Below are 72,089 nucleotides of genomic sequence, written 5' to 3'. Positions count from 1 at the left end.
TCCAGCAGGCTGACAATATAAAAGTTAAGTTAAATGGTGATTCTAAGCTGTGTTAGCTCTGGTCAGTGCTATTTCAGGCTTTATTGTGTAGTAACGTGAAGTAGGCTGGGATAACCGCCACTGCCCAAGAACTTTGGATAGTGTGACAATCCACTCCATCTTGCCCTTCTGTCGGCCTGTTTGTTTTTCTGTTTTGTGCCTCGTTTGCAGGCATTAGAGGAGTAGAGTAGCTCATTTCCAATTAATGACAAGGGCAAGAACTGGGCTTAGCGTGCCAGTGCTCTATAAAAGCCATCTGGGCTCAGTCACCAACATGTTCTCATCCCAAAATGTTGTGTACACCATTATTCCACCCATGCACTTATCTACACCCCTGCTTGTACTGACCGCAAAATCCATGGTTTGTGTAAGGCTTCTGTTTTATTTCTTCATTTAAATAAATAGCTTTTTAAATGATACTAAGGGGCCTGGTTTGTGACAATAGACAGAAAAAGGATGCTTAATGTGGGTCAGCTGACCAGTTTGAACCAGACAAGCTGTACCCTTTTGTTGTCTCACCACATTTTAGTGGTTAAAGCAGAGAGAGGCTCTCAGATTCAGGTTAAAAAACACCTCCATCTCATTTCCTCTTAGCTGAACTGACATCACAAACAGTGGAAAGAAACATGTAGTTTATTTGTTTTTAGTTTATTTTTTAGGATAAATATTAAAACAAAGACTATAATGACAAGAGTAGTTTGGGTCTTTCAAGTTCGTAAAACAAAGAAGCATTTCGCATTGCCTCATTTTATAGACTTATGAAAAAGAAACATTTCTCATAAAGCTATAGGGGGGCAAAGCCAAACCGCAGTGTCTCACAGAATCAGGAAGGAGGCGTGTCTAACGAGATGTGACTATGACGTTTGACTATGATCAAAGTGTCAATCGCCAAGAGAAAGAATGGAACCAATATCACTGCTGTGGCTGCTCTGTAAGTACAGCATTTTGAATTAATACTACACTAGCTGACATCTGCACTGCAGTTCTGTTGCCTCAATTAGGGTACCAGTTATGATAATTGAGTTTGGTTCCAATAACATTTGACCCACTAACCCTAACCCATTTAAGATGTTCTGGTACACAGCTCCCAGGATATTCTTTGACAAAGTCTGAAAACATTAAAACAGAGAATTTAAGAAACAACAGTCTTAAAAAAATATATTAAGGTCACCACAAACTCTAACCAAGCTACATTTTAGCTTCATTTTGTGTTTTTAATGTAAAATTTATTATTTAAATTGATGTTTTTAAAAAGGATGTTATTAAAACACTTCTGTCTGCTTAGATTGTTTTTTAACTAGTGTGTTTCCAGTTTTGAAAGATGACTTATAAAGCAGATTTGCTGTGAAGTAGAACGGGTTCATGACGAGCTGTCAAAGGCCGAAAAAACAACTCTTCACTGCATTTGATCTGTGATAGTGTGAAGTTAAAAGATTTAAAAGCGGAATTTAGTGACTTTAAAAATGCTTTTTATGCTTTGTGCATGCCTTCCTGAGTCTAAAACCTGAAACTAACCTGAGTATCATTTCTCTTTAGTTGTGACCTTATTACTGATCTGCACAACAAACCAAGGTCAGTAAACTTCTGTCAAAGTTGGAAACTCAGCAGCTCTAATAAAAGAAAAGTCTGTAAAGTGCTTCAGGAGAGCTCAGAGAGGCTTTTCATTGGTGGGATAGATCAGAATTGTATCTTGTCTGCAGTTAACTCCATATGAAAATGCATTATTTTCAGATCCAGAATAAAGAAGTAGTGACATGAATGGAACAATTTGTGGTCATATTTCAAGTGCAATATACTGGAGGCCAGCAGATAACACCTTACTGTTGCATGTTGTGGTGAAACTCAGAGACATCACGTCCTGTCCCACTTTCATGTCACACTCACACAGTACAACTTTAACCCCTTAACATCCAGAGCCTTTTTTGCAAGAAAAGATGATATTCTTGGAAGCACTGTGTTTGTTTTGATGCATCTAGATTTGCATATTAACAATCATGAAACTGAGCTCTTCCTTAGGCAGTGGTGCTAGTTTCAGCTATTATGCAAATATGCTAATAAGATTGGGTAAAACCAGCTAACTCAGCTCTCACTGAAGAAGTTACTGTTTTATAACATGATGACATGTTTCTTCCACTGAAAACACTGCGTCCGAATGAGCAGAATCCACTTCCCGGTATCTTGATTGTTTTTTTGTCACAGTGAAAGCAGCATGTGCTTGATAGGCACAGCTATCCACACTAGTTTGTTGATCAGGAAATGTAATGAGTTGGTCATCTGTAAAAATGCTCTTCTGATTCTCTTTATTGAGTACTGTTCTGTGCATCATTACAAAGTATGTAAGTTCTCCAGTTTATGTTAACTGTTAAGTTAATTTTAGTACATTTTAAAAATATACATAGTTACTACGTAGAAACACAATCCATGGTAGCATATAACACAGTAACATGACAACATGTACCACTGGTGTATAATTTGAAATTTAGTCACTTTTTTCTAATAATAGTGCCTGTTAGGAGCATCGAGAAAGTGAAAAGTGATGGTCTCAGTATGGACTCCTATGGAACTCCATGATTAACTTTTTTTGTATGTGTGAAAAATGCCTTGTTTACATGGGCAAACTAATCTATCAGATTAATATAACTAATGCAGCCAAGGGGAGAAGTGGCCTTTTGAGGTCGGCTCCAAAAGTGAGGCAATCTCCATAGACTCCCATGTTAAAAGGGCCAGTTTTATAAGAGTTTTATAACAAGTAATATAAATGACTAATCTCAAAGTGTAAATGCGATTGTCTCAGACACTCTCTTGGCTGAAGTAATTAATTAATTAATAATTTTCTGCATCTTCTTCCAGCAGCTAGATAGTAAAGAAGGAGAAATGAACTTATATTGATTTGATAGGCAGAGAGATTGAGCTGGAAAGTTGGAAATTGTGCAGCGGAGTAGAAAGGCACCTGAGTGCATTGAGGCAACTGCTGTTGTGTTTTGAAGCTATATATATGAAACTTAATTAAGTTAAGCCAGCCAATGGATATAGAGCTCCAATGCTCTCCCATTAAATCAAATGAATGGGAATGTCAGATGTTCCAAAAAGCAGCAAACCAATCTGGAAAAACGAAAAGTCAATCCAAGTCAATAATTGACAATTTAGGAACGGTGCTACCTGCACACTGCTAGGAGTCACAAGCTGTCATACAGAGAAGCAGCCAATCACAGTGGTTAGTGGTTTTAGAAGGTTTGCAATTGTTAAGAAATATGGAGGATGTATTCTCCTCTCCCTCACAGCTCATCTGACAGTGAGCCCCAACCGATCTCAGTTCTTCGAAGGAGACTTTGTGTCTCTGAGCTGTGAGGAGGACGACAGCTCTACGAGATGGAATCTGACAAGAAACACAAGAAAACAACAGAGGACTCAGTGTGGAGTTCGGTGGGGAATACCAGCTGGTTCCTCCTGCAACATCAGTTATGTCTTTCCACTGGACAGTGGAGTTTACTGGTGTGAGTCCAGAGAGGGTCCCATCAGTAACATGGTTAATCTGACAGTCACTGGTAAGCTGAGTGTGTGGAGTTAGTGTTGATGAAGCTGTGTGTAAATGGATGAAATGCTGTAGTTTGTCTCTGTGTTGAGGTGGATCAGTGATCCTGCAGAGTCCTGTCCTCCCTGTGATGGAGGGAGATGACGTCACTCTGCTCTGTAAAACAAAGACCACTCCCTCCAACCTCCCAGCTGCTTTCTATAAAGATGGCTCCCTCATCAGGAAGCAGCCTACAGGTCACATGACCATCCAGGATGAGAGTCTCCATCCAGCTGGATCACTGTCACAGGTGAGGAGCTTCACTCTGATTTCACCTTTTATTTTATTTATGTATTCACCTGAACAGGTGGGATTCTCTCTGTAGGTAGACCTGCAATCAAAGCTCCACTTCCTGCTTCAAAACCACCCATCTCTTCCTTGAGGACAGTTTCAGTCCAGCCCACATCTGGAGCTCCGCCCTCTGCCTCAACACACTCACAGCTCACGCTGACCCTGGTCCACTACCTGGTGGTGTTCTGCCCATACTTTATCTCCACTCTCCTCATGGTGTCTTTATATTTATCCAGAGCCAATAATCGATAATCAATGACCTAATAACCAAAGTAATTGGCAGCTGTTAATTGTTTAATTCTTTAAATAGAATAAATCAAACTTTCTTTTCTGACCTTGCTGGACTCCAGGAAATGCCTCCTTTGACAGTGATGATCCCACCTACACAGGCTTAAGAAGGAATGGACCAGGAGATTGATGATGTCACAAAGACAGAGGGAGTGTCATGCCTCATTTTTTACTCTATGTTGCTTTTGTTGAAATAGTTTCAGAGCAGGTTCACAAAAGTTTAGCTGTAGATTTATCTATTCTTACTGGTCTGCTCATCTCTGATTAACACAGCAGAAGCATGGAAGTCACAAAGTTACTGTATGACCCATTAACACACACTTAGTATCAAACTTACCCTGCATAATGATGCAGATACTCTTTAAGGTTTGATTTAATGTTTTAGTGCTTTGCTCTCTGATTGGTCTGCTGATCTGGAAAGGCTCATGCATACCTTTGTTTGATTTAAATTGGACTATTGTTACACACTGTATACCAGAGTTACTCATTCATCTTTTATCCATTTACATTGACTGAGAGAAGAGATCACATTATTACAGTGTCAGCAGGCTTGCACTAGCTCCCTGTGAATTATAGAACTCAGTATTAAGACGCTGTTTGCGTTTAAAGCCTAAATGGTGTCAAACCTGCATATGTGGTAGAAATATTTTGTCTGTTTTCTCCCTCCAGATCATTAAGGTCTTCTTAATCACTCCTGATCAGCCTGCAGGTTAAGCTTTCAAAAGTGGGTGTTGTTGCTACTGTTGCACAGTCTCTTGAATCACCCCCCAGCTGACCTCAGATAACAGTTTCAGTCTCAGCTAAAGACAAACCTATTTCAGCCTCTGTGTTTTTAGACCTCTAATTTCTGGAACTGTGATTGGAGGATTGGTTGTTGTTGGGTTATTTCATATACAGACTGAATATGTATAGTCTCTCTTTGGTTTAAATGTGTTATAAATGAAATTTACTCACCAACTTATTAGTTTGTTACTGTGTGTACCGGCTAGTCAGGGTTGTGTGCTAACCACATCATGGTTGGGGAAATTAACATGTTCATAGACTAGATAAATATGTTCATATTTTATAAATACTGTTTGTATATTTCTGTTTTCTTTAAAAAACACAGCAGACAGCTGTAGGTAATAAGCTAAAACTCTAGATTACTATAGATTGAGATTGTGTGTTTTGAAGAGGGCTGTTTTTTGTTGTCCTTTGGTTCCCTCTAGTGACTCATGGAAGTATAAGCATGTCTCTTTTCCAGCAAAGCGTTTCAGGAAATTTGTCCATTTTAATGTGTAAAAAGTTACACACAAAATAAAATCATGGCTTAAACATATAGTGGATCTCTTGTAATGGTGTTTTCCATAATACTGTGAATATCAGTATACAGTGTAAGGTAAAGGGGGAGCTACTTTGATCAGAAATTTTCAATAGCCCCCTCCTACCTTTAGAGCCCCAAGATGCAGTGGTGTGTGACTAGTGCTGATCCAATAACAAGTAAATACAGGACTAGTGATGTTACGTCTGACACTGAAACCTGAGTCCTGTGTCGAGTAAAGGTCGTGTGTCCAAATAATGTCTGTTTTTAGAATATCACGTGACCAAAGGCCCAGTTTCTGTGAAATTATGTCACTGCCTTGTTATGCGATTTGAGCTGTTGAAAACGCAGAAATTATTTTTTCACGTGAACAAGGAGATGTAAGCAGTTTAGGCGGAAAAATATCAACAGTTAGGAGCATTTTGACATGCTATTGCCCAATGATAACATAAGTCAATCAATAAATCAGTCAATCTCAGAAAGGATGATTAGTCAGGTGTGTGTGTGTGTGTGTGTGTGTGTGTGTGTGTGTGTGTGTGTGTGTGACACATGGGGCTTCGTCACACCATCACTACACAGGCCAGTACTGCAGTTATGAAGTATTAATACCAATTCTTTTAACTTATAATCGAGCTTATGTAGGGGAGAGTAATGTTTTATGCAATTATGTATGAAGTGCATCACCAGCTGTTTCACTGTTAAACCTGTATTTCACAACTATGGGATAAAACAAAAGCTCTTATTTAAATTAGTACAAAAAAATACAGCTTATTCTTCATGTCTTTTGTAAATCTACCTGATTTTAAAGCATTTGGGACAGATTCTGTTGTTTTAAATCTGCTACCCAAATAAGAATGACTTCACAGTTAACACAGAAAGGTTATTAATGTATATTCACATATACACCATTGCTCATGTCTGATATATATATATATATATATTTTTTTTTTTTTCTTTCAAGTCCAATAAAATAATTTTGGGCTGAATATACCATTTTGAATATAGGCTACAAGTAATCAGTCTGCTAATGTGACAGCTTACTGCAGGAACAGATCAACAGAGGATGCAGTCTCAATCACACTTCACACCAGCCTTACTCATCTGGAGCATCCCAATACATATGTTAGGATGTTATTCGTCGATTTCAGCTCGGCATTTAACACCATTGTGTCATACAAACTTGTAAACAAGCTGATTGACCTGGGACTAACCACCACACTTTGCTCATGGATTTTGGATTTCCTCACAAACAGGCCACAGAAGGTCAGGGTGGGCAACCTTACATCATCTGCTATCACCATTAACACAGGAGTACCGCAGGGCTGCGTTCTTAGTCCAGCTCTTTTCACCCTATTCACACACGACTGCAAACCCATCCACTCCTCTTCTAACACCATAGTGAAGTTTGCTGATGACACTACAATAGTGGGAAGGATTTCAGACAACAACGAGTCTCACTACAGAGAGGACGTCCAACATCTAATCAGAATGTGTGGAAACAACGACCTGGTTCTGAACACTGCCAAAACAAAGGAGATCGTTGTAGACTACAGGAGAGCCAAGAAAACAACATTACCACCCCTCCACATAAATGGTGAGGAAGTTGAGAGGGTGAATGACATTAAATTCCTGGGCTTACACACAACAAAAGATCTCACATGGACTATTAACACATCCCACTTAGTGAAGAAAGCACAACAGAGACACTTCTTCCTAAGAAAACTTAAAAAAGCAAATGTGCCAACCCAGCTCTTAGTAAACTTTTAAAGGAGCACAATAGAGAGCATCCTCTGTTATTGCATTACAGTGTGGTACTTCAGCTGCACTGCAGAAAAGCTCTGAGCCGGACCGTCAAAACTGCCCAGGGAATCGTTGGAACCAAACTCCCGAATCTTGACACCGTTTATGCTAGCCGTTTACAGAAGCGAGCTAGCTGCATCATCAAGGACCCAACCCATCCTGGTCACAGACTTTTTGTACCCCTCCCATCAGGGAAGAGATATAGGGCAATCAGAACCCGCACAAACAGACTGAAGAACAGCTTTTTCCCCAGAGCTGTAGCCTGTGTCACCCCTCCCCCAACACACAATAGCTAACTCTACCTCTCTCTCCTTTACCCCATGTCATGTCTGCTGCTAATGTACAAAGTCATTTACTGGGCATTAATGTTTAATGTTTGCACTAAATTACCACACTATAAATACTGTTATACTTATTATGTTAGACACTTTATGGGACATTCATGTTTGCACTCAACTACCACATTGTAAATACTGTTATATTATCTTATACTGTTTGCGCTCAAACTTATATTGTAAATAATATTATATTTTCTTTGTTATTTACTGTACTAAGTGCCTTCCTTTTACTTTATATCTTATACTTTTATTACGGATATTTATTACTATGCTGCTTCTTGTTTTATTGCTGCTGGCCTCTGTGAGCTACCAAACAAATTTTGTTGTATAACTACAATGACAATAAAGTTCTTCTTCTTCTAATTACACATACTGGGTGACAGACCCAGTACCGTGACAGAGTGTCTCATCCTGAAACTGATTGTTACTTCACTTTCACACTGACTCAGCACAGTCAATGAGAAAACCTGCATATCATTCCAGATTATATCTATACTACGTTATATAGAGAGACAGGATTCCCCGATTGTGTAAAAATAAATTGGAGATATTTCCAATTTTGTTTTTAACCACAAAATAAACCAATTTGGATTTAAATTAGAGTTTTTGAAATTACATTTTTAAAGGTTTATGTCAGTTCCTTCTTTCAGTTGTTGTAATGATGGAGTCTTCGCATTTTCACAGTTCCCCCTACATACTTTGTTTCTCTACAGTAACAGACAAAGGCATGTTTTTTTCCCATCTGAATTAAAAAAAAGACTTGTTGTTTGGGAGACAAACCTAATGCCTTCTTGTATCTTCTGTGGTGATTTGAGTTGTTACTAAAGCTGCTCTGCTTCCACAAAATGGCATTGAATAGATTCAATTCAACAATCAATCTGCAGATAAGCAAGTGTGAACTCAGAGTAACCAGAACAGCCTGTTGGAAAAGCGAAGAATCCTGACAAATAATACTGTGGCCCTAGGCTCTTGACACAGGCAGTCCGTCTCGCTGCCACACCTTCCCCGCCAGCTGTCACTGTCAGAAAGCAGAAACACAGTCAATTTATGTACCTGTGGACAATGTTCCCTCTAATTTTTTTGTGTGTCTGAGCGAACACTCAAACTCCCTGAGCGGACCCTTGGACCACTGTGAGCAACAGTAGACGTTAGACGATTAGACGTAACTTGAACTTCTTTTTTTTTTTAAATAAAGCTGACTTGTATTATAAGTATGAGTCTGTGGTCTGGGAGGGAGTTCTGTAACTCTCTCTCTGCAAAATACAGTATATAATGACCAATGTTGGGCAATTAATTATATAGTTACTTTTTCAGAAAAGTAACTGAGTTTTGCAAACAACAAAGTTTTTTGCAGCTGTTTACCTAAAAATGCAGCTAAGGCATTTTTAAAAAAATAAATATTTCAAAATATTTACAGAACAATCAGCTGTTCTGCATCAAATCTGATGCCACACAAATTATTTGTGCAACTCGTAAAAATAATTTCTGTCCACTATGAGATAAAGGAGAACAACAGCCTGATACCTGCAGGCCTGACAACAGGAGATGTATCACTCCTGTAAGCATTCAGTAGTCACCTCATTGTTTTGACACACACAGTAAAACTATTGACTACACTACACACTAACTACACAAGATTTGCGCTAAATGTCGCAAATCTCTCACATCTCAAAACACCGCCGTCACTCCTAAACTTCCCCCTTCCTAAACAACTAAATGCCATGTTGCCATATCATTTTTTGATTGGTCGACATGGTACATTTTTCGACCAACAGCAAAGGGTAGGGTTGTTTTTGGCGGAGAGTGCGTTCGAGCGTTTTCCTTATAAAACACCATTTATACTCAGGGTGACATTTTCCAAAGACAAAGAGGAGTTGAAAAGGGTGCAGAGAGAGCTGAGGGGACTGATAAGGAATGGGAAGGACAGCTACAGGCAAAAGATGGAGAACCAGCTTCAGCAAAATAACGTTGGTGAAGTCTGGAGAGGCCTCAGAACCATCTCAGGCCACAAACATCAGAACTCTCTGCCTGGGAGGGATGTGAGGTGGGCAAATGAACTGAATCATTTCTTCAACAGATTTGATTCAGCCATGAGGCAGTCTCCAACATCGGCTGCAGACTCACCCACCCCACTGCTGCTGTTCCACCTCTGACACCTCAGACACTTCACACCTCCTCTATTCACCCTGCTCACTCCTCCCACCCCCAACAACAGCATCCAATACACACTCATCACAAGGCTCCAGCCTGTCTCTCTCAACCACCCAGGTTAGGAGGGAACTGAGGAGGATTAAAGCCAAGAAGGCAGCGGGTCCAGATGGCATCAGCTCGAGGGTCGTCAGGTCCTGCGCGGACCAACTGTGTGGGGTGATGGAGCACCTCTTCAACCTAAGCCTGAGGCTGGGACGAGTCCCACAGCTCTGGAAAACCTCCTGTGTTGTACCAGTGCCAAAGACTTCACGGCCCAAGGACCTCAACAGCTACAGGCCGGTGGCTCTGACATCCCACCTGATGAAGACCCTGGAGCGGTTGGTCCTGGCTCAGCTTCGGCGCCTTGTGAGCTCATCACTGGACCCACTTCAGTTTGCCTACCAACCTGGCATTGGAGCGGATGATGCCGTAATTCACCTCCTACATCGTTCCCTCGCTCACCTGGAGACCGCTGGGAGCACTGTGAGAATCATGTTCTTTGATTTCTCCAGTGCCTTCAACATCATTCTTCCCTCAGTTCTGAAGGACAAGCTGGAGAACTCGGGAGTAGACCATCACCTCACTACCTGGATTTTGGACTACCTCACCGACCGACCACAGTATGTGAGGACTCAGGGCTGTGTGTCGGACAGGGTCGTCTGCTGCAATGCAGGGGCCCCACAGGGCACGCGGTTCTGGCTCCGTTCCTCTTCACCATCTACACTGCAGACTTCTCCCACAACTCCACCCAGTGCTTCCTGCAGAAGTTCTCTGATGACTCTGCAATAGTCGGCCTCATCACTGATGGGGACGACAAGGAGTACAGAGGACTGACTCAAGACTTTGTGGACTGGTGCCAGCTGAACTACCTCCAGATCAACGCCAGTAAAACCAAGGAGCTGGTGGTAGACTTCCGCAGACACAAACATCCTCCACTGCAACCACTGAACATCCAAGGTATGGACATCGAGGCTGTGGACAGCTACAGGTACCTTGGTGTTCATCTGAACAACAAACTGGACTGGACTCATAATTCAGATGCCCTCTACAGGAAAGGGCAGAGCAGGCTGTACCTGCTGCGGAGACTCAGGTCGTTTGGAGTGGAGGGCCCACTCCTGAAGACCTTCTATGACTCTGTGGTGGCCTCAGCCATCTTCTATGGTGTGGTCTGCTGGGGCGGCAACATCTCCGCCGGGGACAGGAAGAGACTGAACAGGCTGATCCGCAGGGCCAGCTCTGTTCTAGGATGCCCTCTGGACCCATTGGAGGTGGTGAGTGACAGGAGAATGGTGGCTAAGCTGTCATCCCTGTCGGACAACATCTCCCACCCCATGCATGAGACTGACAGCACTGAGCAGCTCCTTCAGTGGGAGACTGCGGCACCCACGGTGTGGGACGGAGAGATTTCGCAGGTCTTTCCTCCCCACTGCTGTCAGACTCCACAATAAAGACTTTAACTGATCAAACACACACATCCACACATGTGCAATAACACTAATGTGCAATAATCTTTTCTGGCATCGTTGTATTTTTACTCAATTGTATATAGCATTTGTATTCTATTTTTATCTCATTGTATATTTTATTCTATTTTATTCTGCTGTATATAGTATTTTATTTTATTCTATTCTGTACAGTTGTGTACTGTATTTATTCTTATTTTATTTTATTCTAATTTTTTGCTTCATAACTTTTGCACTGTCCACTTCCTGCTGTGACAAAACAAATTTCCCACGTGTGGGACTAATAAAGGTTATCTTATCTTATCTTATACTGTTTCTTCCCGCAGTAAATATAAACAACGATAGTATTCAGAAGAAAACCTAACATTACATATATTTTTTTTAATCATACCTCTGGTGTTACGTGGCCTATCAACACAATTTAAAAACTGGTATAAAGTCCACACTTTTTCCGTCAATTGTTAACTAACAACTTCCAATATATAAATTTTCTAATAAGCAAAATGACCAGATCTAACATATGGCAGGGTTTATAAGTAACACAGTGTTTCTTATGATTCAACTGTGGAATTCAACTTAATTCTTTAGAAGGACAAGCTAAATTACTTTATTCTCAATTTTAAAGCCAACCTAGACTTTAACCATTTAACAGGCCACTAATCTGGATTATAGCTTTCACAACAAAACTTGTTTTTAAACACATTTTTTAACAAAAAAAATACTATTGTTATTATTATTATTATTTAAAATGTAATTAAACAGAAAAATCAGTTAAATATAAAAGCAGTTTGCTTATGTTGTTAAAGAAAGGCTAGTTCTCTTTCAAACATTCGTTTCGGTGTCTCACTATGGGGAACGCTCTCTCAGCGTTGTCCTCAGAAGCCTCTATGTCATTACTCCAGCCAGCATTGGCTGGCAGTCGTGACGCTTGCATCAGGGAGGGGCCACCCTCCTCCCTATAAACGGGTGTGACGCAGCATCACCCGTCATTCAATTTCCTCTTCTGGCTTTTTAGAAACCTCATCTCTCCTGACTGTGAACGTGAGTGCTAGCTTAACTGTTCTTCACCACAGAGCCAGGTTGGAGAGTTTGTTAGCTGCCACCACGCACCTGGCACAGCAGCTAGCTGACCAAGCTAACTGCCTTTGCCACACACGGTCACTAACCCTAACCCTAACCGTAACCCTAAGTAGCATAAGCGCTAGCACCACACTAGCTAGGTCATGCTAGCTCACCATAGCTACCCAACCGAAAAAATTTTTTTAAAAAAAGACCAGCGTTAGCTGTCCAGCCATTCCAAGCTAGCTACGCCAAGCTTCTTAATATGGCAGATTGCAAACTGCTGCCCAGAATTTGCCCCTGCGGTTGCAAAATCTGAGGTTCAGATACACATGACGCTTGTGTGATGTGCCTCGGGCTGCAACATGCCCAAAACGCATTAGCTCACAATTGGCCACATGCTCTGGTTTATGCGTTCACTGCACTGGCCTTAATTTCTCCCACTCTAACCAGAGTGAGAGAGTGAGCGCTAACAATGATATTGATCGCCCCAAGGTGGATGAGGTCCCATTGGTTAGCGGAGATTATGCCCCTCTTGTGGAGCGAACCTTGGCCTCTCCCTCTCCAACGAGACCTAGTCTCCCAGGCCAGGGGGGAGACTTTTCACCCTCACCCTGAGCGCCTCGCCCTGTGGGCTTGGCCCGTGAGAGGTTGAATCTGAGTACGGCAGGACTCCCCCAGGGTGTTATAGCCACTATTCAGAGTGCTAGAGCCCACTCCACAAGATCATTGTATGAGAACAAGTGGAGGGTATTTGAGGAGTGGTGTGGAAAGTCTCACATTCTCTCCTTTCAGTGCTCTGTGACAACAATTCTCTCCTTTCTCCAGGAGCTTTTAGATAAAGAAAAGGCCTTTTCCACAATTAAAGTATATCTAGCAGCCATTTCAGCCTGCCATGTGGGCTTCGTGGATGGTCCAGTGAGCCATCACCTGCTAGTCTGCCCTCCTCCCTTCTCCTCCCCTGAACAGGAGTGCCTACATGCTCTCTGTCCAGTTAGGGCTTGTGTCAAGAGATTTATTCTAAAGACACTTCTTCAGCTGAGAGTCTAAGAGGAGAAACACACACAGACGCTGCAGCATTTACATGTATACAAGGGCGATCACAGAACGCTCACACCAGAGTGGGGCCCTGCGATGCGCGCTCTGCTCTTGCACTTGTCTTTATTTATGCACAAGAAAAATGAATACATTTGACGTGAGCATGTGCGTATGTGATTGTGTGTGTGTGTGTGTGTGTGTCTGTGTGTGTGTGTGTGTGTGTGTTCGAGGTCAGAACTGCTTGTTTGTCTTCTTACTATCGCTGTGAGAAGACTCAGATACAAATATCAGAACATGTTTTATAAAGAACAATCAGTCCTGAACAATCAAAAGAACAACCAGCTCTAAGCAAGGAAATGATCATCATGCAGCATTCTATCACAAGCAAACTTATATCATTAAAAGCTTATACTGACTAATAAATACAATTTTCTATTGACATTCCCTCCTGTTGTCAGTATAACCTTTAAGTGAGATATCAGCATGTAACATCTTGTTGTACATTTTCTGTCACATCATCATTAATCACACAAAGTCTTCACATTCCAACAGGTCGGGGTCATCATCATCATCATTTGTCACGGCAATGTATGCAGCTACAGTGGAAACGATTATGCGGTTAATCATGAGTTTTAGACATGGCAGGATACATGTTACAAAACACAAAATAAAAGTAAAAATACTCCAACTCCGATGAGTAAGATAAGATAAGATAAGATAGAACTGTATTAATCCTATTAACTGTAAAATTCGGTTTCCAAATAGCACAGCACCGACAGAAGTTACAGAATGTGAGCAGAATACTATATATACACATATATAAATACAGAGACACAAAAAGGGATAAGTAGAATAAATACGAATACAAGGGAATTGCAAGTATTTCAAGTTTTTCAAGTATTGAAGTCTATTGCACCGTTGGTTATTAACAAAAAGTATTGCACAGTGAAAAGGCAGTAGTAGTCTTTTTAGCACCTGTAGCCAGGAGCCAGTGTAAAGCCAAGAAAACCAGTCACTTGTATTACTCACATAGTCCTGATTTTGGGCCTGCTGGATCTGTCTCAAGGCGTTCAGGGCATCAGTCATGTTTGATGAGTGTACATTGTCTGGTATGTAAGTGCAGCAGGTGTTGTTGAAGAGGACGCAAAGTCCCCCTTTCTCTGCCAGTATCATGTCCAAAGCTACTTGATGTTGCATCACTGCGATCCGTAATGCATTGATTTCCTGATCTTGCTGTTCGTTGATCTTGCATGAAGCGTTCAAGAAGAGTCCAAAGCGGTAGTCCAGAGTTTCAATCCTTAACATGTTTTTTCCGGTTCCAACCCACGGAAACAGTGAGTGGAGGACCTTCTGTCCAGTGGTCCATAGTTTGAATTCCTCGGGCACATCACTGCCGTACACGGGGTCGTGTGGTTGGATACCTGGAGATGTTGATCTTCCTTTCCGCCGTGTGGTTGGGGGTGGTGTTTACAGCGGTCATCCTGAAGATGTGGTCTGACAGGAATATAGGAGCACATGTTCCTGTCCAGCCTGGGGGCAGTATGAAATATGCCCGTTGTACACATAGCCAGGCCATTCCTTGCACCCAGTACGTGCTGTTAGATGGTCAAGTCGTGTTCACAGGGGCACCTCCTCCTCCTCCAGCGGTCCGGTTGCAGTTGGTGGTGTGTCCAAGCGGCCTGTTACCTTTGTTTGTAGCACATGGAGTGGTTCTTCCCTGGTCCTGTCGTGGATATAGCGGTACCAGGCATTGTTCATTCAAGGGTGTATGTGGTCTTGCGTCATGTCTCTTAGGTGGGAGTTGTTGTGTATCCATCTTTTCTGTCTGCCTCGTGGTTCAGCTGTTGTTGGCGTCAGCTGGGGTCCTGTAAGGGTGAGCGTCGTAGTCAAGGTAACCAAGAGGGTCCACCTTCCCATGGTTGTACACACCTGCACCTGGCTGCCCTAAAGTTGATCGGATGGAGATTGGAGTGCGGGCTTACCCTCACGGGGCCCAATCAGCACTGCCCCCCTCACCCCCAAGCAACCAAGCGCGAGTGAGACTTTCCTTTACTAGTTGATTTCTGTGGAAGAAGTGGAATCCTCGGGGATCTCAACCTTTTTGCAGTGGCTCTGATGTATCCAGGAGGGTCTCTCCGCTATTTTGCAGGCACTTGGTATGGACCCTCCCACCGTGGCGAGCTCCAATTTTTTCTTTGGAGTACTCGGACAAGGATCCAATCACTTCAACCTGCAAGAAATAGGTGAAGAACAGTCTTGCGGCAGTTTATTGTTCAAAACAACTTCTCTGTTTGTCAAACTTGTCGGTTTATTATAAAGACCATTCCTTGGATTACCCCTCCTGATGAGCCATGGCTTAAAACCATGGCTCACTAGAGCGGCTGTTTTGTGTAATGATTTGGGAAGAATGGGCTTTCCTGCTATTTTCAATATGTCATCAGTGTCTAGTACTGCTCCGTGTTTTAGCCATTGTTTTCTGTTCTTTAGGTGGTGCTTTTTGTTCGTCCTGCAGTACAGACAGTTGAATGGTGTGATTTTCATGAGTTGTTAATAAGACTGTGGTTTTTATGGCTGCTGCTGTTTTTTCAGCTTTGTCAGCAAAATTGTTTCCCTTTCTAATTTCAGAGTCATCCTTCTGATGTGCTGAACATCAGAAGCATATTACTAAATGTCGTATCACATGGCGAGTTTTCTCCCATGTAAACAGATGTGTGCCATGATAAAATCTTCCTCCACACACTAGAAACAAGAAACTAATTTCAACCCTCTGTTACGTTTTATTATTATTACTTTATACTTATACTTATACTTATATACTTATTTTATAATCCAGTCATTTTTCAAATCTAGTATCAATCAACTAATTTGCATATCAGCTCATAATGCGCTAAGTTGATAGGCCAACAGAAATGCACGTTCAAAGAGAATTTCCTTCATACATTAAATTACTTGTTTTGCATCAATCAAACAGAAAGCATTCCACAATTTATTGTATTACCAACTAAATTTATTGTCTGATTACTGCTTGGTCATACCAGACTCTCTCTATCTTTATTTATTCTTCTCTGTTTTCACAAACGTTTCACCTATTGTCAAGCTGAAGAGTTAAATGTCAGCGGTGGATAAGTTCAGCATTTGATAACAAAACTCTGTTAAGTATTTCCTGCTTTAACACCAATGAGAGATACAGAGGTGCATGTATAGTGTGTGCTATAGTGTAAGCTGTCCTTCATTGCATGTATGTGTGTTAGTACGCTTGCATGTAGGGCCTGTGGGCCTGTCTCACCCAAAAGGGCATTTTCTTAACAGTTGCCTTTCTCTCATGTGTGTCAAAAAAGGCAAATGTGCTTGTAGCAGCTGTGAGATTATTATGCTGCTATATATTACATTATACCTGTAAACAAAATGAATGACTCATGATACTGCTGTAGGCCACATCATACTTCTTGTGTAATCAGTATGTAGTTTTAGTTTGCATCATACTTCTGAGTTAAAAGAATGTGAAAATCATTAGATTTATTAGATAGGTTTGTATTATCCTATACTGCTGATTTACTGTGAGTGAGTTACACTGTTTCATGACATCTCATACTGCTGAGTTATAAAGAGAATATTGTGTTCAGAGAGTCAGGGCTTTTTTTTTTTTTTTTTTTTCATTGTAGAAAAGTATGTGACTTTATAATTAGAGTTTATTTAAAGATACCTTGTGGCCTTAACTCAGCGACGTAACACGGCGATAGTAATTTGCTTACACCCTCCCTCTGTGTGGCCAGTCACTAAAATGTCATCTACGTAGAGTAGAAACTGTCTCTGCCCCTCAAAAGTGAAGCAAAACACTGAGAAAGCGTTTGATAAGTCTATCACTGAGAACCATTGTTCATTTGGAGTGACTTGATTCAGTATAGTGTGGGGATTCGCTACTACTGGTGGCATCATTTCAGTGATTTCATTTATTGCTCGCAGATCATGCACTAGTCGGTATTTTGCAGTATTAGCTTTATTCACCACTTAAACAAACATCATTCTTTGTTTGTTTTATTATTATTATTATTATTATTATTATTATTATTATTATTTTAAATTCTCCTTTTTCAAAAACAGAAAATGAAATTGTAGTTGTTCTTGCCTGAGAAACACAGAATCTCCTTTTTTTTTCTTTTTTTTTTTTCTTTTTTTTTTTTTCTTTCCAGACAAGAAACTAAGCTTTAACTTTTCTGCCTTATCACCTAAAGCAAAGCAGACAACCCAGCTCTCGGCTCGCTCTGAACTTATCATCATCAAGGTCGCATGAGAGCTACTTCAGAAGTCACAGTATTCCTCACTCAAGCAACACGTCAAAACAAAAAAACAAAACAAAATTCAGCACACTACACAGAGAACAACTGAAGATGTTGTTCTTGTTTGTTCTCCTTGAATTTTAGAATAAACTTATTACATCTGCATTAGTAAATCATATGCCTAATCATTATGTGTCACTGTGATCCACGAGTGTGATCACAAATTTAATTAATTTTCAAAACAACAAAACAAAACAAAACAAAAAACAAAAAAAAACAAAACAAATAAGTTGCTGATGGTATCAACGTTTTATACACATGAGTCAGGATGCAAAAAAGGCTGCTGCCAAAGACAAATCAGAAGTGTGAGGGAAAAAAAAAAACTGAGCCCACAGACAGCTGCGTGTTTGAGCTTTAATAGCTGTTTCCCTCCCTCTGATGTGTTCTCATGTAGCTTCTGCTGTAAAAAAGTGTAACCTGCTCATCAGCTTAGCAGTGACCACATATTTAATTCAGCTTCTCAATCTTGTAGCTTTAGCTATTATATACAGGGTTTAGCTTATTGGTTGTTAGTATAGGTGTGCTCTATATTTCAGCAATGTCTTATCTAGGATGACAGGTTTTCAAGCAGGTCAAGTGCTTCTATGCACTTAAAGAAAATATCTAAACTAATTATTTTCTTCATCTCATATGTTATTGTACTGAAGTTGAGCAAACCTTAAGCTTGATGCAGACTACTTTTAGCAATTATCCACCTCACATCATAACTTACAGAGGTGCCTCTTCATATTAATATTATTTCATTATTAACGCTATTATCTCATTATATAACAGCAATAGTATATTACAATATTTATTTATATTTTATTTGTATCCACCAAGGGTGGTGATCTGCAGTTTCACCTTTTCCCAAGTTGGAGACATTTACATTTTCACACACTTTCCTTGGCTGAACAATGACACAACCTTAATATATCTTATGCAGTTCTCTAATTTATTTAATATGTGTTTGTGTGAATCATTCTGTTCATTCAGGGCATGGTCTTCATCTCAACTATGTGTCATTGTTAATACCAGTTTACAGGTTGTTATCCTTGCTATCATCAACTTGAATACATTACAGTTAAGTTCTAAATTAATTTAGCCTTTTGTTTATTTTACTTTATTCCTCTTGTATCTATATGTATTCAGTCGGGTCTGTTTCCAGCCCTTTTTAAACTTCTACTTTGATCTTGAATTTTTCACTTGGTGAGGGATTATTATGTTCTTCCTGATCTGAACTATTCTCTTCACCTGGGCTGCTATCCTGTTCTGAGTCACTGCCTTCTTTGTTTGTTAATGCTTTTACTCTTTTTTTTGCCTGTCGTCCTCTCCATTCCTCTCCCCTTCTTTTGGATTATTCCTGCTCCGGTTTCTTGTTTTTCTAATCATTCCTCGTCAGGTGTTAATTTTGCTTGTTTATTCCCCATTTTTAAAGATTTTGCTGGGCCGTCACTGGCACGCTCGACTTCAGAGTGGTTACTGATACGGCCTTCGACTTGACCCTAAAGGTCAAGCGGTATCAGTGTTACGAGACGAAGCTCAACCGTTCTCTTTTGTCACCAGTACGTGAGCCTCAAGCAAAGAAAAACAAAATAAAACAAAATAAAATAAAATGGAAGTAGTTCAGCAGCGTATTGTGCTGTAAAATCAACTTACTTCCAAACACATACACACATAGACATTTGCGCGCTTTTTCAATTTGTTATGAAGTAATTACGGCTACTTCTAAAACCTAAGTCTAATTCGGTTCCTTACGGCGAATCCTAACCTATTTGTATGCGTTTCTATTTTGTTTGTTATTCGGTTCATTACGGCGATTCCTAACCTATTTCATTTGTCGGTTCATTACGGCGATTCCTAACCTATTTTATTTGTCGGTTCATTACGGCGATTCCTAACCTATTTTATTTGTCGGTTCATTACGGCGATTCCTAACCAAAATAGTGTTTCTCACCCTCAGACGTCTCACTGGTGGTTCGGATCGCCAGACTGAATCCCACCGCCGTGGACCAGACTAAAAACACCGGCCTGGACCCGAATTTTAGCGTCCCAGGTCTTTCGGCCTCATCTAAGAGGGCTGTGCACAGACTTCGGTGCTGGCTTCCCACAGCGTCAGGAATCAGTGCTGGATCCTGGAACAGAGTCACAGATAAGAGTTCTGATGTTTCTGCCCCGGCTTCGAAGGACCAAAATAAATGTCAAGAGATTTATTCTAAAGACACTTCTTCAGCTGAGAGTCTAAGAGGAGAAACACACACAGACGCTGCAGCATTTACATGTATACAAGGGCGATCACAGAACGCTCACACCAGAGTGGGGCCCTGCGATGCGCGCTCTGCTCTTGCACTTGTCTTTATTTATGCACAAGAAAAATGAATACATTTGACGTGAGCATGTGCGTATGTGATTGTGTGTGTGTGTGTGTGTGTGTGTGTGTGTGTGTCTGTGTGTGTGTGTGTGTGTGTGTTCGAGGTCAGAACTGCTTGTTTGTCTTCTTACTATCGCTGTGAGAAGACTCAGATACAAATATCAGAACATGTTTTATAAAGAACAATCAGTCCTGAACAATCAAAAGAACAACCAGCTCTAAGCAAGGAAATGATCATCATGCAGCATTCTATCACAAGCAAACTTATATCATTAAAAGCTTATACTGACTAATAAATACAATTTTCTATTGACAGCTTGCTTATAGAGAGAACGAAGGCTTTCAGGAGGTCGGATCAGCTGTTTGTTTCCTGGGCTAAACCACATGTTGGCAAGCCCTAGCGCAAACAATGCATTTCCCACTGGATTGTTGAGGCGATCCAATTAGCTTATTCCAGCACAGGTCTGCTCATTCTACTAGCAACCCCTTGGGCCCTTTTTAGGGGTGTCTCTATAGAAGACATATGTGCAGCAGCGAGCTAGGCTTCACCTTTGACCTTTGCAAGGTTTACAGGTTGGATGTCACTGCACCATCTCTAGCCCACACTGTGTTAAGTGTGGGTCCCCACGAGACCTCCTAAGGTGGCAGCCAGTCGTTCAGATGCGCTTATCTGGCAATACGGGAGTCTGCATATCCCCATAGTGAGACACCGAAACGAATGTTTGAAAGAGAACTTGAGGTTACTCTATTCCGTAACCCCCATTCTTTGATAACATGAGTGAGGTGTCTCACCAGATCATCCTCCTTGCACGAAGTGAGGAAGAGGTGAGCTTATCTTGAATGACGGGTGACGCTGCGTCACACCCTTTTATAGGGAGGAGGGTGGCCCCGCAAGCGTCACGACTGCCAGCCAATGCTGGCTGGAGTAATGACATAGAGCAGGGGTGTCAAACTCAAATACGCAGTGGGCCAAAATTCAAAACTGGAACAAAGTCGCGGGCTAACGTTAATATTTATTGAAAAAAAAAAAATCTTCCTCCAGATATAAGAATGAATCTTTTCTTAAGGACTCAAACAAGTTTTGCTGAAAAATTGAATATGGAACAAACAAAGCTTAATACTAAACAATACATATATTAGCTGTATAATACCAGTAGGCCAGCTCTAATAGTAATTTGGTATGGCCTCGCGGGCCAAATGCAATTAGTCTGCGGGCCAAATTTGGCCTGCGGGCCAGAGTTTAACACCTATGACATAGAGGCTTCTGAGGACAACGCTGAGAGAACGTTCCCCATAGTGAGACACCTCACTCATGTTATCAGAGAACAGGGGTTACGGAATAGAGTAACCTCAAGATTTGACATTAATAGATGCCACAGATGTTCAAAAGCTGCCACAAAGAATTTAAAAAAAATAGACGTCTCTGAAAACGTTGGTGCATTTTTGCAAATATGTGCTGTCTTGATAAATCGAGCAGATATTTGAACTTTACACAGCTACATTCTCATCTGAAAATATCTTAAAAGTTTATTTTGTTACCCTGAAAAAGTAATATTTAAAAGTTTTTTAGCTGCGCTCCTCTGCCATTGTCGCCTTTGAGTTTTGAATGAAATACATTCTGCCTTCAAACCTGCCTACATCATATTCAAATGTAGAAATTAGCATAGTTCTCACAGTGATACAAAAATACAAGGAATTAGGATAAACAAGATTCTCCCCTCCTTCCCTTCTTCTTTTCCTTCTTTTTCATAAACGTTCTTCACCTCCACTCCCTAAAATATCCATATATGGCTTCCACATATTCACAAAGTCCCATTGTTTGCCCTTGGCAATATATGTTAGTCTTTCCAGGCCTAGAGAGTCTGCAACTTCCTTCTTCCAGAGTCCCATGGAGGGAGCATCCATACTCTTCCAACATAGTGCAATGGCTCTCCTGGCTTGAAGTAGTCCATAGTCCAGTACTTTAGTTTTTTTTTTTCTGGTTGCTTAAATTCCCTTGGGTATATTCCAAGTACACAGAGTTTACCTTAAACAGACTTTTACCTTAAACACTTCAGACAGACATTTGATAACATCTTTCCAAAATTCTTGGATTTTAGGACATTCCCATAGACCAGGGGTCCCCAATCTCAGTCCACGAGGGCCGGTGTCCCTGCAGGTTTTAGATGTGTCCTTGATCCATCACAGCTGATTTAAATATATAAATTACCTTCTCAACATGTCTTGAAGTTCTCCAGAGGCCTGGTAATGAGCTAATCATGTGATTCAGGTGTGTTGACCCAGGGTGAGATCTAAAACCTGCAGCCCTCGTGGACTGAGATTGTTGAAATTACAGATTTACACAGTTGAATTAATTATGCATTAGGAAAAAGTCAAAACACATGGTAAAACATGTATCTATTGAAACCCCTAAAGTTTCTTTCTATAATAAGAAGCAAGGCTGACACATGATAACCAGTCATCTGCCAAGTACAGCTGTGTGGATGTTCGCTAATTTAGTATTAGATCCGTTCACATTTCTGCCTCTGACTCAAAAAGTGGACAGCAGAGTTGTTAAATTATTAAGTGTGACATGTATTTACCCAAACGTGCGCTTGTGAATTCTTATGCTGTCATAATTGATTTTCATTCCCATTCTATCCTTTCTAAAAGTCTTCAAGAATTATTATTATTTTTATTCCTGACGGCGCAATGAAGATAAAACTGGTGGGCAGAAAATAATTACATTTAAAGTTTGCAGTTAAAAGTAAGGCATGTACCATGATGTGATTTATAAACTACTTTATATCAATGATTCATTTATTCATGTATTCATTTATTTTAAATAATTACCAAAAGAGGAAGTTAAATTCCTTTGTAATGACACATTACAACAAGCCACACTTCTGGGAACCAGCTGAAGTTTCAACAAGTTGCGTGACTCATTCCAAACTCATTTCCTGATGACACAACGCTGCATTCTCCAAATTACGACTTGCGACTAGGAACGTGCCATTAACCAGGTTAAAAAAAAGAAAGAAAGAAAAAAACTGTTTTGGCCATCCCGTCGTCACAAAGGGGTCACAAGTGAGTAGCGAGATTTCACCTGCCAAGCGAGTGCGTTTATCACCTTTAAACCGGATGCCGATAAAATGGAACATAACGACACGAACACAACTCACTCATTTATAAAATTGCGTTTGGTTACAGAGGGAATAACAATAAAAAAAAAACTGTTGGAGTCACCTGCAGACACAGAAATTACTGACAAAAACAGGAGAAATCTGACAGAAGCATCTGTCAGAGGAGAGAGGAGAGGGAGCAGCCTGACCTGAACAGAAAGAAGCAGCTCACATGTCCAACCTACCAGTGCTTATAGTGAGAGAGGTTCATTTTAAAACCAAAACTATTTCATATTACAATCACACCGGAGGGTAGAAACATGTATAATCCTCACTTTAAAAATGCAGGAAAATGAAAAAGTACTTTTAAATGTGACAATTCACCAGTGGATTAACAGGAAGCTCAACTGGATTCTTCCCCGTTCCTAACAGCGTCCCCCCCATCAGAACAGAAACAAAACATTTTGAAATCTCGTGAAATCTGCTTTAGCTTATTTTGTTAATTTAATTGTGCTGTAGAATAAAGGAAAGTCAGTTATGGGTCGTAATGGATGGATGAAATATTATTAAATAATCATTCAACAATTAATTATTTCATTAATGTTGCATCATCAAAAAATAAAAATGAAATCACTGAGCCTTTAACCTTTTAAACTGAACGTTGACGTTACTCTGTCAACAGCCTATTTGTAAATTACCGAGCTAACAGAGCTACGTAAACAGAGCGAACATGAGAGCACTCGACTGCAGACGTCAATAATGCAGTGCAATGGAATAATCTCCCGCCTCCCGCCTCACCTCAGGAACCCAGTTAAGGTACAAAAAAACCTATTCAACAAAAATAGTGATGCAGTTCAGTCGTTTTTTGCTCAGCTGAGCCTTCTCTGTTGCTGTGTGGAGCAGCCTGTGTCAGTCACCTCTTTCACACGTCACTCATCCAGTGATCCACTGCGGTCTCATAAGGAAACTCAGCTTTTTGATATAAAGTTTTTCGTTGTTCCAGAATACAAATATTTTTTAAAGTATTTGTTCGAAATAAGTATTCGTAAAAAACACATTATTTGTGCCTTTCCCAATATCGTATTCGGCTTCACCCCTGGTATCTATGAATAATAACTGTTATGCATACCTATACATTTACATAAACTAGAAAATGCATTTTCTGAAGAAACTGCAGTGTGAATGCTGATAGCTGAATGTTTTGAGCTGAAATGAAATAATTGCTAAATGTTAAGTTAAAAATGTTGAATGAGCTGAAAAATACAGAATTTTTCACCTGAAAACAAAAGTGCAGAACTGTTGAAAGCTGACGTTCACACCGAAGAAGTTGAAAAGTAGCTGAACATGTTTGAAATTTAAATTAGAAAAAGCTGGATAATGACAAAAGAAATTTAGTTAGAAAACATCTGAATTAATAGTTCACATTATTTTAATCACTGAATGACTAAAATGTGTGTGCAGAAGAGAAATCCACCGATGAACAATAAGTTTGAATTTAACAGGCCAATCAGAATGCTCTAATCAGTTGGCCTGCACTAACTACTGACATTCTATTACTCTGTGGCAAAACCCTGTCAAATCTGCCTTACTGTACCTACTGAAAAACTGAATCTAAGTCAAGGACCCTAACTCCTACCAAAAAAAATCTGGAACCGTGAGGATCCTGAGGAATTGTTCTACACAACAGTGTGCTTTTTATCTCTTGAGAGAGATCAAAAGAAGGATTTGTGGGAAAGGGTGCTTGTGGGAAATGTGATTATGTTCTCATGATTTTATATTTTCACTGTGGGTAGAGAAGATCAGAGAGCTATGTGTAAACTTAGGTGATTTTGTTTGTAGTGCTGAGGTGGGGATTCCGGAGGCAGGACAGTTGAAGGTGGCGCTACATTGGGCGGGACACCCAACCCATAAGATTGTGTTGACTTCCGGTTATGAGCAAGACCTCGCAAGACGTATCGGCAGTAGGCTGGTTAGCTAGGTCCCTGGATGCATCTGTATTATATTGTAAAGCAGAACTAAAAAGACGTCTTATTTTGGAAGTAAGAGTCTCCACCTGATCGCTTCCATCAAAAGGAATCCGTGAAGTTGGCGTACTTCAACAGTATTGAACGTACCCTGCGTAATGATGAAGATCCTCTTTAAGAAAAAAGAGTATCACATTATTCTAGTGTCAGTTGCTATTGTTGCGCAATCTCTGGAACCACTTGATGATCACAAGCTTAATTACTCGTGATCATCCTGCAGTTTAAGCTCTTTTCAAAAGTGGCTGTTGTTGCTATTGTTGCACAATCTCTGGACTCACCCCCCAACTGACCTCAGATAACAGTTTCAGTCTCAGCTGAAGACAAACCTTTTTTGTCTCTGTTCTTTTAGATCTCTAATTTCTAGAACTGTGATTGGAGGATTGGTTGCTGTTCGGTTATTTCATATACAGATTGAATATGTAAAGCCTCTTTTTTAGGACAGAATTATTAAAGCACTTTTAAACGTGTTATAAATCAAATTTACTCTCCAACTTACTATTAATTTGTTACTGTATGCACCAGCTAGTCAGGGTGGTGTGCTAACCACATCATGGTTGGGGAAATTAACATGTACATAAACTATTTATATATCTTCCTGTTTTATAAATATTGTGTATATATTTCTATTTGTCTTTAAAAAAAAAATGCAGCAGATAGCTTTACAGATTACTTTAGATTGAGGTTTATGTTTGTTTTAAAGATGGCTCTAGAAGGTTTTTTTTTTTTTTTTTTTTTGCTCCTTTAGTTCCCTCAGGGGCCAGTGTCCTGAAGTTTCTGGATTTGTTCTTGATCCAACACAGCTGATTTAAATGGCTAAATTACTTCCTCAAAATGTCGTGAAGCTCCCCACAGGCCTGGTGACGAACTAATGATCTGATTCGGGAGTGTTGGCCCGGGGTGATATCTAAAACCTGCAGGACACCGGCCCTTGAGGCCTGGAGTTCCCCACCCCTGCTCTACAGTAACAGATAAAGATAATTTGTTTGTTTTTCTTAATTCAGATGCTGAAAAATAAAGACCTGTAGAAAGTGTTTGGGAGACTAACGTAATAATGATATTAATAATAATAATAATAATAATAATAATAATAATGGATTGCATTTATATAGTGCTTTTCTAGGCATCCAAAGCGCTTTACAATTCCACTATTCATTCACTCTCACATTCACACATTGGTGGAGGCAAGCTACAGCTGTAGCCACAGCTGCCCTGGGGCAGACTGACAGAAGCGAAGCTGCCATATCGCGCCATTGGCCCCTCTGGCCAACACCAGTAGGCGGTAAGGTAAAGTGTCTTGCCCAAGGACACAACGACCAGGACAGAGAGAGCAGGGGGATCGAATCGGCAACCTTCCGTTTACAGATGAGCTTCCCAATCCCCTAAGCCACGGTCGCCGCAATGCATTCTTGTATCTTCATTGGTGATTTGAGTTGTTGCTAAAGCTGCTCTGCTTCCACTTAATGGCACGGAATAGATTCAATTCAACAGTCAAACTGCGGGTAAGTTAGTGTGAGCTCAGAGTAACCAGAACAGCCTGCCGGAAAAGCTTAAGTGTTGCCAAAGGACAATTCATTTGCCGTAAAGTAGGAGGTCAAATCCACTCATTGGTTCAGTACGTTACAAAAAGAAATTATGGTCAAAGCTGTCATACTGATATTTAAAGTGCTTTTAGTTTTTTATTCCCTTGAAAGGGAGGAGTTGAAAGGTGGTTGCTGACCTACTGTTAATTACACGAGGGAAGATGTAGGTGCTTACCAGCGGAGGAATCTCCACTGTCAAGGTCTGAGCACTCCTTGCGACACTACACACACTATGTAACTATTTGAGAGTGGGGATGAATCAGTTTTTTGTATGAAGGTGCAGCTGCCACACCAGGTGCACAAAAAGGGGGGGGGCTTACTCCAGTCACATTTAACATTACTCATTAACCCTTTCAGAGCCTGTTACTGACAGCAGAGACTCAGTGATAGAGGGTTATTGGTAGTGTACATCCTGGACTCTCAGGACTAAAAGACACATTTACACTCACGTTCACACCTACAGGCAATTTCACCTCACTAATAGCATTTCTTTGGTGAATATGCATATTCCCAGGAAGATGATGGAATTGAAAAGAGTACACCTCTTCCTGTCAGGCAACAGTGTTAACCACTGTGCTGCCTGTCAGGGGAAGGTGCCTCTATTAATTTAGTAATACAGAAAATGTATATTTAAAAAAACAACAACAACAACAACAACCCCAAAACTTTGTTCTAATCTGCTGGCAGTTCCTTTACACTGCTATAATAACAGCTACTAGAAAACAGAATGAAGAGCACCTGTTCAACCTAATTTCATTTTGATTTAGTGGCAATAAAAGAGTTTTCACATCTCATTTATGAGGCTGTGGAACAGAAAACTTTAATGTTTAAATGAACCCATGTTTAAGACTTACAACACAGACTGAGAATTAAATGATCAATGCATTTATTTAGAGAGAAAACCATTTCTAACAACAGCAAGAGGAGTTTGCAGTTACAAATGCTCTGATTTAGACAGCTCCACAAATGCTCTCTCAAGGTAACTCATTTACAGCATCCAGGTTTCTTGCAGAAAGCAGAACAGAAGGTAAGATCACAGAGCCAAAGCATACAATACGTGCAAGTTTCAGAAGTGCCAATTCAATAATTGTTGTAAGTCTAACAATCAGATCACACAATTACCCACAGGTGAGTTAATCACCCCAAGTGCATGGACCTGAAGAGCAGGAAGCAGCAGGACCACCCCTTGAACACAAGGTGTGGTTACCTCACAGACACATACACATACAGGAAGACAGAAAGATGGACAAATGCATTGTTAAATGTGTTATTGTAGGGTCTTTACCTCACAACATAAACCATCTTAAAGCAATAGTTATTATGATTTGATGTTATATAAATAAAACTAAAATGAACTGAAGAACAAGAGATAAACTAAAATAAGGGAGTCTGTGCAGGAGGACAATTACATTTTTACTACTTTGTGAGATAAATCACACGAATATAGATTCTCTGCAGCATCAATACCTTGTTTTCTTCTTGCAGATTGTCTTTTTTGTCTTTGTTGCAATTTTTTTTAAAATGTTCTTTATGTATTTTTAATCCCTATTTAATCATCATTAGATTTCATATACTGTGAAAAGCCCCCTTTTTTAAATTAGTCAGATGCTGCCAACATCACCCCTTTCATGTGAAAGTGCAAGAGAAACACTGAGTTAACTTGTGTGACTGTATATCCTGATTGTCAGTTTCAGAATAAGTTAATCCAGAAAATTTATGAACAGAGCTTAAATGTGAATTCCTACCCTGAGAATTTCACATGTATATATGGTATAGTAGGACAAAAACTGCATATAACAGCCCATGTTCTGAAATATTGGGAAATGTTTGCCTTGTTACTGTGCAAAACATCAGCTGGTTCTGAAGGGTCAGGTGGGAAGTTTTTTTTTTCAGATATGATGAAACAAAATTCCTAAAGTGTGTACACAGATGATTTTGTTGCTGTAAGACCTGAGGTGTCGTTCATCAGCTGATATTGTGACACATTTTTTTAAAGGATTTCAAAATGTGTATTGTTCTCTAAAAGAGGTTTGCTCTTTGTGTTCTCAGATTACAGAATATTTGTCAGTTTGTCACTCACATGATTAATCACAGGATTTAAAAAAACAAACAAAAAAGAAAAGAAAACACAAAAAAGGTGATGCATCACCACCAATCGTTTGCAAGACATTCAATGAGTGGGAGAAGTTTTCTGATCAAACTTTGGTTGATGCTTAAAAAAAAATAGTCACAGGGATTTATGGATTTTTTTTTTATTTTAATTACTTGAGAGAAGGCCTCCTCTATGCTATTAGTTTATGTGACAGAAAAAAGGAAAGTCTTCTTGTTTCTCTGTGTTTTGGTAGCAGGATAGAGGTTTTATTATTTTTTGTTTTATTTGCACTGTGTATCAAAAAAGAAAAATTAAAATGAACACTGAAGTTGACAAAGCAATCTTCCCTAATATTTCAGCAATTGAAACCACTGATTTTTCTCATATGTTGCGATCTTGACCCGATTTTCACCAAAATAAAACTGATTACGTACTCCCTCTCCATTGGGGAAGACTAATGTTGTTGAGCACCAAATAGATGGTATTTATTTTTCTTTTATAGTTCTTTTTTCCAGTCGAATTTCTAGTTCTAGTTTAGTTTCCAATCTTCTTTTAATATAGTTGTATTTCTTTATTTGTGTGACTGTATTATTTAGTTTTATACATACTTCCTGATAAAATAAAAATAAATACATAAATAAATAATAGTAACTGAATGTTATTTAAATTACTGAATATTTTCTGTTTGCAAATTTTGTAAATAAAATAATGTATATCTTCCTTGTGTAGACTCTTTTGTTGTGTGAAAATTACCCAAAATGATTGTACCACACACAATGAATATATTGATAATAAAAACACCTCCAAATGTTTGATTTGATAAAGATTTCATGTGGGGTGCCTTTTCCTTTCATTTCTCCTCATTTGGCAACAAAATGTGTGGGTGTTCAGTTAACCTGTTTTCTGCTTTGAGGTGAGCAGGTATGTCGGGGTGGGCTGATCTTACAATGGTTAGAATTGCCACCTCAAAGTGAGAAGGGTTGTGCTGCGATTCTTAGGCTACGTCCACACTAGCCCAGATAGATTTGAAAACGGCATCCAGTGCAACTAACGTTTTCAATCATTTTCAAACGGTTGCGCATTCACACTGAAATGGCTGAAAACGCTTACATTCCTGTATTGCGCATGCGTGAAATCTAAGACCATTCAACCAGCGTCATTTCTGTCTGCCTTTTATTTACTTTCTGGCTCTTTGAAACGTCGTGGCAAAATGTCGAGGAAACCACCAAGTGTTTTTTAATGGACTGACATTGAGGTGGAGTTGTTGCTGCGAGTAACACAAAAGTACAAAGTTGCAAAAGCAAGTGAGAATTAAAGAAGTTGAAGAAAAGGTATCTGGAGCATGTAAAACATATTAATCCTAATTAGAGCTGGCAAAATTGAGAACAAAACAAAACAACTGCTGTACGATGCTGTCCGTAATTTTAGTTGAACTGCTCCATGACTGCATCATATGACTAAATTACGTCAGCGTTTTTGAAAGTCTGGGTTTTCGAGAGCGTTTTCAAAACACTGCATTTTCCTTGAGCAAAAATGCCGTCTCAGTGTGGACGGGAGGGCAAAATGGAGATAAAACGATGCGTTTTCAACTGAAAACGCATTAGTGTGGACGTAGCCTTAAGATAGCATAGTTTACTGAGGAGTTGTCACTGTCACTTAACACAGCTAACTGTTTCTTTTCAGGGTATGTTCAAAACTGTCTTTAGCAACTTTCCAGTAAGTTTTGCCTGAGATCGTTTACTGCTTTTATTTAAAAGAGTTAATGCTATAAGAATGTAGAATAGAACAGAACAGACTAGAATAGCCTTTTATTGTGATCGCATGTATACACTGTGTTTGTTAGCAGTCTGAATGACTGAGAGAAAGAAGCTCTTAGTAAGTCTGGAGGTGGGGGACCTGATTGACCTGTGGAGCCAACCATAGGGCAGCGGGTCATGCAGGTGGCGGTTGGGGTGCAAGGGGTCACCTGTGATGACCCTGGTTTTTGTGACACAGGAGGATCTGGTGATGGTCTCCAGGAGTGGCAGAGGGCAGGAAATAATTTTTTGGGTGGTGCTAATTACCCTCTGTATAGCCTTCCTATTCTCATTTGTGGCTTCTGTGTACAAAACACCCAGACTGTAGAAGAGCACGCTCTGCACTAAGGACCAGTAAAAGGCCAGCAGCAGCTTTGGGTCCAGGTTATTCTTCCTCAAGACATGGACGAGGACAGCCACTGCTGGGCCAGCTTTACCAGAGCGTTGGTGTTGTGGGTCCAGGTGAGATCAGCGGTGATGTTAGAGCTCAGAAACCTGAAGGTAGAGACAAATTCCACAGATTGGGACTGTTGGTGAGGAAGTCTTTGATCCATGAACAGGTGGCAGGGTGATCTGAAGGTGATCCAGTTTGGTGGTGAGGATGTCTGGAATGATGGTGTTGGACACTGAGCTGTAGTTGATGACAAGCATCCACCTCTGAAAGGTGATGGTGATAGCATGCTCCATGCACAGTTTGCTCCGCAAGCAAACTTGTTTCTGATGTGCTGAGAGACTATCCACTCTGTGAAACGTGTTTCATTTCTAAATTTTAGGAGCAGGACATTTCAGATCAGCTGTGGCTGCCTCAGAAGTCTGCTGTTTCTTTATTTTAAACCTCCACAGTAGCACAGAACCACCGATAGTAACAAGAAGGACAGCCGCAACAACAGCAGCAACAACAGCAGGAAAAACCATCATGATAGTTGGAGTTTCTTCCTCTGGAACAAAATGCATGTTTCCACCTCCATGTTCTCCATCTGCGATGGGCTGCTCAAACATGCTGTTATGGGTTTCACCTGCACAGAAAACATACATTTTTAGAGCAGAAACAGTGAGACACCAAAACAAGAATCCAATAAAAGTGTGTGTTCTGCAGGTGAGACTACTGAGAACAGCCTCAGTTACTCATCTGGAAAAAAGGATATTTTACAGCTGAAACAGGTAAAACATTTCAAATATACACAGCTAAAATATGTTTTAGCCAAAGTTAAAACCACCATAGTACTTCTAGTATCCATATGTGTGCAGAAGAGCCAACGCGTTCTCACTCCCCACTCTCAAAGCGTAATATTTTACGCTAGCTGACAAATCGTCAACATGTTACACTTCTGGGCACCCAACACGTCCCTAAATGACGAGATCGGAAAAATTAGGAAGCATGAGCACCATTTGGAATCAATCTACATTTTACTTCAATGCTTTGTAAAACGCTATTTAACGTCATTAAAGTGCTGGTTCAGGTTAGGCATAAGGTTAGGACTGGAACGTGTGTTACCGCAGGACCGTAATTCTACTGGATTTCACCCATAACCTGACATATAGCATAAGAATGCAGAAGGTCACCTTTCGCATTCCTCAGGAACGCCGCAGGGTGTGACAAATCGTCAGGATGTTACGCCTCGGGAGTGAGAACGGGCTGGAAGAGCACAGAGAAAATTCATGGAAGGAGGCCATGCAGAGGGTTGGTGTGACAGAGTAGGATAGTAAAGAGTAAATGAGACGGAGGCAGATGATTCTCTACTATGAAAAGAAGAATGCTCTGATGGTCTGAATTTACCCTTCAAACTTGCCATGGAAGAAGTGAGTTGAGTGGGTGAGTGATTTTACCCAAACACACATATTGGTTGTTCATTTACTATATCACACAAGTACAGAAAATTCTAGGTGTTCTTAAAGTGGGCAAGTGGTGCAATTTGCGGGCAGGGGAGAGACTCACCTGTGACTCTGAGGTTGATGAAGTGACTGATCTCAGTATGACCTCTGTTAAGGGATTTTGTGATTTTATGATGTTTTTCCTTTTTGATACATCTTCCTTTTTAATGTTTCATTTACTCAGTTCTCCTTATAATGTTCCATTTACTCATTTACTCATATGCTCCTGTTAAGAAAGGCTTGGAAAGCACATAGTGTTCACATATCTTTATGTTTTGTCTTTGCTTCTTCTCACACACATACACATGAGCCCTGCAGTAATCGCTGACTCCTGTGAAAGTCTCTTGCAGACACCCTTGGAAACAGGACCCAACTGGCTTCTGTTTTCCTCGAGATAGACAATACACTCACACACACACACACACACACTGTGTCCCATACATGCCCAGATTGTCTGTTACAGCCTGAAAAACAGGGAATGCTACGATGTATAAATAAAGCTGACTGCAAAGCCTCGGGGTGAGAATCACCCGATCACTCACCCGTGCGCACGTAGTTCTCTGAACAAAACTCTGACTGTTTCTGTATTCTTTCAATGTTTAAAAATGTCTTGCCACTGACAACCTCTTTTTCTTCTCACTGGGTTCCTCACTGCTATGTGACACTCATAAATCCCAGTGTCATTAAACGTGACATTCTTCAGGATCAGAGAAACGTCTCCATCCTTCATCTCCGGGTCCCTCAGCTTCACTCGGCCATGAAAAGATGGATGTTGGTAGTTTTCATAGGAGCGTTTGTTCCTGTAGAAGTAGACGTAGCCGTCTGTGTTCAGATCAGGTCTGCTCCACTTCAGCACTGAAATTATTTCATCTCTGGAAATCTGACACTGAAGACTGACATCATCTCCAAGCTTCGCCTGAACATCCAGCTGAAGAGCTGAAGGAAAGAAAAGAATCAGTAAGTATGAAGTTTATCTCGCTTATACAATATAAGTGATCTTTTTTTTTAAAGTTTTGGACTATTGCACAGTCTGGGTTTGGGGTGTCTGTCATCTGGACTCCCAGGATGACTTTGTGTGACATTGTGTGTTTAGCGATGGACACAATTGCTGGTGATCAATTTATTGAGTCCCTTTAGAAGCAAGTGGGTTCTACTTACTCTCTTAATTGTTATGGCAGCAATTAGAGTGAACTTAGTTTTTCACAACTGTTCCTTTAGCTTTTAAGTCTATTGATATACACTCCTAAGCATCCTCCTCTGACCCACTGACCATCTGCATGCTCCTTCACCACATCCTGAACTTCATCTTCCTCCACTCCTCCTGTCTGACAGCTCCATCTTCAACCTCCTTTGTCCAATAAGTCAACTTTCTCTCCTCTGCACATCTAAACCTTCTCAAACTTGCCTCTCTGACTTTGTCTCCAAACCTCTGATATACAGTGGCTTACAAAAGTATTCGGCTCTCTTGAACTGTCCCACATTTTGTCACATTACAGCCACAAAGATGAATCAATATTATTGGAATCCAACGTGAAAGACCAATACAAAGTGGTGTACACGTGAGAAGTGGAACGAAAATCATACATGATTCCAAACATTTTTTACAAATAAATAACTGCAAAGTGGGGTGAGCGTAATTATTCAGCCCCCTTTGGTCTGAGTGCAGTCAATTGCCCATAGACATTGCCTGATGAGTGCTAATGACTAAATAGAGTGCACCTGTGTGTAATCTAATGTCAGTACAAATACAGCTGCTCTGTGACGGCCTCAGAGGTTGTCTAAGAGAATATTGGGAGCAACAACACCATGAAGTCCAAAGAACACACCAGACAGGTCAGGGATAAAGTTATTGAGAAATTTAAAGCAGGCTTAGGCTACAAAAAGATTTCCCAAGCCTTGAACATCCCACCGAGCACTGTTCAAGCGATCATTCAGAAATGGAAGGAGTATGGCACAACTGTAAACCTACCAAGACAAGGCCGTCCACCTAAACTCACAGGCCGAACAAGGAGAGCGCTGATCAGAAATGCAGCCAAGAGGCCCATGGTGACTCTGGACGAGCTGCAGAGATCTACAGCTCAGGTGGGGGAATCTGTCCATAGGACAACTATTAGTTGTCAACTGCAAAAAGTTGGCCTTTATGGAGGAGTAGCAAGAAGAAAGCCATTGTTAACAGCAAACCATAAGAAGTCCCGTTTGCAGTTTGGACACAGCAAACATGTGGAAGAAGGTGCTCTGGTCAGATGAGACCAAAACGAAACTTTTTGGCCAAAATGCAAAACGCTATGTGTGGCGGAAAACTAACACTGCACATCACTCTGAACACACCATCCCCACTGTCAAATATGGTGGTGGCAGCATCATGCTCTGGGGGTGCTTCTCTTCAGCAGGGACAGGGAAGCTGGTCAGAGTTGATGGGAAGATGGATGGAGCCAAATACAGGGCAATCTTGGAAGAAAACCTCTTGGAGTCTGCAAAAGACTTGAGACTGTGGCGGAGATTCACCTTCCAGCAGGACAACGACCCTAAACATAAAGCCAGGGCAACAATGGAATGGTTTAAAACAAAACATATCCATGTGTTAGAATGGCCCAGTCAAAGTCCAGATCTAAATCCAATCGAGAATCTGTGGCAAGATCTGAAAACTGCTGTTCACAAACGCTGTCCATCTAATCTGACTGAGCTGGAGCTGTTTTGTAAAGAAGAATGGGCAAGGATTTCAGTCTCTAGATGTGCAAAGCTGGTAGAGACATACCCTAAAGGACTGGCAGCTGTAATTGCAGCAAAAGGTGGTTCTACAAAGTATCAACTCAGGGGGCTGAGTATTCATTCTAATCTTGTCAATCCTGGACAGTCCAAATAAAACCTTAACATTATCAGTTTGGCCTTCTGCCTTTTTTATGGAACCAGCTATAAGCCATACATCAAAGCAGGTCTCACAACCATCTTGTAGGACTATCATCTCACTCCTGCTGCTACCCTTCTTTCACAAGTCACCCCTGAAACCCTGCCTGCACTGTCTTCTTCATTTCGCTTGTTCACCATCCATTACTTTGGTCTGGTCTTTAAACTTGTTGGTACTCTTTACTTGCAGCTTCACTGTTACACCAGTTTCCCTCTCATTCATATACACATATTAAATAAAAATTTTCTTGTCAGTCTTTAGTTCTAAAGAATAAGAATATGAACAAATTTTGTTTCACTCACCTGTTGATTCCGCAATTAGGAAGAAACACAGGAGGACCTTAAGAAAAGCCATGTGTGAGAACATATTACACTGAAGTGGCTGCACACTAAACAGAAAGTTAGAGAGAGGAAGGGGGGTGGTTCAAAGAAAATGGAGTACTATTCTGATGGGCAATAGAAAGGGAAAGTTAGTCATTGCAACACACTTTCAACACACAAACACACTTTCTTACAAGCTTCCCTTCTACACACATGAGTATAAAACTATTGAGCCCCCCTGTGACCTTTGTCGGGGGTTTTTGACAGAACAAAGTGGAAAAAAAGAAACTAGTGCAGCTATCCAAATCTGACCTGCTTCACAAAGTGTGAAGAGTGTAAACTGCGAGTGAAAATACTTGTAAAAAATAAATATAACAAATAAAACCATTTATCAAATTACCTTTACACAATCAAATAAATCTGTCTCTAATTTACATGACAGTGTTCTCCATCTTCTCAGTTTAAAAAAAAAAAGTCATTGTAAAACCTTTACAAGTTTAGTTTCAGAATGACTAACCTGAAAAAAATTCCATCTTTACAACAATGAAAGCGAAAATGTCTTTCAGGTTAACATGATTACTTTAGATGAAACAAATTAACATAATTTCAGGAAAAACCAGCTGAGAACAAATGTTAACTGCTGGGCATTTCTGCCAATTCTCACCTCTGACAGTGCCGTTGGGCGGACTGCAGCATTGTCAGCTGGGACCCATCCTTGACTGATGCTTCAATCTATTAATCCCAGAAAATATTGGGGTGGTGGAGCAGCAGTAGAAACGTCTTCGTACCACTCCTCTCAAGCCTGCGTTAAGATCCTTCTTTTCCCCATGCCCTATTCTTCCTTCTGAGCCACAGCCAGAAGCTGCCTTGCACAGCTTATTGTGCAAGATCTTGGAGAGCTCGCCTTCTTTGGGGACCTGCAACAGCAAATGTTTTTTAACTCCAACTGAGTGAATGTTGCAGTAAAATATCAGCTGATGACTTCCACTGGCAAGTTGAGAGCTCTCCAGCCTGCCTGTGCACATATGGCTGTAAGTTCTGCATACCTTTCCCTCTTTCTCTCATGAGCAGCCTCTGTCTATTTTTCTTATGGGATAGTCAGCTTCATCATGAAAACCATTCTGGCAGTGACTGGCCATGGGCAAGGATGACATTGTGATCTCCACAAGGAATTTCAGCTAGTAATTAAGTTTGGCTGCCAGCTGTCGATCTACTCCAAGTGACAGGAGAGAACATCCCATCTTGGAAAGTGACTGTGCCTGTTGGGTCTGTGTTTCCACAAGCCCCACTGGTTTAGAGACTTATTCATCATGAAGAAATAATTAGAATATTATTTGGACACAGAAGGAATCCCATGTAGAAAATGATCCTGGTGTCCAAGTGTTTGGGACAAATGTCCATCCCAATGCTAGAAGAAGCTTTGTGCAGCCACCTGTCCCACATCTGGGCTTTTAACATGTTCCCTTGTTTGTAGAGCGAAATGTGTTTTTTCATCAGTGGAATCTTCGTGTTAATATTTAAGTACGTCTGAAGCTACTTGGGAAACAAAAATAAGGAGAAATAAAAAGCTGAATATTTCAGACATATATTTTAAATCTCTGTATATGAAGGTACATTTTTTCCATGGCTCCAATAAATATACTGGTTACTGATCCAAGAAACAGTCAGTTCAACTGTTACACTGTTTGATTTAAGGAGTTTTTTTTAAAAACAATATTTATTTCTATTACTCCCTGCGTTCATTGCCTTCACTTTTGTTTTTACAGAATCACAACTGACGGTGGTCTAACAGTCCAAATGGGTAAACGGTGCATATAGTTGTTAAGTGTGTGGTTGTAACCACCCATGCATGCAACACCTTACTCGCTTTGATCGCATTGTTAAATCCAGACATGTAAAGACAGGAAAGTGTGTGTGTGTGTGTGTGTGGGGGGGGGGGAACCTTACTGGATACAGACGCCCTCATAGTTTAGTTGTAGTTAGGTTATGACACTTATAAATAATTGTATGGTAAACTTTAGATATTAGCATTGGCTGATGATCAAAGTATCCAATTATTTTACTTGAATCTCTCCCTTCCTAATTATGTCCCGCCCTTATTTTCTTATTATGTAATTTTCACCTTCCTTTGTGTCTTCAATTCTGTTTTTCTCCACAGCTGGTGCTAACAGCAGAGAGGTGGTTACTGGGTGTTGCTTTTACTACTTGACGGTGGTGAAGCATCAGCAAATTATCATGTTGTTAATTTGACACATTTTGCTGCATTTATTTTATTTTTATTGTTTTGTGTATCAGCTCCATAGTTTCACTATTTCTTATTCATTAAACACTGTAGGGGAGGGTGCTGGATTGAGAGACCTTACTACAATACAATGTCAGTGATGAAAATGAACGAATGGGCTGCTTTACAGGCGGTTTGCAGCTGCCCTTCAATTGACCCATTGGCCCAAAAATGCGTCGTCCCACAAGGAAAATGTCCAGTATGCCAGATGACCAATGCAGCTCTCTGCTGTACGCTTTAATGGTTAAATGGATCCTGTTTAAAAGTTCAGAGCTCTAATTTGCAGCTGTCACCTTAGAAATGAACAGTGCACTGAGAGTGCACTCAGGTTAGCTTGATTAATTTTTAACGTTATATTTGTTTTTAATCACCATTTGATCATCGTTCGCAGAATGTCTCTGATTTTTAAAAATGACCCTTTATGTGCACACGGAGCCTAAAGCAGTGAACCTGGTTTAACATAAAGTTGATTACCACAAGAATGATTCGTATGATAAGTAAGGTAAGTGTTAGCTGACACAACAAAAGCCCGCCTGTGTTGAGCATCCTTCATAGTATATCCCTCTAGTCAGTAAAAACGTGCTCACATTTAACCTGTTTGCAGCTTAAGTTATATTAAATCCTATATTATATTATAATTTCATAATATTTTTGGTTTCAATAATTTCACAAAAAGCTCTTCAATGAGAGAGACTGGGTTTGAACCACCTGCTGGCCGTAGGCACAGATAAATGAGAACAAGTGCCGTACAATTTTTAGGGTATTACATAAATAAATGGGTACCCACCTTAGACCCCTGTGGACTGTATGGGTCACTAAAACGGAGATGTTGGTTTAAAACAAGTTGCTCTTCTTTTCTAACATGATCACCACCTCTTCCAAATATTTTATTCTTGTAAGCATATTTTATTCGAGTCACCCGTTTTTATTTTTTGTACATCAAAAACACATCTGAACATCTAAAACCTGAGGTAGAAAAAAACCAAAAGCCTCCTTCCCTAATATTCCCCTTTACTCTTTGAATGGAGGAAGAATTTTCTTCACTTATTGTCAAAATTTGGTTGAACACTCAGCAAATATGTGTCAGTATTGTCTCTGCAAAATAATAAATATTCTTATTTCAAATATTTAGATTCCACAACAGGCACTCCTTTACACCATTTAATGATTTATTTATTATGCAGTGTATTTTCATGTGCAGATAACAGCAGAAAATAAAATCTGGTGCTTAATATACATGTTTGTTTGTTTTTCAAAGCAGCAAGTTACACTTGATTTTACAATGTAAAGAAACGTTGTACTTGACTGTGTAATCATAATCTGCATAATAATGGTTCATGGCAAACTGAACAATCAGACTCCATATAAACACACTGATGACATACAAACAAGCAGTTATCAGAAACTCCACAGGTTTTTTTTAATCAAAATGATCTGAATAATCATAGTTTCACTTTGTTTTTAAAAATTTTTGTTCTAAGATTATGTGAGGTCTGTATCAAGACGGGTTGTCATGCTAATTTTTTTTTAACCATCCGCAAATGGAGAGGAAAAATCAAAAGGAATAAATTTAATTAATCTAGTAATAAGGATAACGATCATATCAATAACACCCCTACCGCTATGTTACCATTTTAATAATAATAAATGTTAATAAATTACTGCTACTACTACTACTAATAATAATAACAACAATAGTAATAATGATTAAGCCTGTCAAGTCTCTCCTGAAAAACAGTGTAAAATTTTGTTTTATTCAAATCTGTAAAAAAAATCGCAGTAAAATAAATAAACAAACATACAAATAAAACAACAACAACAACAAATATTTGAAATACTTTAACGTCTCTAGTTTCTTTACATATGCATTGATATTGCATGTGTGCAGATCAGACAATCTGGTATAAATAAGAAAATTATAGCCGATTTTTCTTTCTTTTTTTCCCCCTTCAGTGCTTGAGGTAAAATTTCATCATACATTCAGCAACCTGCAAACACATACATGTACAGTGGAATGTGGAATGTAAAGTATGGTTGTGTAAGTAATTCAGGTCAGTAAGATCTCGTTTAGTCTACGCTCACAATACCTAATAATAAAAACACTAAACCGAGAGAAAGGGTTTCAACGATCAGATCACCCAATATGAGCAGCACTTGGTTAAAGTGGGGAGAAAGAACTCCCTTTTAACAGGGAGGCGCCTCCGCCACACCCACACTCAAAAAAGACATATTATTACTTCTACTTTTGGTTAGAAAAAAGAAGATAAACATTTGGCTCATTAGACTTTTAAGAAAACATGAATTCAATCTAATTTAACAGTGATGTTAATTCACTGAGCAGTTTCCTACTATTTTTTTTTCTTTTCCTAATTTTTTAACTCAATAAGTCGGCTCAGCTTGACTCAGTTTTTAGGGTTTTCCATTAGGTGGTAGTCTCTGGTACCAGGTACTTCATGAGTGAACTAAGTGAGACGATCCAAAAATGTGACATCAACAGTGAGCCGGCAACGAGGGAAACAGCAGCACAAAAAACACCATGGTCCCTAAATTTGACAAAAAGCCACAGACCAAGCAGCAAGTATATCACCTTCTCAACATTCTGATGTTTGGCTGCATTGTTTTAACCATCGCTCGCATGTCAGGTGGTACTCAATTATAAACGCAAACAACCAAAACCAAGCAGATCTAAATAGAGCAGGTTTTAAGTGGAAATGGGTATTTGTAGCTGACTTAAGGCCCTGAAGACCTTAGTAACCTCCTGATGTATCCACCATACCACCACCTTTACAGAGGTGTAGAACGTTTACCGGCCTCAGTAGACTTTTAATTTCCACTTACAGTTTTGAGGTAAATGTTGCTAAAACATCTGCAAACATATTTTCAGTGTTTCAGCTGTGTTTTTTTTCCTTTTTTTTGTTTAAATCAAAATGTAAAATAAAAATATAAATAAAAAAATAATAAACAAATAAAAAAACTGGGTAGATGAAACATCTGATTCCATGTGACAATGTGAAACAGGAAGTGAGGTAGTTTTGAAATTATCACCCTCAGTGTCTGAAATTCAATACATCTACTTGATTTGACATTTATGGACAGCAGTGTGGTGTACTTGATAAATGTAGTTACTGAGGTGTCAGTGTTTAATCTTTCCTCAACCCTTTACTTTCTGTTTCGGTCAAATTTGACCTTTTCTGACATTTTACAACAGTCTGAACAACACATCACCCCCACCCTCAAATCTCCATGGATATCCACTGAAGTCACACACTACTTACAAGATACTTCTTTCTCACTTACAAATCCCTCAGTACTTGTCAGACCTGCTGCACCCACAAACACAGTCTCGGATGCCATGGATCTGCTTTCACTCTCTCTCTCTCTCTTGCACCAGCCTCCATACTTTTATGGACAGAGCATTCATTGTGGTTGTCCACACCCTCTGGAATTGCACTTAACAACACCCCATCTTTCTATGTTTTTCTTTTTAATGTGTTACACAAAGTTGTTATCATCATTTGTATTATTATAATTTCATGCAATTGGCAGTCCCTGGCTCAAATCCTGGCTGTGGCCTTTTTGTATAGATTTTCTTGGTACTCTGGATGCCTCAAAGTCTAAACACATACATGTCAGTTAAGTTAGTAATTCTAAAGCATCCATGTATATGAAGTAGATAAAATGGTTGAAGTACACAGAATAAAGTGCTGTGTGGATGCATAGTTCATTTGCAATTAGAGTAATGCTTTGCTTTTTAAATTTAAGTACATTACATGCCTATCTGCTGATGTTTGTGGTCTTTGCACCTGCAAGCACAAATACCCACATTGTAAGAAAATAGAATCCAACAAATTAGAATCAAGTTTTTCTGATCCAACTGAGATTTGTAGACCTTAAGAGGAAACAGGATGGCTGTAAGTTTATAAAGTCAATTATGGTGTCATTTCCATACATGCAAATGTGTGCAAATACCACACATACAAGGTTACCTACCACTGCTTTGAATGGACAGACTAGCTTGCAATAAGCAAGGTTTGTGCTCTAAGTGTATATATTTAACTAGTATTAATAATTATAAATGTAGATATGAGGATATTTTAATGACAGATATATGAGGACAGTGTTTAATGGTTTTAGTGGTTACAAGTTATCATCAAATAAAAAAACAGTTTGTGATCTTATCATTTTCGCTTTCAATTAAATATATTGTAATCTTTTTGGCTGCTGTTTGTTATCAACAGAACTTCCTACTGATCTTTCCTCAGTAGGAACCTTAACTAAATGCTGCTTCTTAAGGAGCAACACTAACAAACTAGCAGCTGCAGCAACTGCAGCAACTGCAGCAACACCAGCAACACCAGCAACAACGAGGATAGTCTGTGTTTCAACCTGTTCAACCTCAGTGTTTTCATCAGCATCTTCTCTTTCCATGATGTGCTCCTCCAACATGTTTTTATGCACTTTACCTGCAGAGCAAAGATTAGCTGTCAGAGAAGAAGAAGCCTTCAGACATGTCAGCTTTAAAGTGTTCAGCAGGAGAACGGCTTCAGTCAGCTACAGTTAAGGAGATATCAGGGTACATAAAGTTTGTTTGATGGCCATATACAGACACAGTTTTACAGTTTTTCTCAGTCGCTTTGGTGCGTTTCTCAGAACACCATCAACATTTGCACAGCAGTTAGTGCATTTCCCAAAACAATTAGTGCAAACTGCAAAACCTAGTGGATAGCCTGCAAAAGCACGTCACATGCACAGAATTGATTATCCATACCGCAAAAGCAAGTATCCATGTCAATGAAACTGCCAGTGCCATCAAAATGAAAAGTCTTGACACCATCTGTATGAACAAGATAGTCAAATGGCATTGTCATGTTTCCACTATGACAGTTTATAATTTCAGTGTTTCCCATTGCAAAAACAATTGGTGACACCTGAAAATGCTGACGACAGCACTATGGCCTACCTGTACAGCCATCTGAAATGTGCAGTGAAGTCACTGTAGATGTTATGGGAGTCTTGGGAGTAACTGAGACAGACACTGAATACGACGTTTCACATTTCCATTGTGTAGAAGTGTTTGTAATCCTACAGAATTGTGCAAAAGAAAAATATGCTACAGTCACTTGTTCACTGTAGAATACATGTAAACATAAAATCACCCATTTGGTAGAGCTGTGCACTAATGTGAACAATAAACAGCACATGTAACAGTACAGTAAATCATTCTGGCACATCCAGACGTTCCTGTCTGTCTGGCCACATATTTTCATCTACATCACAACAGATGTTATCCTCGCAATGCAGCGAGGAAAGTATCTCCTGGAGTGGCGAATCCATCCTCTGCAGGACCCTGCTGTGATGTCGTCACATGCTGCATCCATGGCTGCTAGCAGGGCCATTTGCTCATGTGGATGCCGGTCATAAACTTACAACTGAACTTTCACGCCTCCTCATGAGTGACAGCTGTAATTCACCTGAGATCAATTGTTCAATTTCGGAGCCATTTCCAGGAAAAATGATACAGAAAGGTATAGGATTTGCTTGACAGATGGCCAATATTTGGCATGTGATAACTAGTTCAACAATTTTGTGTGTGATGACTCAAGCAATGGATGTATGACTATTAGTTTTATTGGGAACGACTATTCAGCATCCATAGGTATGATTACTTTTGACTGACATGACATAAGCAAATGGAAATGTCAGGAAGCAGCAGGGAAATGTATGGAAGCAACTGATTCATGTCCAAGATCATTTGCAGTTTGTTCAGAGAGGGGAGAAATTGCTACTATGATGTGCACAAATGACTGAGTGTTGTGGAGGCTGAACTAATAGTTATGAGAATTTCAATTCTGATCTGAGAAACGCACCAAAGCGACTGAGAAAAACTGTAATCTCTATGTTATCAGCAAGCTACAACTTTACCCTTTACTTAGATTGAAATAGTAAACAATGCTACCTTTGTGCATGTCGGTTATCCATTTTCTGTATTAAAGCCACTCACAGCAGAGTGAGAAGCTAAGCATGTTTCATCTGACATTTACACCAAATGCCTTTACTGACTAAAGCTCAAAGGGAGTTTGTGTCTCCAGCTGGACTTGAACTTGCTAAGTGAACATGCTAACCACAACAATATGGACGCACTCCACTTGCTTTGGGTGTGACAAACTCACCTGTGACTGTGAGGCGGATGAAGTGACTGATCTCAGTGTGACCTCTTTTACTTCTCCCAGACTTCCTCACTGCTACGTGACACTCATAAATCCCAGTGTCATTAAATGTTACATTCTTCAGGGTCACAGAAACGTCTCCGTCCTTCATCTCCGGGTCCCTCAGCTTCACTCGGCCATGAAAAGATGGATGTTGGTAGTTTTCATAGGAGCGCTTGTTCCTGTAGAAGTAGACGTAGCCGTCTGTGTTCAGGTCAGGTCTGCTCCACTTCAGCACTGAGATTATTTCATCTGTGGTAATCTGACACTGGAGAGTGACGTCAGCTCCAAGCTTCGCCTGAACATCCTGCTGCAGAGCTGAATACAAGAATTTTTTTTTTCTTAATGCAAGATGATTTGTTCTATGCAACTTGCATTAAAACATGAATTTTTGTTTTTAAACAAACAACAGTTGAGAGACAACTCACTGAATACAGTTTAAAGTAAAAGTCTGATCACATCTCAGGGGGGGACAATATTTGGTAATTAGGACTCTCTGCTTATGCAGTAGTGTGCTGCAACTGGGGGGGGTTCAAAGCAGAATATTGATAAGCTCATAGGGCTACCGGAGCGACGCTGGGCAAAGGACTGAAAATTCCTGATAAGTGGTAAAAGGGCTACTTCTTATACTATGTTTTATGTTATAATTCTTGCATTCTTTATACCACCCTTATCCAACCATTTATACAAGCACTTCTTCTAGGCTTCTACCTAAGTGCTTTCCATCTAACGCTCATACTCCAATGAATGGATCAGAGAACCCATGATTCAATATCTTGCGCAAGGACACCCTGGCATGCAGACTGAAGCAGCCAGGGATTAAACCACTAACCCACTCAATCTCCTGAGCTACAGCCACACCAAGAAACAGCAACCAAAAATAATATTGTCGGGAACTCACAGTGCCCAAGACAAAGTTAAAGTGATGTTGAATTTTCATCTAAATCATCATTATGGTTCAGATCAAAATGAAGCATCTGCAATTATCACATTAACAAAAAAATGAGACTACACAGTGTAATGATAATGACACTAAATCATAGCCGTCCTGTTACAACTGATTGATGATCTGTTTATAGCAGAGTAGGTGACAACAGTGAGGTTGAAAAGTCATTGATTTGTAGCAGACTTAAATAAAGACTATTGCCACTTGGACCATGTCTCAGTGGCACCATGACAATTTTAGTTTTCGAAACTGAAAAGTCAGTGTTGACTTTTCTGTTCAACACTGAAAAGTCACCAATTTATAGTTGACAGAGAGATCTCCTGTCTTCCTCCTACCTCCAGCTTGTTTCTGCTGGAGGTTTCTTCCTGTTAAATGGGAGTTTTTCCTTCCCACTGTCCCTTAAATGCCTACTCATAGATGGTCATGTGATTGTAGGGCCTACCTTACAATATAAAGCACCTTGAAGCGATTGTTGTTGTGACATGGCGCTGTATACATAAAATTTGAATTAAAGCAATTGATTTAATAAATTTTAGGTTCTTTGCCCAATGTTGATCTAGTTTCAACTAATGTTTGCTATATTGGTGTATATTAATTTTACACTATGAAATCTGCCATCAGTGGGAGGAGAAATGCCTCTACACGATTAATTCAATCAGTAGGATCACTCTATCAGTGTGTGAATGGGTGGATGACTGGATGTGTAAAGTGCTTTGGGGTCCTTAGGGACTAGTAAAGCGCTATACAAATACAGGCCATTTACCATTTCAGATCATTACTGAAACAAAGTCCTGGTTACTTTTCTTAAATAATTTGTTACACTATCGTTGCATTAATTTCACATGGCTTCATAAAATGAAAAATATTGTCCCATAATAACCAGATAACCATATAATTGACACCAACTCTTTACCAATAACCTTCTTAAATGAATTAAATGAAGCTCACCTCCCTTAAAGATTTTAGCACTGATTTTCTGGTTTAAAAAAATAAGAAAGACTCACCTGCAGATATAGACATTAATGACAAAAACAGGAGAAATCTGACAGAAGCCATCTATGGCAGGTGAGGGGAGAGAGGAGTGGCAGCTGCCTGACCTGAACAGAAAGTAGAGGGCTTACAGTGCATACCAACCCTTTCATAGCGAGGGGTGGGTCATTGAGAAAGCGAAACAGAAACACACTCACTTAAAACAATATGTTTAAACATTACACATTACATGAACTCAAATATCAACAAATACTAGAATCTTCCATGCCATGAAATCCACAGGAAGAGAATAATTAAGATCAGGAATGTGATGAGTTCACAGTTGCATGTTTGCCCAGGTGGTTTGAGAAAGTCAAAGTCAAAGTATGTGTTAGAGTATATACTTAATGCAAAATTTAGACTAAATCATACCTCCATTGGTATTGACTCTGGATTTATCAGTAAACAGTGTTAGGGTTGACATATAGAGCAGCGGTGAAACAAAGAGTTTCTTTGATCTTCATTGATTTTCTCTGCATCTCAACAGACTGTTTCAGGAAAATGAATGCTGATCCAGTTCTTCAAAGCTTCGGTTGTATCAGAACAGACACAATACAAAGCACTGCCCTTTCTTACAAATCATCGTCTCATTTCAGATTTAATTCTGTAATGATTCAAAGTTGTGGACAGTTTAATCTGCCAATAAAATACATTTCAGGTTCAGACAGTCATGTTTCTTAACAGAAATCACTGATGAGGATCTCAAAGTTATCAGAGAAATGTACGATGTGGTATGACGTGACGTAAAGATATGTAAGATATGTTAACCGGTTCAGAGTTTCTTGTTAAGGCAGCTGCAATTTCCATTTAAGGAGCCCCGGTAATGTCTGCTGCCTTTTTGGATCTTGAGCCTGATTAAACCAACCAAACGGAGCTCTGCTGTAAAGTTACAGCAGCGCAAACTGTGCGTCACTCTGGACCATGCCTGAATCCAGCTACTGGGGCATATAAATGCCTTTATGTTTGGTCCTGATGCCTCCAAGTCTGGAACTGCAGGTGCTAGAATGCAGATCGGAAACGTGTTCAGTTACATTTGTTGGATAATTACCACCAATAACTTTCAATCAGTAAAGACTAAAGTCATCCAGTCCAGGTTTCCTTCATTCTTGATCAGGGTCAGACCTGAACGCACTGAGCAGCAGAATCAAATTAATGTTCCAGCTCTTATTTATTTATATCTGAAATAAACGATCGCACTGCTTGTTCACAGCTGCTGGTGGGCTCATGTCTGCTTTAGAAGTAAGCTGTCCTCTGTAATGTTTCACTCTAAACCAGGCGGCGCTCAAACAGCACATTACTGGCAGAGAAAGAGGAAAACAAAACGCCCACTTTTCATGTGACTGCGCAAAAACAGTTTTAAATCCTCAAGCGTTTCTTATTAAACTCTAAGGTTTTATGGAGCCAGCAAACAAAAAAAGAGAACATATTCAACCTTCTCCGGAGTTACTCCACACTCCGTGTCAGTAACTGTTTATGTGCAGTACCACGCGGTCACTTACAAACTTGTTTACATTTTAAATATGAAGAAAACTCCTGTGTGACACTGCTGGAGTCTAAACGAGTGAACACTCACATGCAGACACAGACGGTGACTCCAGCAGAGACGCTCAAATGTCCCAGCGGCCATTTCCGCCTCATTGGTCTGCTGATCCGACTCTTCGGAGTTCGCTAAATATCCAAAGGATGGCGAGATTTCCCGAGAACAGGACATCCCAGTTTAATCCTTACAGGGTAAGGGTACAGTGTGAAAATGAAGCAGAGTTTTCGAGTGTGGTGACAGGTGCGTTTGTTCTGAGCATCGCGCTCTGACAACTGTTTGTGTCTTGAAGAGGAGCAAAAACAGTCTGAGGGTGGGATCAGAAACACGTGCGTAATAACGAGGAGGCTCAAGTGACCGAAATAAACGTCTGGCAGGCTCCGTGCTTCAGAGCTGATCAAGAATCAAAAATATTCTGTTTTAAGCGGATCTCCTGTAACTGTAACTCATTTATATGGGATTGCAGCATTTCTATTTCACCACATGCTCCCGTGTGACACTGAGGTCACGCCCACACACTCCCGCAGGTTTGAGCTGTGGCTCTTAGCCGTTAAATTTACATAAATCAGTCAATAACCGATCGTATCATCAGGACTCCATCAGTAGATCACAAAGCCTCTCAGACTCATCTTCATCTCTGCTTGTATCTTCGTCATAATCGCACCTCTGCTGCACGTGGACGTCTTCTCTTCTTCAACTGTCTCTGATTCTCTGCTGTCCTGCAATAACATGTTGATCACATATGAGCTCATCAAGGTAACTTTTATTGTGAAGCAAGTTCCTGTACTTGCTTCACAATAAAAGCCTCAGTACGACATGCAACAGAACTTTTTGCAAAAATGGCTTTTAATTTGTAACCGATACCGGAAGTGCTGTAACTGTACATATTTGCTGGATATAGTTTGTAGCTACTTTCAGCTGCTCAAAATAAAAAATAAAACAATTATATGAAGTCAGTCTTCAGTCCCCGTTTATGTGCTTTTTTCCTTCTTAGCTACTCGAAATGTTCTTTTGTTATCAAAAAATAATCAAAGCACTTCAAATTTCAACACAACAGCTTTGACTTTATCTTTTTGTTTGAAAGTGTGACCCGTCAGCACAGCAGTTGTAATGCAAACACCAATTTTGAAAACACAACTTTATTTTTAATTAATTTATTTGTATTTACTTGTATTATGAGTATGAGTCTGTGGTGTGGGAGAGAGTCCTGTAACTCTCTGTCTGCAAAATACAGTATATAATGACCAATGTTGGGCAATTAATTATATAGTTACTTCTTCAAAAAAAAAAATAGAGTTTTGCAAAAAACAAAGTTTTTTGCAGCTGTTTACCTAAAAATGCAGCCAATGCAGTTTTTTAAACAAACATTTCAAAATATTAACAAAACAATCAGCTGTTCTGCATCAAATTTGATGCCACACAAAATATTTGTGCCACTCCAAAAAATAATTTCTGTCCACTATGAGATAAACGTCTCAAATCTCTCACATCTCAAAACACCGCCGTCACTCCTAAAACTTCCTCCCGTTTCTTAACATCTAAATGCCACGTTGCCATACCATTTTTTGATTGGTCCATTGTACATTTTTCGATCAATAAGAAAGGGTGGGTTTTTTTTTTTTTTTGGTTTCGTTTTTGCTCACAGACCGAGAGCGCTTCGAGCGTTTTCCTTATAAAACGCCGTTTTTACCGTTTCTTCCCGCAGTAAATATAAACAACGACAGTATTCAGGAAGAAAACCAAACATTGCATATATTTTTTATCATAACTCTGGTTTTACGTGGCCTATCAACACAATTTAAAAACTGGTATAAAGTCCACACTTTTTCAGTCAATTGTTCCGTCTGTCCTGCTCACATCTCCAATGGTTGTACACCTTGTCATTAACGTGGCTTCTCTCCTCATCAGCCACGCCGCTTTGCTAGCTAAAACACCGGTGTCGGCACATAAGAACGCTGTCATAGCCTGTCAACGACGTTGATTAGCTGCATATATAAGAAAGTGAATCGCGTGATTGGCTGGACTATGGGATAAGGTGGCATCGTTCTAATCCCATACAGGAGCAGCCAGTCACTTACTAACACTGCAAAACAGAATTGTTAAAGTTTTAATTTTAATTTCAATTCAGGTTAGATTTTTTTGTGCGCAACGCAGATTTTTTGTGTGCAGAGACCGTGCCAGCAGTGCGCAATTGCGCAGCTTAGAGGGAACATTGGTGGGAGGTATTATCCAACATTGTCTTTATCCTGGACAACATTCACCGCTCTGACAGGGAGTCCAGTGCTGGTGGTGCTGCTGGTGTAAATGATGGTAAATGGACTTATTCTTATATAGCGCTTTTCTACTCTCCTGGAGCACTCAAAGCACTTTATACAACATGTCTCATTCACCCATATAGACGTATATCAATTAACGGGAGATCAAAACAGCAGCCATCACAGCAATGATGATTAGATAAGCAACAACAACAGCAGCTGCCAGTCCAAAGTGTCCTCTGCTGACTCCACCCTCCTCCTCTCTGTCTGCTGTGTGTCCTTGTGGTGGACCTGCAGATTAGATGTGAGATGTCAGCTGTCAGGCAGGTCATGACATATACTACTAATGTATATTATAAAATCCCTTTCTGAAGTAAAAGAGAATTCACCATAAAATTTTTTAATGATCATAGAAAGCAAGCAATGTGTCAGAAAGTCAGTGGCATTAAAGACTGATGCTCAGCATCAATCAACACCATCTGTTTATCTTTCATAAATGTGTTCACAAGCTTTGAGTTGATATTTTGAGATTGTGGATTGCAAAAGGAGACAAGCACCAAATAAATAAAGATCTGATGTTTCTATCAAAGCTTTTTATCACAAAACTACCCTCTACTGACTCACCTGGAGGAACAACACTCAAGGTGATGGTACTAATCCTGTGGTTTGTTCCTCTCCTGAAGATGCGACACTCGTATGTTCCAGTGTCGTTAAATGTCACATTCTTCAGAATCAAAGACACGTCTCCATCCTTCATCTGTCTGTCCTGCAGATCCACCCGGTTCTTAAAAGCTGGATGCTGGTTGTCTGGAACAAAAACCTCATCTCTGTACAAAAGGGCATACTCTTGCTTCAGGTCAGCTCTGCTCCACTGAACAGCCAAGACCTGCTCATTATTAGCTGGAACTTGACATGGCAGCGAGATGTTCTGCCCAGACTCAGCTGTGATGGTTGTCTGGCCTAAAAGGGGAAACACAAATATACAGAACAAGTGAAGTAAAAATACAGAACAAGTCATTCAAAATATAAGACTTGTTGGCAATTGAGCGGGGATTAATTAACATCAATTTAACACTGCGACCCACCGGTACAGGGGTAGAGTTGCCAGGAACGCTCCACACTATGCGGTAAGCCGCGCAGCAAAACAGGGTTCCTGCCGTGATGAGGCTTGGCTATCCATGCTTTCAGGTGACAGCCTGGGTGTTAAACACAGTCGGTTGTTGGGATTAATCCAGCTCCGACAAGTCTTAGGCGAATCTTAGCGGTAGCAACCTACGAATAAAGCCCCCGAAGGTCCACCTCTTCCCGAAGACAACGGAGCAGGACAAGAAGGCTCTCGTCCCCCACTTCCTCCGATGGGGCCTCTGAGGCAAAAATGATCTGACCTGCAAGAATGGAGGTAAACCAGGTGCTGCGTGACACTCTAACCGCGGTGGGAAAACAGCCTCGTTTCGTTGACTCTGAAAGTTATCCATAGCAGATTTTATCGCCAGCAACGCATGATGATCATAAATCCGAAGGGAGATGACGCCAGAAAAAACTGTCACAAAAAGACTTGCAGGAAGGAACTAAGAATGCTGAATGGTTTATAAAGGTTTTAGAGTAATAAGCTTGTCTTTAAGCGATGTCTATTTCAGGGATGTATTTGTTGTATTTGAGCAGGACAACACAAAACCACATACTGCAGCTATTACAACAGCATGAGTTTGTTGGAGAAGCATCTGGGTGCTGAGATGGCCTGCCTGCAGTCCAGCGCATTTTGTTGTGCGTCCTGATTGGCTGTAGACCATTGTCCATCAATCTCGTGCCGTGTCTCCTGTACAGTAAAGAATGCTTTCAGCTTGTGCGTTCTAATTCACATAAATCTTCGATCACCAGCAGTGTGACTCTGAAGTGCTGTACTGCATGTTTTCTCCCCAACAAACACAACAATGTCGACGAAACATTTTGCAACCGCGGGTGCCTTTAGTTTCATTCTATAATACTGGACTTATTTTTCTACAAAGGTTTGAAAAATAAGTCCAAGAGAGAAAAGTGTGAAAATGTTCATGTATAAAGTGTATATTGAGCGGTTTTACAGCCTTAAAACATCTATAAAAATTGTAAAAAATAAAGTTGGCTACTTCGCAGATTTCACCTAAAAAAAAGACATACTATTACTTCTACTTTTGGTTAGAAAAAAAGTAAAAATTTGGCTCATTAGACTTTTAAGAAAACTTGAATTCAATCTAATTTAACACTGAGTGGATGTTTATTCACTGAGCAGTTTCCTACTGTTTTTTTTTTTTAACTCAATACGTTGGCTCAGCTTGACTCATTTTTTAATGTTATGGTTTGTAGAAGGTTTACCGGCCTCAACAGACTTTTTTTTTACACTTACAGTTTTGAGGTAAATGTTGCTAATACATCTGCAAACATCGTGTCAGTCTTTCTGCTTTATTTTTTTTTCCTAAAAATGTAACACTGCTCAAATAAACAACTGGGTAGATGAAACATCTGACTTCATGTGACGATGTGACACAGGAAGTGAGGTAGTTTTTGAAATTATCACTCGCAATGTCTGAAATTTAATGCAACTACTTGATTTGACATTAATGGACAGCAGAGATGTCCTTCAGTGTGGTGTACTTGATAAATGTAGTTACTGAAGTGTCAGTATTTAATATTTCCTCAACCCTTTACTTTCTGTTTGGGTCAAATTTGACCTTTTCTGACATTTTACAGCAGTCTGAACAACACATCACCCCCACCCTCAAATCTCCATGGGCATCCACTAAAGTCACACACTACTTACAAGATACTTTTTTTTCACTTACAAATCCCTCAGTGCCCTGGTCCCTCAGTTCTTGTCAGACCTGCTGCACCCACACACAGTCTCAATTGCCATGGATGTATTCTTTTCTCTCTCACACCTCCATACTTTCATGGACAGAGCATTCATTGTGGTGGCCCCCACCCTCTGGAATTCCTGAGCTTCACAACAACGCCCCATTATCATTGTTTTTTTTTGTTTGTTTTTTTGTTACTCCTCCCAAAAAGTAATCTCATTACTTTACTGATTACTTATTTTCAAATTAGTTACTTTGTGACTTAGTTACTTTTTAAAAACATGATTTACAACCTGAATAATAGGTATAGACTAGGAATAGGATAGTAAGAATAAGATAATAATATAATAAGATAATAAAATAAGATAAAATAAAATAAGATAAGATAAGATAATAAGAATAGGTGATAAAGCAATAGATCTTTCAGTCCAATTTTACTTTCTGCCTAATCCATCATATAAAGTATAATCAAATGAAAAAACTGTATTTTAAAAATTTGTTTTATTAATTCTAATCTTTTAACTTTATGCATCAAGCAAAAATTAAATTACATAAAACATTTTCTGACTGGAAGAAATTTGTTTAACATTTAAACCTATTTTCGACATTTAAACCTATTTTTTTTCCCGCACATAAAATAAAATAGGTTTTTTTCTGTTTACACTCAGTCTTTCCAATAGATGCAAGTAAAACACAGCAAATAAATAAAATCAAAGACTCAGCGGTCCTGTTGCTCTATTTTCACCTGTAAAGCAGGAGTGGGGCAGGCGGAGGTTTACCCTGGTGCTGCCTGGTGCAGGTGTGCTGCGGCGGTCAGTGGAAGGATCTGGCAGTTTCTCTGTGAATTTCACATTCCCGTGGCAGCATACTCGGTGCTTGCTTGGAAGTTTGGGGTTGTTTTTTGCTGTAAAAATAAGTTTTCTTCAAACAGCGGACGTTAATGTTTTTGTAACTTTTTATGGACTCAAACTCAAAGTAAGGTCAGTACTTCTACGCTTCAAACGCTGCATGCTCATACTCTCTCCTGCACTTGATATATTATCCATTTTTGATCTGCACACAGCTGTTGCCATGAACGTCGCACGTGCTTACGTCATTGTCATGAGACACTCTCGCAAAAAATAATGCAGTAATGCAGCATGCTTATAGGAAAGTAACAGTAATCTAATTACCTTTTTTCCAATAGTGACTTTACTCGTTACTTGAAAAAAGTAATCGGATTACAGTAACACGTTACTTGTAATACATTACTGCCCATCTCTGATTAGCACTGAGATCATTTCATCTGTGGAAATCTCACACTGGAGAGTGACATCATCTCCGAGCTTCGCCTACATATTCTGCTGTAGAGCTGAAGAAAGCATTGCAAAGCTGTCACGGCCAGGCGGATCAGCTGCACGCTGATCAGCTCTCTCTGTTTCTCTCTCTCTTCCTCTCTCTCTCTGCTTCTCTCTCGCCGGGGCGGAACTCACTGTGGGTTCACGCCCTCGGCCCACGCCCTCGGGAGATGAGACACCTGGGTCTCATTATGATGGTCAGCATTTAAGCCAGGAGGTGACTGCTGTTCGTCGCTGGATCGTTGTCTACCACGCGTTAGTGAAGCCAAGCTACAGCAAGTTAGTTAAGAGTGTTTTCCTGTGTGCGTCGTACTTACCCTGTCTCCCTGTCTACAGAGCTCCCTGGATTTTCCCCCCGTGTGATTCCCGTGTGGCAGTGTCGGAGTGTGAGCCTGTGATCGTGTGAGTGGATATTCTGAAGAATGCGTGCTTTCCCCTGGACTTCCCTGGAGACCCCTTCTCCCCTCACTCAGCTGTATATAGCACCCCCCCGCACATTCTTGTATATACACCTGGTGCATTGTAAATAAACCCTTTCTGTGAGCATCAGAATCGGAGTCCTGCGCTTGAGTCCTCCTCCAAACCGTAACAATAACGATCCAGCCATCATGGACTCAGCGGACTCAAACCCCACCCAGCAACCCGTCCTCACCCCGGAGGCAATTCTGGAACACCACGAACACATGCTTTGGCACATAAATCAACAACTGGCTGCACTCACTCAAGTCCTCGCTCAACATCTACCGTCGGTAAGCCCATCCTCACCTCCTCCGTCTGTTTCTCCTCAGCTATCGGCCCCGAATCCATCTGCAGCCGCTCCACCTGTTCACCCCGCACCGGCTGCCACTGAACCTCCAGAGCAATCGTTACCGGCGCCGGAGCCCTTCTCGGGTGAGTTCGATAAATGTGGTGGATTTTTGACTCAGATCACGCTACAATTCCGTCAGTTACGAAGAACGTATGAGACAGACGGGGCCAAAATCGCCTTTATGGTTCAACTGTTACGTGGGCAGGCATTAAACTGGGCGCAAGCCGTTTTAAGAACAGCCCCTGAGATTTCTTACGAGGACTTCCTCACCAAATTTAAAAGTGTTTTTGAAAGGGGCACCGGAGCGGAGGCGGCCGCCCACAGACTGTTAAATTTGAAGCAGGGGAGGCGGAGTATGGCGGATTTTTCGGTCGAATTCTGGACCTTGGCCGAAGAGACTGGGTGGGGGCAGTCGGCATTGATAAGTACTCTCTTGAATAATGTTTGTGATGAGTTAAAGAGAGAATTGATGATGAGGGATGTTCCTAAAACCCTGTCTGATGTGATTACACTATGTGTGAAAATAGATGAGCACCTATGGGCGCGCCGGGGAACCGGAAACTACATTTCCCAGCGGCCCCCGGGGCGCATGGAGACGACGTCAGGTGGAGGCGCGCTTAGCGGCAGTCACGCATCGGACAGCATGGAGGAAGGTGAACAGCCCATGCAACTGGGCCGCTCCAGACTGTCGCCCGAGGAGCGGTATCGTCACTGGAGAGCCGGTGAGTGCTTTTATTGTGGCCGCAGGGGCCATATTGCCATGGATTGCCCGGCTCGGCCAAAAGACAGCGCCTGCCGGTAGTGAGGAGTGTACGGGTGGGCGAGGTCACCTGTTCTCAGTCTCCTCCTCGTCTCATGATTGCAGCTAAGCTAACGGTTCGTCTCAAGACTCATTCTCTCGACGCTCTGATCAATTCCGGGGCAGAACAGAATTTTATTGATGCCTCGCTGGCGCTCAAATTAGGTTTTATCACGGAGCCTCTGTCTCATTCACTCCAAGTCACAGCCCTTAGTGGCCAGCGTCTTCCAGACATTACTCATGTCACAGAACCGGTTTCCCTGACTCTTTCTGGCAATCATGTTGAAACCATACAGTTGTATGTCTTTAAAGCCCCGCTCACACCACTAGTCTTAGGTTATCCCTGGCTATGTCTACATAACCCTGTGATTGATTGGAGGAAGGAAAGCATTTCGGGGTGGGGGGAGGAGTGTCACATGTCCTGTTTAAAAGCCGCCACCCCCGCCATGAGCCTACCACCCAGTAAAACTGTTTCAGAACTGCCTGATCTGTCCTCCATACCATCTGTTTATCATGACCTGGCGCAAGTGTTTTGTAAAGATAAGGCTCGCTCCCTTCCTCCTCACCGGCCGTATGATTGTGGGATTGACCTCCTCCCAGGCGCGCCACTCCCGACCAGTAGGTTGTACAGCCTGTCTCGACCGGAGCGGGAAAGCATGGAAAAATACATTAATGAGTCACTTGCCGCTGGTCTCATTCGCCCCTCGTCCTCACCTGTTGCCGCTGGTTTCTTTTTTGTCACCAAGAAAGATAAGAGTCTACGGCCCTGTATTGACTATCGCGGCCTCAACTCCGTCACAGTTAAAAACAAGTATCCCCTCCCTCTGCTGAGTTCCGCATTTGAGCTTCTCCAGGGTGCCACCATTTTCACAAAGTTGGACCTGCACAACGCCTACCATCTGGTGAGGATTAGGGAGGGAGACGAGTGGAAGACGGCTTTCAATACTCACCTGGGCCATTTCGAATATCTTGTAATGCCTTTCGGTCTCACCAGTGCTCCAGCTGTGTTTCAGGTTCTCGTGAACGACGTGCTCCGAGATTTCATCGACCATTTCGTTTTCGTCTACTTGGACGACATCCTCATCTTCTCCCGCTCCGTCGCCGACCACCAACGCCATGTCAGGCAAGTCCTCCAGCGTCTCCTCAAAAATCGTCTCTTTGTTAAAGGGGAGAAGTGTGAGTTTCATGTCTCCACTGTTGCCTTCCTGGGCCACGTCATTGATCATGGTAACCTCAAGACTGATCCCGCAAAAGTTCAAGCCGTGGTTGACTGGCCGACTCCTTCCAACCGTAGACAGCTTCAAAGCTTCCTGGGGTTCGCAAACTTTTATCGTCACTTTGTTCGCGACTACAGTAAACTTGCCCTGCCTCTGACCCGTCTTACTTCTCCCAAGGTTCCCTTCTGCTGGGATGAGCTGGCTCAACGAGCGTTTGCCCATCTGAAGGACCGCTTTGCCTCGGCGCCCATTCTTGTCCAACCCGATCTCGACCTGCAGTTCATTGTGGAGGTGGACGCCTCGGACGCTGGAGTGGGGGCGGTACTTTCCCAGCGGCAAGGAGGTAAGCTGCACCCCTGTGCCTACTTTTCACGCCGTCTCTCCTCCACAGAGAGCAACTATGATGTGGGAGATCGAGAGCTACTAGCCATCAAGCTAGCCCTGGAGGAGTGGCGCCATTGGCTTGAGGGCGCTGCCCAGCCGTTTGTGGTCTGGACCGATCATAAGAACCTGGAGTACATTCGATCGGCTAAACGCCTCAACGCCAGGCAAGCCAGGTGGGCCCTGTTTTTTACTAGATTTCAGTTCACGATCACTTACAGACCCGGTTCCCGTAATGTCAAGCCAGACGCCCTCTCACGCCAATTCGCCGCCTCCGAAGACGCAGCTCGGGACTCTCCCATTCTACCGCCCACCTGTGTAATCGGGGCTCTGACCTGGGAGATCGAGTCGGCCATTCGAGAAGCTCAACGGACAGAACCAGACCCCGGAACGGGACCTCCAGGGTTGCTCTTCGTCCCCTCCTCAGTAAGGTCACGAGTGTTACATTGGGCTCATACGGCCAGATTCACCTGCCACCCGGGGGTCCATCGCACTATTGCCTTCCTTCAACGTTTCGCCTGGTGGCCTTCCCTTGCCAAAGACATCCGCGAGTATGTTTCCACATGCTCGACCTGCGCTCAAAACAAGAGCGTCCATCAACCACCCTCTGGCCTCCTCCAACCTCTGCTGACTCCGAGTCGTCCCTGGTTGCACATCGCCGTTGACTTCATCACTGGTCTGCCCGTCTCGTCAGGTAACGCTGTCATTCTCACCATTGTGGACCGTTTCTCCAAAGCTGCTCATTTTGTCGCCCTCCCTAAGCTCCCCACTGCTCTAGAGACCGCCCGGCTGCTAACTAACCACGTTTTTCGCCTCCATGGAATCCCCGCGGACATTGTGTCAGACAGAGGACCGCAGTTTACATCACGTGTTTGGAAGGAGTTCTGCAGTGCCCTCGGAGCTCAGGTCAGTCTCTCCTCTGGTTTCCACCCACAGACCAATGGCCAAACGGAGCGTGCCAACCAGGAGCTCGAAGCGGCTCTCCGGTGCCTGGTATCCACTAACCAGTCAACTTGGAGCGAGCAACTGTCATGGATTGAGTATGCTCATAACAGTCTTACCTCCTCTGCCACCGGTGTGTCCCCTTTCGAGGCGTCCTTGGGCTATCAACCGCCACTTTTCCCAGCCGTCGAAGGTGAGCACTTTGTTCCCTCTGTCCAACAGCATCTTCGGAGGTGTCGGCGTGCCTGGAGAGCGACTCGGGCCGCCCTTCTCCGCACAGTGGAACGCAATAAGCGCCTGGTGGATCGCCACCGGACCCCTGCCCCCACCTACGCACCTGGACAAAAGGTTTGGCTGTCCACCAGATTCGTCCCACTCAGGTCTGAATCCAAGAAACTGTCTCCCACTTTCATTGGTCCCTTTGAAGTCAACTCTGTGATTAACCCTGTCTCTGTCCGTCTTACGGTGTGTTCACACCGAACGCGATAGGCGCGAGCGAAAACGCCCCAAACGCCCCTAATTTGACGCGTGCACATTCGCACCTCAACGCGTGTCCAAGAAAAATCCATCGCGCGTCAAAATATGCAATTTTGACGCGCATGAACCGGAAATGTGGGAGGGATGTGGGAGGAAGTTGTGCCAGACAGTATCTTTGCTAGATGGCAGCTGTCGAGCTAGCGTTTGAAGAGAGAGTCTCCCTCCTCTATTTACTGTGGAGAGCAGAGCAGCGGCGTTAAGGACATCCTCGCCGTACCTGGGTCCATCAGGTCCTCCAGAGGCGTGAGCAGTTTGGTGAGTTTCACCACTTGCTCGAGGAGCTGCGCCTGGATGACGGCCGATTTCAGCGATATCACCGTCTTTCACTCGCCCAGTTTGAGGACCTGCTGTCCCGCGTCGGTCCCAGAATCGCCCGCCTAGACACCAACTACAGGCGCTCAATCCCACCTGCAGCGCGCCTGTCCATCTGGCTGAGGTTAGTAAAAGTGTTTAATACGGTAGTCCTTTATTGATACCTGTGCTAATATGCTAAACTATTGTTTATACACTGCTAACATGGCTGTGGTATGCTAACAGTGAATGCCGTTGGTGTTTACTGATAGCAAACTGTGGTATGGAGACGACTGTTTATAATATTTCTAGTGATACTCGACAGTTCTCATCAAGTCCCGATTTAATTCAATTTTTGCTATGTTATCAGTGTTAGCAATGATAGCATGGCTGTGGTGTCTATCAATGTATGCTCTCAGTGTTTGCTGATATCAAACTGTGGTATGAGGACCACTGTTGGTAATCTTTGTAGTGATACTCACTCCTTTTTTTTTATAACTGAGAGCTAGATAAAATTGTGAACAGTTTGGTTCATCTTTAGTTATATGGTTCTATCTAGCATATTCTATCTTGATAAGCTATGTCTTATCACAGGTTAATTTTTCAAAAATATTAACAATGATTTAAGCAAGGAAAGGGCTACATGTCAACATACAACTCTTTATTTCTATTAATGTCTTACTTCATTCCTACCTGATTGACATGTCTAGGAATTATGAGTGATTGGCTCACTGTAGGGGTAAAAGTTGTTACCAATCAAATTATGATATGGTAAAGTTAAAACAAAACACAACTGACTGTTTTATATTATATCTAATATATATTATGTAATTATCCTGATAATTACAAAATGTTTTATGTAAGATTTATGTTTTGTAATTTAAATCTGACATCACAAAAGTATTTTGGAATTTGAATAATGTATTTTGTAACTGCAGTACACATAATACTAATTTTGAACAATTTTGTCCAGGTCCCTTGCCACCGGGCACTCCTTCAGGACCATCGCGTTCAGTTTCAGAGTCGGTGTGTCCACAGTGTGCCAGATCACCCCCCAGGTAGCGACGGCCATCTGGGACTGTCTAGTGGACGACTTCATGGCTGTGCCTTCACCTGGAGACTGGCGGTCCATCACAGAGGGATTCCAGGAGCGCTGGAACTTCCCTCTCTGCTGTGGAGCTCTGGATGGGAAGCACGTCCAGACAAAGACACCCCATATATCACATAGGAGACACACACATTGATATACACCAAATATTTATTTCATTTCTTTTTTTGTGATGCCCAAATTTATGCACCTGCTTGATTTTGTTTAAACAATTATTGCACACTTTTTGTAAATACAGTAAACTTCTTTTCACTTCTCAAATATCACTGTGTGTGTCTCCTGTATGATATATTTAACTGACATTTTTTATTGTAACAACCAACGATTTATACAGGAAAATAATGGCTATTAACAAGGTTGCCCAAACTTTTGCATCCCACTGTATTTGTATATTTTGTCATTAGTATAATATGAAATAAATTCTACATGTGCCAAGTCGTGTGCCAACATTTGCTGTGTAGTAGAACTGAGACATTAGTCATTATAAAAATTTATTTGAAATAATATTAAAATTCTCAAACAGAAAAACATTGAACATAAATATATAAAATATAAGTATTTTTAGAGAGACAGGAATAAAAGGACCCAGCTGCTCTCCAGAGCAGGAACAAGGCTGAGGAGGAAATGCTCCATTGGAGACTGGCGTGGCCTCTTCAGGGACACCAGGATGGCCAGCTCCACCGCCGATGGACCGTCCTGGGACCAGTCCCTCATCTGCCTCGGAGCTGTCCTCCTCTCTGGGCCTGTAAAACAGCACAAAACACAAAGAAATGAGAAGGCTGCTACTAGATTTTAATTTCAACATTGAAAAAAACAACAACAAAAAAAAAAAGGATATAATCAGATTAGTTGTAGATATTTAGTAAAGGTGATCACAAGGGAATCCCACCGAGTAAAAAGCTATCAGTGCTGCTGTACATCTGATGCTACAATTGCATACCTGTGGGTGCAGCAGCAGTAGCTCAGGGACTGGGGAGCAAGGAGAAGCAACAGGGGATGGCTCTGCTGCAGAATCAGCTGGTTCTGTCAAGACAATATTAAATGTGAACAGGTTGAATACAATAATCATAGAGAAAGTATATACAGTGGTCCCTCATTTATTGCAGCAGGGGTTGTCAGAATAACTAGCCCCTCGCCACGCACTTTATACACTTTTTTCCCCACACACATGAACATTAGTCACAGTTCTCACAAGTTGATTCTCAAAGTGCAAACCTTTGTAGATTGCAAAACCTAAAAGTATTATGCCGTGTTTTGTCTTCATCTGCCTGCCACTTTCGTGCGGCTTTTTCCCTCGCGGTGCAAGCGTCTATTTCCGAATGAGGGTCATAGTTATGGGTGTTTTTGTGCTGTTTTATCTATTGGACGTGATGGTTATAAAAACAAAACATGATAAATTTGACAAGCGCAGGAGACACGACACGGAGGAGATTTGTCAATCAGGCTGCAGAATGCAATGCTGTACTGTGCAAAACAAAAAAAAACAAAAAAATCAGCGAAAAAGCGAGGCAGTGACGGATGAGCGGGACCACTGTGTGCTGTTTATTAATAAACAAAATATATTCCTATATGACAACATGCATAAAAGCAGAACGGTATTTGTACATCAGTGGGAAAATAGCGGTGGCTTGCTAGCTTTTGTGCGGCTTCCCCGGGTCAGTGAAAAATATAAAAAGAGAAATGAATGAACTTACCAGGTTGCCCGATCTCTTCACATATCTTCGTCCAAGCTCGGTCCTTTATATTCCTGTCTCGATACACAAAGCAGCTGGTGTCGTACAGCTCCGAGTTGTTTGCTACGGCGTTGATTAGCCTTCCCTCCACTGAAGAATGAAGGGCTTTGGTTTGATCTGCCCCTTTGACCTGGTTACAGTCACGTCACCAGGATCCTGATTGGTTGACGCGCGCGATTTGACGCTGGAGTTCAAATTTTTCCAACTCGAGGTAGAGGCGAAACACGCGTATGCACAAAATGCAACACAAAAACTCACGCGCGTGGTTTTTTCCACGAGTCAAACGCGCCAGACGCGGTACACTGACGCGCGTTTCACGCGTTTTGGCGTTTTCGCGACGCAAATCTGCCTCCGAATTTTCGCCGGACGCGCAATCGCGTGTCATCGCGCTCTTTCCATTGACTTTACATGTAAACCTGACGCTCTGGCCGCCTCTATCGCGTTCGGTGTGAACACACCGTTAAACTGCCCCGGAATATGAAAATCCATAACACCTTTCACGTGTCACAAGTGAAGCCGTGCCTCTCTAGTCCTCTGTGCCCTCCTTCCAGGCCCCCTCCACCCGCCCGGGTCATTGATGGCCACCCGGCTTTCACCATTTCATGGATCATGGATGTCCGGCGCCGGGGGCACGGTCTGCGGTATCTCGTGGATTGGGAGGGCTACGGGATGGAGGAGCGTTCTTGGATCCCGCGGACGGCCCTTCTGGATCGGGGTATGGTGCGGGCGTTCCATGCGGCTCACCCTGACAAGCCTGGGAGTCGCCGGGAGGCTCCCGTCGGGGGGGGGGTACTGTCACGGCCAGGCGGATCAGCTGCACGCTGATCAGCTCTCTCTGTTCCTCTCGCTCTCTTCCTCTCTCTCTCCGCTTCTCTCTCGCCGGGGCGGAACTCACTGTGGGTTCACGCCCTCGGCCCACGCCCTCGGGAGATGAGACACCTGGGTCTCATTATGATGGTCAGCATTTAAGCCAGGAGGTGACTGCTGTTCGTCGCTGGATCGTTGTCTACCACGCGTTAGTGAAGCCAAGCTACAGCAAGTTAGTTAAGAGTGTTTTCCTGTGTGCGTCGTACTTACCCTGTCTCCCTGTCTACAGAGCTCCCTGGATTTTCCCCCCGTGTGATTCCCGTGTAAGCCTGTGATCGTGTGAGTGGATACTCTGAAGAACGCGTGCTTTCCCCTGGACTTCCCTGGAGACCCCTTCTCCCCTCACTCAGCTGTATATAGCACCCCCCGCACATTCTTGTATATACACCTGGTGCATTGTAAATAAACCCTTTCTGTGAGCATCAGAATCGGAGTCCTGCGCTTGAGTCCTCCTCCAAACCGTAACAAAAGCATTTTTAATGCATGAAACTGACATTAAAACATGACATTTAACATTTTTAAACAAACCACAGTTGACCAAACAAAGTTTGAAGGAAAATTTCACCGCATCAGGCGTAAAAACATCTCCTCTTTCTGCATTTAGATCCGCAACCACACCAGGCTCTCTGTGCATGACTAAAAAAGTTCACTTTATGTTGATTAAAAAAAGCAAAACAAAGCCAAATTTAGTAATGCCAACATATTAAAAGAACAATGTTTGTCTCTTATATATAATACATCTGTATATACACTGTCAAAGATACTTGTCTTTGAGTGAACATTTAAGGTGATAGTACATATAAATAACTGCAACTTGAATCTTTACTGAAGCTCAGTATTTGACACAGAGTTCATGTTCACTGCTGTAATAACTAATAATGATTAATATAATAACTATAATATTGGCCATATTATATTTACATTATCAAAGTAAGATGACTTTAGTCTCATGAACAACATTAGCTAATTGTTATTTACTAGCTAATCTTAAAATGACTGTTCAGTACAGAAATGAAGCCCAACTATCATGTTTTACAGTCCTGTGGTCTCAGCCTCAGATACTTATCAAATCACACAGAGCTCATGTAAAAACAAACAAACAAACAAATGAACAAAAGATTTTCTCCTTAATTTCTGTTAAACAATGATGTATGAAACGTTTCCGGCTGTTAGTATCATGGTTGCTAGGCAACCTGGGGATGGAGGTTAGACCGTCCCATTTCACAAGCACACTTCCGGCCTTCTCGGTCTTTGAGGACATGGCCCACGTAGATCGCGAAGGCCACATGCTCCAAGGCTGCAGACCCTGAATTGGGATAAAGGCATAATCTCATAAAGGTAACTTCTTACTACAGCAAGTCCGTTGACTTGTTTAACAATAAAAGGCTAGGTAATAAACGCAGCGGAACTGTTTGTACAAAAGCTTTCGTACCAATTTGTAACAGATACCTGAAGATCTGTGTGTAGATTGCTGTAACTTTGAAAGAGGACATAGCTTGTAGCTACTTTCAGCTGCTCAAAAATAAAACTAATTATGTTTAGTTAGTCATCAGTCTCAGTTAATGTGAACTTTTTTCCTTCTTAGCTGATGCGCATGTTCTCTTGTTATCCAAAAATAATCAAAGCACTTCAAATATCAACACAACAGCTTTAACTTTTTCTTTGCAAGTTTTGTTCAAACTTGAATCTGGACTCTCACTTTGAGCGGAAGTGAAGTGCGACCCATCAGCACTGCAGCTGTACTGCAAACACTTCAGTTTATTCAGGATTCTTTGGCTGTGCTGGTTATTCTGATGTCACATTCACTGAGCTGTAGATTGATGCTTTAACACTTTCAAGCCTCCAGGTGGCAGCAGAGCAGCTTGAGTGACAACTAGGATCATCATCGAAGACACAAATATTCAAACATCATCAACATAAAATCTGTCACACACTATCTAGACGTCTTTTTTTTAACTGAGGAAGAGGAAAAAAAGATGATTTGTTCTGTTTCTGTTACTGCAGATAAACAGAGAGAGTGCAGGAGAAAGTTTAATCGTGCAGAGTATGTATCATTACAGGTCACCTCAGCGTGAACATAAAGCAGCTGACACAGAGTGGATTCAGAGCTCATGAAGTTCATGAACTTTCAGTAAAATGACATTTTAAAATGAAACACAAAATTAAATACAAATCAAAGAATTTTTATTTTGTTAATTAATGTTAATTAATATTTTGTGGTTTCAATACAAAAGCGAAATGTCTCTAAATGATCTTTATATAGTCAGAGGTCGGTTACTGTGTTGTGTAAAGATATTCTTTGTTTGTCAGTTGTAGCAATTCTCAAGTCAGCATGAAACTTTCATAATCACAGTTTCTTAATGTGGAAAGAACCTTATGGCTCCAGCTTTTTAGTTTTCTAATCACTAAACCTCATTTTCAGTTTTACAGCAGTGAGCAGCGTGTGTGAGATCTGCCACTGAAATTAAAACTTTATTTTCTTTGTATGTTTTCATTTCAGGTGTTGAGGAAGATTTTCAAGGTTTTCGCTCTCTCTTTTTCTTTTCTGTCCCCTGTTCTTGTCTGCTGTGGTTGTAATAACTCAAAATAAAAAAAAAATCCTAATAAAGTTTTAATAAATTATAACTATCAAGTGGACCATTGTAGCAAATGCCATAATGGTCCACTTGGGAATGTAAACCATTGGGCATTTTTAGCCTTCAGCAATCCTGAATGCTACACTTTCGGAAAGGACAGGAAAAAATTTATTAATTAAATAATACATTTAAATTAAGAAAATTCACACAATTCCAAGAAAAATAGCACCAAAAATACAAATTCCAGCCTTTTTCCGTCCACTGCTGTTACCTGAGCATCATCAGTTGGCTTGTTTGAGGTGAGCATAATGAAAACATGTTGCTTCTGTCTCATGTGTTCAGTAACTTCCTGTATTAATATGAGGACGTTGAGACTAAGGTTCTGTTCAGTTTTCTGCTTGCAGAGCTGATACAACTCCTTTAATCCCACATCAACCTTCAAACAAATCTGTTTTTACCTTTAACATAAACCTGTGTGGAGGTTTGAATTCATGTTTAGCCACTGAGTATTTTTTTTCAATCTAATGCCACATCACCAATATGCAAACCACGGACTGGATCTGCACCCAGATCTATTACCGATCACTCTGCGGACCTTTTCTCATACATACAGTTCTTATTCCCATATATTTTAATCTGGCCGAAGATGGCACAGATCACTCGCGTGCATTATAGGTTATCCCACACGATGCTGCTCACCCAATCAAATTATTTACGCAGAGCGTGTGCGAGAACAGAAACAGAAAGTTCAAAGAAGGCGGGGAAACAGTGCAAAGGGCTGAAGCTCAGATGCTCACTGTGGGAAATGAAGTTAAAGAGGAAAAGGAGAAACTCAAACTACACATTTTTAAAAGCTCAGTTTTTTTAATTAATAAAAAATCTTTGCTATTTAACTCAGCAACTTGAAATGTATCCTGAGTTTAACTCTTTTCAGCTTCAAGGCCAGCGGCACATCTTCAGTAATCATTTTATCATTAAAACTGTTCCTTTTTAATCCTGAGGTCTGGATCATCGTTGGTGATGACTTCTGACCCAGAATCAGTCATTTCCTTTACTTTGTCTAAACCTATTTTTAGCATTTAAAAAAATCCAGTTTTAAATTTAAAACTGGATTTTTTTTTTTTTGATTTTTTTTTTAAGGTTAATGTTATCTAGACAACTGGCAAAGTTGTGTTTGTCTTCTCTGCAGACAACTTGAGTGCTTTTTTCTTTTTCTATTTTTTTCCCCCTCTAAATACTGTCAAATTGCTCAACCGAAACAGCGAGGTTCTTTTAGTTTTGATTACTTGATAAATGTACTAAAAGGAATTGATATTGCAAGAATGTAAATATCAGCGTTTGAAGTTTCTTTAAAAAAAAGAAACTTTAACATTTCAGACCAGTAGCTTCCTGATTAGGAGGCACAGCTAGTTTTTTGTTTCTTATGATTTTAAGGAGCAGCACAAACAAAAGAAATGCAGGAACAACAATGATGACGATGATGATGGCAGTAACTCCAGCAAACATAAGGACAGGCGGATTTCCAGCCTGTTGCATGTCATACATGTTTCCACTTCCATCTTCTCTTTCCACGATGTGTCTCTCATGCATATTTTCATGCGTTTCACCTGCAGACGAAAAATCAGCTGTCAGAGAAGAAGCCTTCACACACCGAAGAAGCAGCGAACCAACAGCTGTGTGTGTGTGTGTGTGTGTGTGTGTGTTCTTGTCTAGCTATCTTTGTGAGGAACGAAATCTGCATTCTGCTATACTTGTGAGAACCAGCAGTCACTTGTGAGGACACGCAACCCGGTCCTCACATTTTTGAAGGCATTTAAAGCCATTTTTGAGGCTCAAAACATGGTTTTAGTGTCAGGGTTACAATTAGGTTATGGTTAGGTTTAGGGTAAGGGTTAGGGTTAGGCATTCATTTTTAATGGTTAGGGTTAGGGTAAGGGGCTAGGGAAACCATTATGTCAATGAGGGTCCTCACTAAGATAGCTGAACGGGGTTGTGTGTGTGTGTATGTGTGTGTGTGTGCAGGTAAAAGTTCATAAAAATCAGTTTGAGAAAGGTTTAGTAAAGTGTGGAAACATTTAAATGAGATTTTTAAGTTAGATAAATTCTTGGCTGCTGACGGTCCACAGACACACTGTTAGCCTCTGTATTAGCAGCATGCTACGACTTCACCTTTCATACTCAAACTAGGAGTGAGCAGTGGGACTGTGGATGAATTTAATCTTATTCATTATGTATATTTTAACGTGATAAGTGGAGAACATTTTAACTGACTTGTAAATGAGACAATGTTGTTTTTTTGTGGGTGACAAACTCACCTGTGACTGTGAGGTTGATGAAGTGACTGATCTTAGTGTGAACTCTTTTACTTCTCCCAGGGTTCCTCACTGCTACGTGACACTCATACATCCCAGTGTCATTAAACGTGACGTTCTTCAGGATCAGAGAAACGTCTCCATCCTTCATCTCCGGGTCCCTCAGCTTCACTCGGCCATGAAAAGATGAATGTTGGTAGTTTTCATAGGAGCGTTTGTTCCTGTAGAAGTAGACGTAGCCGTCTGTGTTCAGGTCAGCTCTGCTCCACTTCAGCACTGAGATCCTTTCATCTGTGGTAATCTGACAATGGAGAGTGACGTCATCTCCAAGCTTCGCCTGCAAACCCAGCTGTAGCGCTGAAGACAAAAATCATCAGTTTTTATCTCCGCTTAATGCGTCTATGTTTATTTTTATTATTTCATTTTTATCTCTGTTTAATGCATGGAACTGATGATAAAACTGCACATTTGACATTTGCATCTGCTGTGCTGATCCCTAAAGGGAGCAGCCAAAAGAAGAAGTGTGATAGAAATTTAAAAATGTTATCTTGAGGTGCATTAACCCCTTCAAACCAGCAAGATATACACAAACACTTTGATGAATCAATGATTATTATAACCACAGTCACCATATCAGGCTTCCAGTATATGACAAAAATAATTTAATGACATTAAAGTCTAATATAGTTAAAAAAAATTGTCATCAGTCAGCTTGATTTTTTGTTTATTGTTGGTAAATAAATTACACTCAAATTAAGAGTAAAGGGGAGTGAAGAGAGAGTCTGCATCCGTAAGATAACATGGACGCAGAAAAGGAAGAGAAAGTGAAAGCTACAGACGCTGCTGGGACAGCTGATAATGTATGAAGCGAGTGTGACAAAGATACAAATGAATATTTGAACTAATTAAGAGAAAAAGACGTGTGACAAATTAACATGCTTATTTAATCAGTCATTTCATGTGATCATAAGCAATGAACATTACTGGAAATTATAGGATTTCTTACTGTCTGTTGGAGGCAAACATCTAAACCTTCACAAACAAAACCATTAACTGGGCACCAATTAATTTCTCATGTGAATTAAATGGAGCTCAGCTAGCATAAACATTGTTCACTTTTTCAGTTTTTGGTTTGTGAAGAAATTTTAAAAATGTAAGTTCGTTTGACTAACCTGCAGAAATAGATGCTAGAGGCAAAAACAGGAGCAATCTTACAGCAGCCATCTGTGAGCGGAGGGTGGAGAGGGGACTAGCAGCAGCCTGATAGTGAGACAGAGAGGAAAGCCTACATCAACACCAAGCCTTTTATATAGCGGGGGACTGGTCCTAATCTTATCGCTGAAACTGCAGCTGCCACAACACGAATAAGAAATGTTCATTTAACATTTTAGGATATGTATAACCAATCATTTTAACCTTAGAACACTATCACTGGGGCATTTTCACCCGAGCAAATATATTCACACGATTTTCAATATGTTGCATTTGTCTGAGTGTCATGGGTCCTTGCGTAGCTTCAGCACTGTCTTTGATGTCTTTGAAGGCTGTTTCCCCAAAGCCCGCTTTTTCCTACAGGCATCTGTTTGGGTGATTTTCACCCAGCAATAGTGATAGAGGGTAAAGTAGGTTTTGAGTGGATTCCACTGAGTGTATAAAATCAGGCGATTTTGATGCATTTCAAGGGTGAACACATTAAGGCTCACCATATTTACTGTCCCTTGTCAACTACAGTTGTCATCCTGTCGCAGGCTTAGCGTCTAGCTAATGAGTAAGACACAGGTCAGTTTGTTTAACTTGCGTCTTCTATGGCATGATCAACTCAGAGTCCTGACCTGTAGTGTGCTCGACATCCCTACCACTGGCACTCTTGCAGGTAAGTCAGGACCAGTGGCAGCAGAAAGCAGTAGTCCCTTAGTGAGGTGTGCTAATGCCCTGCAGGCTAGGATGGGAAGTGTGTCCACACCATTACTACCCTGCGTGTACTGACTGCATGTAAGGAATAGGTAGTAAGAGTGTTATCCTTTTTTAGTGCAGTGGTTATGAATAAATATCACAAAGTGGTGATTTATGAAGTGGTCATTTTTACCCACTCAAAAATATTTTTTGTTTCTCTCTCCTTCAGCTGTTCGCGTGTTGAGGAGACTGTGTTTTCCCCAGGGAAGTCTCAAATGTCCCAGGAATGGGTGGACTAAAGACCAACTTTCCAGTGTCATTATTATTTTGTTTAGGAATTTTTTGTTCTTGAATTCCAAATTTTTCAGTAATTTTGAAGATTTTTTTTTTTGGTTTTTGTTTAGGGTCCTTCCATAACACTTTTTTTTTTTCATTTTGTTAGACATGGCACAGTTGAAAATAACAGAAGACCACTCTAATTTGTCATGTGTTGTCATATTTTGATATATTTTGATGATAAGTGCTTTTTTGGGGGTATATTATATCACATAAAAATCGCCCGGCGTTAGTGATAGTATTACTATTTATAGCGATAGTGTTCTAGGGTTAAATCAGTGACACCTGGGCCTGTTTCACATAGATCCAGGGACAGGGGAAAGTCATTTCCACGTTTCCTTCAGCCAGCGTTAGGGCTGGGCCATATCATACCATTCACGGTAATACCAGTATAATGTTAGGCAGTGATACGAAAATGAAATTTTTCTATAGAATATGGGTAAAACACGCATGCCCAGTGCCTTTGTTTTTGTTTTTGTTTTCACACACTGCTGAGTTTGTCCTGGTGGATCATCAGGGGTGCAAAGCCTCACAGATGATGTGCAGCAGTGGGTCCCTCAGTCTGTCCTCACTCTGGACACTTGCAGTTGTCACACATGGAAATCAAATGTGTGATAAGCTGCAGGATTCAAACACAAGTGTAACTTATAAATACATGTTCATACTTTTATTTCACAATCAGAGAGAAAGAAAAAGAGAGAGAGTGCAGGACAGACAGACAGGTGACAGTATCAGGTGTATAGACTGCTACAAAACAGCACAAGAGAAGGAGGATTTAGTGTTTGTGTTATTACGAGTGCTAAACAAGAAGATAAGATAAGATAAGATAAGATAAGATAAGATAACCTTTATTAGTCCCACACGTGGGAAATTTGTGGGAAGAGTTCCCAGATGGTGCAGTGGACACATGTGTGACTCCTGTGATTAAAGCATCTTTCTTTCAGCTTAACGAGTGAACCGTCAGCTCGTTCAAACACACGTTAAAGTCCGTTTGGCTCGACACCACCGAACAGAGGCAGCAATATAACATAGCTAACATTAACAGTGCAGTGAATCCTGCTTGTGCCGTCATATTCAGGACTGCAAACCGAGCAGCATCACTGACTTTCAGCTTGTTGTGTTTGTGGATATATGACTGACTTTAATTATCCATAAAATCATCACATTCTCTGTAAGATTAAGGTCGATTATTGGACGGCGTATATTTTAAAGTAAAGGCTTTAAAACCAAGTTAGTACAAACATTGCTAATGTCACATAACTTTGCCGACATGTGGCCAACAGTAATGTTTTAATGTTCTTCATTATTAAACATTCGCACATAAATAAGTGACATCATATTCAGTACTTACTTTTGAAACGTCTTGATGCATTCTCAATCATCCAGGAAAGTAAATCTCCAAAAGTTGAATCTGTTCATCTGGACGTAGCGTTTTGTGGGAGAAACGTTTCGTCACTCATCCAAGTGACTTCTTCAGTCTCAGCTGACTGCAGGTTTCCCCAAACCTTATAAACAGTACATTTGCATAATGACTGAAACCAGCCCACTGAAGGAACAATGGGCTGTGAGGTCAGTTCCTTAATCATAATTATGCAAATTCCAATGACCATTGATCAACAATCACTGACCAAAACCCACTGATCAAAGAACACTGATCAATGGCCATGAGTACCATTCACAGAGAGTTGGGGAATGGCTGCAATCACAGCATTGTAAGATGGCGAAAGATGTACCCTTAGGCCCCCTCCTCGATTCAGAGATGGTCTTTCCCTTTTCACGTAAATGGCCTCCTTGACTCCGCGCTCAAACCAGCGTCCCTCCCTGTCCAGGATGTGTACATCCTCATCCTTGAAAGAGTGTCCACTGGCCTGTAGGTGTAAATAGACTGCAGAGTCCTGGCCTGATGAGGTTGCTCTTCTGTGTTGTGCCATCCGCTTCGCCAGAGGATGTTTGGTTTCCCCGATGTATAAATCCTGGCAATCCTCCTGGCACTTAACAGCGTACACTATGTTACTCTGTTTGTGTTGGGGGACCCGATCCTTGGGGTGGACCAGTTTTTGGCGCAGCGTGTTTTGGGGTTTAAAAGCCACAGAGACCCGGTGTTTAGAAAAAATGT

At 41.0% G+C, this 72,089-nt stretch overlaps 3 protein-coding genes and 1 long non-coding RNA gene across 5 annotated transcripts; all 4 read right to left on the bottom strand.

The window, feature by feature from the left end:
* Window positions 1-27,628: 27,628 nt before the first annotated feature.
* On the bottom strand, window positions 27,629-35,826 carry LOC120436598 (myelin-oligodendrocyte glycoprotein-like). 2 transcript variants are annotated; one of them, XR_005610563.1, is made up of 3 exons: window positions 35,737-35,811; window positions 32,594-33,465; window positions 27,629-31,673 (listed from the first exon to the last, which is right to left on the bottom strand). XR_005610563.1 is itself a non-coding variant. In XM_039607577.1 (2 exons), exons 1-2 carry the CDS (start codon window positions 35,798-35,800, stop codon window positions 33,122-33,124), a joined length of 408 nt encoding a protein of 135 aa, XP_039463511.1. In that variant the 5' UTR covers window positions 35,801-35,826; the 3' UTR covers window positions 32,253-33,121. The 2 variants fall into 2 exon arrangements, 1 of the variants encoding a protein (XP_039463511.1); XM_039607577.1 differs by lacking the exon at window positions 27,629-31,673 and having other exon boundaries at window positions 32,253-33,465; window positions 35,737-35,826.
* A 3,357-nt stretch (window positions 35,827-39,183) lies between these two features.
* On the bottom strand, window positions 39,184-48,686 carry LOC120436022 (sodium channel subunit beta-3-like). The gene is made up of 4 exons (XM_039606267.1): window positions 47,790-48,686; window positions 46,192-46,284; window positions 44,206-44,559; window positions 39,184-42,498 (listed from the first exon to the last, which is right to left on the bottom strand). Exons 2-4 carry the CDS (start codon window positions 46,241-46,243, stop codon window positions 42,230-42,232), a joined length of 675 nt encoding a protein of 224 aa, XP_039462201.1. The 5' UTR covers window positions 46,244-46,284; window positions 47,790-48,686; the 3' UTR covers window positions 39,184-42,229.
* Window positions 48,687-49,937: 1,251 nt separating this feature from the next.
* Window positions 49,938-51,210, bottom strand: LOC120436028. The gene is made up of 3 exons (XR_005610063.1): window positions 51,094-51,210; window positions 50,633-50,968; window positions 49,938-50,299 (listed from the first exon to the last, which is right to left on the bottom strand). It is a non-coding gene; the product is annotated as an uncharacterized LOC120436028 (long non-coding RNA).
* A 14,061-nt stretch (window positions 51,211-65,271) lies between these two features.
* LOC116309589 (sodium channel subunit beta-3-like) lies at window positions 65,272-69,058 on the bottom strand. Its single transcript, XM_031726253.2, has 3 exons — window positions 68,917-69,058; window positions 67,748-68,101; window positions 65,272-67,039 (listed from the first exon to the last, which is right to left on the bottom strand). Exons 1-3 carry the CDS (start codon window positions 68,966-68,968, stop codon window positions 66,798-66,800), a joined length of 648 nt encoding a protein of 215 aa, XP_031582113.1. The 5' UTR covers window positions 68,969-69,058; the 3' UTR covers window positions 65,272-66,797.
* Window positions 69,059-72,089: the final 3,031 nt, after the last annotated feature.

This window comes from Oreochromis aureus, linkage group 3 (genome assembly GCF_013358895.1).
Source record: "Oreochromis aureus strain Israel breed Guangdong linkage group 3, ZZ_aureus, whole genome shotgun sequence".
Classification (NCBI taxonomy): Eukaryota; Metazoa; Chordata; class Actinopteri; order Cichliformes; family Cichlidae; genus Oreochromis; species Oreochromis aureus.
Note: the sequence above shows the minus strand (reverse complement) of the source record. Positions and strands in the feature narration are given on the sequence as shown.

Coding starts and splice junctions, on each gene's coding strand:
- LOC120436598 (XM_039607577.1), bottom strand. CDS start 35,800: ATGTTCTCACACATGGCTTTTCTTAAGGTCCTCCTGTGTTTCTTCCTA. Junction 33,466..35,736: donor CCTAATTGCGGAATCAACAG/GTGAGTGAAACA, acceptor TCTTTCCTTCAG/CTCTTCAGCTGGATGTTCAG.
- LOC120436022 (XM_039606267.1), bottom strand. CDS start 46,243: ATGGCTTCTGTCAGATTTCTCCTGTTTTTGTCATTAATGTCTATATCT. Junction 44,560..46,191: donor ATTAATGTCTATATCTGCAG/GTGAGTCTTTCT, acceptor TCTTGTATTCAG/CTCTGCAGCAGGATGTTCAG. Junction 42,499..44,205: donor CATCCGCCTCACAGTCACAG/GTGAGTTTGTCA, acceptor TTTGCTCTGCAG/GTAAAGTGCATAAAAACATG.
- LOC116309589 (XM_031726253.2), bottom strand. CDS start 68,968: ATGGCTGCTGTAAGATTGCTCCTGTTTTTGCCTCTAGCATCTATTTCT. Junction 68,102..68,916: donor TCTAGCATCTATTTCTGCAG/GTTAGTCAAACG, acceptor TTTTGTCTTCAG/CGCTACAGCTGGGTTTGCAG. Junction 67,040..67,747: donor CATCAACCTCACAGTCACAG/GTGAGTTTGTCA, acceptor TTTCGTCTGCAG/GTGAAACGCATGAAAATATG.